The 71,688-nt window shown below is 44.5% G+C and overlaps 1 protein-coding gene and 1 pseudogene across 2 annotated transcripts; one reads left to right on the forward strand and one right to left on the reverse strand.

Annotated features, from left to right (window-relative positions):
* The first annotated feature begins 5,281 nt into the window (after positions 1-5,281).
* On the forward strand, positions 5,282-15,058 carry OTX2 (orthodenticle homeobox 2). Of its 2 annotated transcripts, none has more exons than XM_027571433.2 (4): positions 5,282-5,374; positions 10,139-10,353; positions 11,414-11,565; positions 13,424-15,058. In XM_027571433.2, the coding sequence occupies exons 2-4, from the start codon at positions 10,257-10,259 to the stop codon at positions 14,042-14,044; spliced, it is 870 nt and encodes a 289-aa protein (XP_027427234.1). In that variant the 5' UTR covers positions 5,282-5,374; positions 10,139-10,256; the 3' UTR covers positions 14,045-15,058. The 2 variants fall into 2 exon arrangements, with proteins under 2 accessions (XP_027427234.1, XP_027427233.1); XM_027571432.2 differs by lacking the exon at positions 5,282-5,374 and adding an exon at positions 5,394-5,588.
* Positions 15,059-33,901: 18,843 nt separating this feature from the next.
* On the reverse strand, positions 33,902-34,282 carry LOC113909324 (annotated as a pseudogene).
* Positions 34,283-71,688: the final 37,406 nt, after the last annotated feature.

Consider the following 71,688-nt stretch of genomic DNA (forward strand, 5'->3'; position numbering starts at 1 on the left):
CAAAATTGTAATATTGAAGTTTACAAATCGGTGGGAAATATTCATTCCTAGATGTGAAAGTGGAAAGTTTGGATCCATGAACAAAAATTAAAAATGTGTTATTCATTTTCTAATCTTGGGAATTTTTGAGCTGGTCCTGAAAAGGATCTGTCAGGATCTATGCTTTCTTTGTTAACAAAAAATTTAAGTTACTATCTTTCGCATATGAAATACTGTTTTAGATAAACAATTCCTTTTTTTCCTCTTCCATTCAATGTGAATACCTTCATAGGAGCCACATTAGAGAGTACTGTTTGAGGGGAAAAAAAATAAGTCACATTCTTCCAAATAGAAGGAAAAAGTTCCCAACGACAGCCAGACTTTTTTCCTTGTAAGACAACATCACTTGCTTTTTTTGCAGACATGATCTTTCCAGGTTTTAGGTGTTAGGTCTTTTAAAAATTGAACTCTTTTTTAATCAACCAGCCCCTCAAAATGATCTGCAAAGAGTGGGAAATTAGATTTTCGATTAAAACCTTATCCCATCTCGAAGGATTACTTTATATTGATTCTTAAATATGGCTACAATTGATGGGCTCTAATTAAAAATCCAAAGGAAAAGTCTGTCGTGCCCATATAAAAGGAGCTTTTCATATACGGGAAATAAAGCTTGTAAAAGGTTACAAATAAAAGATTAGAGATTTATCCAAACTAGTTTAAAGCTTCACTGCGGTTTTCTTTTCTTCTTTTTTCCTTTTCTTACAAAACCATTCCTGGGCCTTTTTTCCCCCACTTTTAAATGAAGTTTGCAAACAGGCAAGATATTGGACTGTAATGGTTGTTTTATATCAGCTCTGTAAGCACAAGGCTACTGCCTGCAGTAGAACTGATTTCAAGGAAAGTTCAGGAACAGAAGATGAAAATTACATAAACTGACAGCTACCACCCTTCCTCAACCCATCCATGTTCCCGTCCACACCCTCCTAACACAGGGCCACATCCACACTCACACCCCTCATATTGCTCTCCCTCTCTCACACTCACACAAGCCCTTCCTATCCCCCACCCTAACCTTGCTCTGCACACACCCTTAGTCCCCACATGCTCAGGGACAGACGCAGAGCTCCCAGCTCACACTCAGCTCATAAATGTCTCCCAGCCCCACATCTCGCACTTGTCACACAATCTTAATCCGTTTCATTCCGGAACAACACGGTCCTCTTTTCCTCTTTTCTGCATTTGGAATTTGCCTCCTACTCTTTTATCAAGACAGCACAATCCTATCTTTGAAGTTGTTTCTTTCTCTCTTACCCTCTTTTCTGAGGCAGTCGTAATGCAGGGAATAAGCAACCCAAGCCTAATTCACAAGTGATCTATTGCCTTCTGTTTCCCTCCAAATTCTGCCTGCGTTGCCAATCTTTAACCCTCGTTAAAAAATTAATTAAAGTTAATCTTGTCAAAGTTTTTAATAAAGACATATCTAAAAACCTAATGGAAAATGACTTCTTTCTAAATATCGTGGCAGTTCTAAGGCAAGATGTGGTCCCCTACTGTCCACTGAATCGCTGAAAAGATTGGAAATTAATCTTCATATTTCTGAAGTAAGTGTTCAGGGAGTCTAACTGGCTCCTTTCCCCCTGAGAGGCTGTGTTCTCACGGAATATGGGTTTTGTTCTTCTTCTTTTTTAATTAGCTTGGAAGAATCCTGAAATCTTCCTCCTTTCTCTTCCCACCCCTCCTTCTCCGCCCCCCCCCACAAGAACCATAGTTAATAAACTTGGAGGAAAGTTTGGAATATTTTAGACTGGCCTGGCATGTAGGGTGGAGAAAGTAAATCCAGCTAGCATGAGACATAAATTTAGATTGCAAAATATGAATATCGGCCATATTTTGGAAACTGCATGCAAGCTCTGACAAATAATTTAATTCCCTGTGTACTGGTTTTCTTAATTTAGCTTCTGAAGACACATATCTCATATTCATAGCAAGATAATTGTACTCATGGCAATTAAAAAATATCCACTTGTTAATGAAAATTACTTAAAAACACAAAGCATGCTACCTACCATAAGTCAGACTCATGGAAAAAAAATTTAAAGACACAGGATGTAGGAAAAAAAAGTTAAACATGAACAGAGAAAATACAACGACCACATAGTAAGTATACTGGAAGTCCAAGGACTTACTGAAAATCAAGAGTTAGACTTTTCATCCAAGGAGTCTTTTTCTCCCACCAAGTCTTTATGGTTTTCAGTACAACAGCCCAACCCCCTTCCCCCCCCCCAAGCCAGTGGCTTTTGTCCTGACCTAGAGTAGGGTTTGTGGGGACTGTACCTGAGCCGGGCTGTCTGCAATTTCCAAATTGACAAGAAGAGACTGGAGGATAAAGAGCATGTTCTTACAGGTGAAGAGCAATTTTGCAACTTTTCCAGGAGACACCCAGGAGAAAGCTTTCTTGCTACCAACTGCTGCAGAGTCTGGGCAGAATTCCTCTAGAAAGAAAAAGAAAGTCTTTTTTTCCCCCCTGTCTGCCTCTGTCTCTAGTTCTCTTTCTCCTCTCTGTCTCTCTCTGTCTCTCTCTCTCTCTCTGTCTGTCTCTCCCTCTCTCTCTCTCTCTCTCTCTCCCTCAGATCCAATCTTTTAAGAGCTTCAGCACATTGCTAAGCTAAAGGGAAATTCTCTTTGATAAAGCGGCGTTTCCAGCTTCTGGGTTTTAAAACCTAAATCTATATTCAAATCTGGCTGAAGGTGTGTTCTGGGATTTATGAAAGCCTCTTAAAGGGGTAAATTTACCAAACCGTGACAAAATCATCACAATCTTACTTTAGACATCTGAAGTGGATGAGAATTTTAAAGAGACCCTTGTTTATTTAACACTGTCCATTTCCAACTCGTGGTTTATTGGTCCTGCATTTCTGCGAAGTTATTAGACTAAAGGGCAAAGGAGAAGCGAGAGCGGGCTGCTCCCAGCCGCTGTAAAGGGAAAAGCCCTCCCACGCCCCACGGCGCTGAAATCTGCCCTTGTCGAACAGAACCCGGGAATTTTCAGGGAGATTCAGCTGCCCCCGCCAACTAAGAGGACACCGCAAACCTCTACGTAGGTCTTGAGGGTTTTCCCACAACCCTGGACCCCACGGCAGATAGATCTCCCAGTCTAAAATGCTTCCCTTACTTTGTGGAGATCACAAGTGCGTGTTCTGATATTTCTCCACCCATCCCACCCCACCCCCGACCCCCACTGTCCCCAAGGCCTCCCTCCGGTCCTTCCCCTCTGCCAGACGCACAACGTCCATTTTTCTTTTTCGTTCTTTGATGCTTTAAATATCACTGCGATCAAACTGGGAGAAACACTGTCTTTTCTCGGGGTAGGAAGGAGGCTCTGGTTCAGGGGATCTGGGTGGATTTGCCCTTCCTTCACCGAAAGCACTGGCCAAGTGCTCCCAACCGATGGGCCAGACCGCCTAGGGCATTTGTCGCTCTCCCCTCCCTCCCCCAATTAAAGGCCGGGCGAGGGGGGGAGCAGTCGCCAAGTCTTTCTGTACAGTGGGGGCGGGGTGAGAAAAAAAAGGTCTGTACTCACCCTCCCCCCCAGCCCGGAACCCCAGAAAGTCGCGACTCCTGGGAACGCGACAGCCAGCGGGTCTCTCCGGACTGGAGCGGGCGCTGAGGGCTCGGGAGTTGCTGGGCTGACCCTGGGGCCGCTCGGGGGCTCGTTGGGACGCGGGGGCCCAAAGCTCTAGAGACACCTGCGAGGCTGGCCGCGGCCGCCGAGTGCCCAGCCCCAGGCCGCGCGGGAGCCGGAGCCCAGTCGGGCTGCCGAGCGCTTGCTGCCTCGTGCGCACTCCCGTAATTCGTTAATTGCTGTAAATCCCAAGGACGGCCACATTTGATTACACATACAGTATAAGAACCGACAACAAAGCGACGAATTAATTACCAACTTCATTAACATAGGTCCCCAAATTAAAGGCAGCGAGCTGTTTCTTTGGGCCCACTTGCCGTGGTGGTGGTGGTTGAAGGGGGAGGGGGTTTAGAAAGAGATTTTATTTTTCTTCTCTGGCATTGGGAGTTGTGAGGGAAGAAATGTCTTCTGCTCCCCCCACCCACCACTCACACACCCTCAGCCGGTCCTCTTCTGCGCCCCCCCCCCCCACCTCCGCCCAATCTGCTGCTGCTTTTCAAGGGATTCAGATCGGTTTGAAAGCTGTCGGGTCCCGCTCTCTGTGCCAGGCATTAAAGTTAGGCTGGGGCTCGCTCTCTGGCTCGGGTCCCCTGGTGCCGCCACTCTCCCGCCTCCGGGCTCTCAGCCCCCGGCTCGGGCAGCCCGGGCTGTTAGTTCCAGGCCCCGCCGGCGGGCATTGAGTAGCGTTTGTTTTAACGCGGAAACTGTTTCCAGCGCAGGCCTCCTGCATTCGCTCCCTCCCTGGGTGTCCAGCCAGACCCCTCTTCCATCCCCGAATCCTGACCTGGCTCCTGTTGTTTCCCCAAACCGGCCCTGGGGTTAGATTCCCCGGCTCGTGCTCTTTGCAGGCTGCCTTGGACTCCTTCAAACTCTAAAAACCTTGCGCAGATACCAGGAGTCCGAGTCTCTCGCTTCGGGGACCAGGGAATATTTATAAGGGCGCAACGCGTGGGAGAGACCTGAGTTTTTGAAAATAGTTTGTTCTGGGACTTGTGTATCTTTCTCTTGCCTACACGCCCACACCTCACTCCCAGGCCTCCTTCTTTTACCCTTTCTGGCCCTCAGCGTGGTCTGACCCTGGTTAAAATGGCAGAGTGGTGGTTTTAGGCTTCAGCCTGACTTGTTTTTTGCGTTTGATCTACATGCTTATTGCTGCCGTTGATGCGATAACTCAGTTACCTTCACCCTTGCTCTTCTCCAGCATTTCCATAAATATTTTTGTCTTTCCATCTTATTGTATGGGTTTCCTTTCTCCCCTTCCCTAAAATCAAAACAAAACAAAAGGGGGGGGGGAGGAGGAAAGGAAGGAAAAGAAAAGGAGAAGAAAGGTAAGGGAGGTCTCCCTGTCCATCATTTTAAATTATACAATTAGTTCACATGCTCTGGCCCATAATGTATATTTTAAGGGGAGCCCAGTGTCTTTCAAGAACATTCTGGTAATGTCGGAGGCCTGGATTTGTTGCCTGCTCGTCCCCCCGTGCAGCAGCGGCCTGTTTTCCTCCCCCTGTTGTGTGTTTTTATTATTTTCCCTCTGGCTTAGATGTGTCAATCATTCTCTCCCTGCCATTGGTTGGAGAGTTTGCGTCAAAAAGTTGCCAGAGAGGCGCTTTCTCAGCAAATCTCCCTGAGAGCGGAACCGACCTCAGCTCCAACTCAGCCTCCACTGTTATTAAAAATAAAAATCGCTAGAACAGCCCTCATCACGTCTACTTTGTATGTATCACAGAGGGACCCACGCGTGTTTCGAACTCAAGCTACTTTCCTCATTTTCTATTCTTTAAATTTTTTTTCGTTGTTTGACTTTTTATGGAGGGGTGAAGACTGCAAGATTTCTAACTCAATACTCTTGATTTCTTTTAGGATAGCGGGCTATTTGGAATTTTGAAGGATAATTTAATTTTTTTCTAACTTCCCATGCTGCTGTAAGGTAAGTCTCCGTCTGTCTTGTCTGCCTGTCCATATCCATGTGCCCCTCTGACTACCATCGCCCCAGTACCTCCAGTAGACCGACTGATACACACTTCTGCGAACGTGGAGTTCTTCCGAAGCATGCTGTATTTTTCTCCCTCGTAAAATTTTTAGGTGTAGTAACGATCATTGCGAAAAATGTATGATCTGGAGGTGAGGGCGGGAGTGGGAGGAGGGGAGGCAGCGCGCTCCTGGGGTCGCCGCTTCCGCCAAACGTCGTGGAAACCCTGCGAGGCTAATGTGGGGTGTTTTGGACAGGTTTTGTTTGTGGTTTTGTTTTATGTCAACGCCCATTTCTCCCTGCTATTTTTCGTTTTGGCCCTCAGATGTGGTTGGGTCATTTGCACTGATCTCAAGGACATTTTCAGAGTCAGAGACAAAAAGATGCAGATGTAGCTAGATGGATGGATAATAATAAGATAGGCGTCTTCTAGAGCCAGCGTGCCCGAAGCCCGACTCGCTCTCCGATCGGCGGGTGAGGACGGTCGCAGCTCGAGCCCCCTGCCTGCCCCTAATGAACGTGAGAGGAAACGCGAGCGGATAACCGAGGAGGCGTGGAGCGGCCGGGAGCTAGTCCGCCCGGCGCTCGCCGCTCTCTTTCCGGTCCCCTTTCCCCAGAGCCAAGAGCAGCTCACCAAGATTCGCCCTCCGTTCTCGGCCTCTCCAGAGGCCACCAGGTCTCCTTTTCCTTTTTGATCACCACTTTTCTCCCCCCACAATAACCTGGGAGTGCAGTAACTCCCCCATCCCCGGTTGTCGTGGTCCCAGACCCGGGTCACCAGGCCGAGCGAGAGCAGGAGAGTCGTTTTGCGATGTGACTTAGCCCGGGATGGTTCTGGGCCCGCCCCGTACAGCCCTCCCCAAACACCTGGGGCTGGCAGAAGTGTTGGTGAGTGGCCCCTGGTCCGCCCGAGGCCGCGGCAGGGCCGGGAACAGGAATCCTTACATTGGGGGAGGCGCCCCCTCCGCGGTTCTGGACCGGGGGCAGAGCCGGGCCCTGCGTGCGCGTTCGCGCGCTCCCCTCCCGGGCTCGGGGACAACCGAGTGTCGTGGGGCCGGGCCGGGGTCGAGGGGTGCCCTGAGGCCCAGCCTCCGTTCTCGGTCCACCCAGGGAGGACCATCAGGTCTCCGCCAGCAGCCTGCCTCGGCGACGTGTCACGCCGCCAACTCCAGAGAAGTCTCCGTGTTGATGCGTTCTCTTGAAATCACAGTCCGATTTCAGAACACATTTTTTTTGAAATCCCAGTCCCGCGTCAGAACTCCAACGAGTTGGCTTTTTCCTCCTTTACAGACAGAAGTGGGGTATGGGGACAGAAGGCCGAGCTGCGTTGATCCTGGAGTGGTGGATGACTTGGGGAGGGGACGGGGGCAGTCGCTCCTGGAAATCCTCCCCTCCGTCCTAGAGCTTCGGGGTCAGGATTTCTCCCACTCACTTCGGGACTTTTTCCAGGCACCAAAAGTTACTAGCACAGGAGACGAGTTGGAGAGGAAACTCCTCCCCCCAAAGGAAGGTAGACACCCAGACCTCTCCTCACACAGCTAACACTGGGGCTTTCTCCTCACCATAATTAATAGTCAAGGCCAACCCTTTTGGCACGTTTCTTCCTCCCTCCCTCGCGGGTGGCAGCGCTGTTCGATTCCCTGAGGCCAGAAACTTTCACTGGAGTTCGCCGGAGAGGGAGGCCCGCGCCGGCTGTTTCCGCGGTGCCCACATCTCTCCTCTTTTCTTTCTCTCCTCTTGCTCTTCGCTGTCTTCCGAGCCACAGGCCAGTCGCCAGTCCGCGTAGTTTTGTTTCTTTTCCATCATGCAGAAAATTAATCGGCCCGGACGAGAAGCAGAGCTGAGCTCGGCGGCCTGTAATTAAGGGACGTGTGCCCCTCGGATTATCTCGTTAGTTTATCAAGAAAACATTTATTATAATTAATTCTTGGACGAGGTAATTATTATTGAGCGAGGACACAGCAACTGGTAGATGGGCTCCTTGGAAGAAAAAAAAAAAAAACAAGGGGGGGGATGCGGGGGAGGGGGGGAGAGCGACAGATTGCACGAATTGACCGTTAGATATAAGGCGGCGCGGGCCGGGGCGGACAGTGGAGCCGGACCTGGGGCGCCAGGACTGCGGGGCTGCCGGGCAGGGACGCCGGACCGAGGCACTCGCGCCTGGAGGTGCGGGCGCCCACCGGCTGCGGGGACTCGCCGGACGACCGTCACCCAGTCCCGTAGGTAGGAGTTCTCCAGCGGCCACCTCATGAGCAATCATAGTGAAGCTTATATTTTTGACGGGGTATTTCTGTTTCCCCTTCTGGGCTCGGCTTAGACAGGAAGGGAGAAAGGTGTTCTTTGGGGGCTTTGAAAGTTAGATGGAAGGGCCCATGGCCTCTTCTTTGGAGAGTGCATAGACCGGGTGCTGAGAGGACTTAGTAGTTTTATTTGGGGGTATTTTTCTTTTTCTTTTAAAGATGCATACAATAGTAAAAGCGAAAACAGTTTATCCCTAAATTTTAATGATTTTTGCGATGGTAAGGGCAGAGGAGCTCCAAGAAGGATCTTTGCCTGGTGCTTTCTATCCGTTACTGCTTTTTATGTTGGAATGTGCCGCTTTCTGAATCAGACTTTTCTAATTGGGTGAGAGTTCTACATGTAAGAACAATTCCGTATTTCTCATGTGTACATCTGCTTTGATTTTATTTTTTTCTATAGTAGTTCAGAACTTTTCCAACATATTGTATTAAACAAGAGAAAACTCCAGCTTGGAGTCTATTTAGACAAATAAAATGACTATTTTAAAGCAATATTATTTTCACAGCTTCCAAATAACTGTCTTGAAAAGAGAGCAGAAAATATCAAGTCTTTGTTATAGCAGCAACCAAATTAGTTCTATTGATGAGATAGTACAAAGTCCTCCGAGAAGGGTATTTATAAAATTACATTGAATTAGATCTGAGGGTGGAAAAGCATGATTTTTGTGCTATGAATTTAAATCAGGAAGAAGTTGCAGTGACTGAGTTCCATTTGTGGAATTTTATGCCTTGATTTCTAAAGCAATGTAAATATGAAAATCCATTCCTGAAAACTCAGTAGGACCTTTGTCAAAGTAAGAGGGAACTTCTCCTAATCTTGTATCCGCCATTTTGAAGCAATCTCTCATAGTGTCAAAGTTGCAAAGTAGAGATCCTTGCAAGATAAGTGCCATTTTTTTAAGCAAATAAAAGCCAGACTTGAAAACTGTCAGCCCATATTAACATCCATTTTGGATCCCTTTGCTTGGGGCAGTGAGAGACACTCAGCTGAAGAAAGTAAATAACTTTTCTTTTTCTTCCTTTCTTTTGCCTCCCTGAGCTCTTTTTCTTATAGGATTGTAGGAAACTTGAAAGGTAGGGAGAAATTCTATTAGTTTCACAACTTTGGGTGTTTGTGTATCTACTTTCTTCAAAACTAAAATGTGCAAAAAGCAGCCGGAATTAACAAGAAACTCTGCTCTAGTTGCTGAGGACCCAAATGTCTGAAAATTTGCCTCCTGCAGGATCTGCAGCCTCCACAACCTCAAAATCAACATGGAAGCGGCTTGCACTACAAATGCACACCCTTTCTACTTGCAAATGTGGGGGCCTGTCATTATCTGATTGGTGGGATTCTAACTTCAGAATTTCTAGCAAACCTCGTGCCAATCTTTTAAGGTTTTTTTTTTTTTTTGCAGTATGTTTAAATATTTGATGGGTGTCGATTAAAAGTTAAATACTTGTTTGTTTAGCTTTAGTTCTTTAGACACATAATCAAGGTCCTCCAAAACCTTAATAAATCTGTTACTTACCTCAAAATCTAATTACCCAGACTACTAATTAGGTGAAAATGATTACTGGAAATGACTTCAAATGTGAAGTAATAGCGGTTGAGCAGTTTTCTCAAGTTTGTCGATTAGCAAGTTGGTATTTTAGATGTTAAATGCAATGACATTTTAGGATCACAGCAGTTAAAAGTGGTAAAAAGCTAAGGTAATTAAAATTTGCCTTGGAAAGGCAACAGTCTGGGGAGAGGTAGATTTCTTGAATTGTTTCTTTGTTTCTCACCAATGGGCTTTGTTATCAGCATTATTTATTTAGCCAAAGAGTTCTTTGTCTCTGCAAATGGCCCCAATCAAGTTTTGTTTGAGACAATTAGCTAGTGCCAGCCAATGAGTCCTATGCAAATGTAGGGATAGGAATGCAATGTGTGCATTTGAAGGCGTGGGGTTTTGTTCTTGGGGAAGGCAGATTGTAATTGCTTTCTTCTGGTACTTTTTTTTTTTAAGTTTAGGGTGGGGGTGGGGAAGACAGGTTTATCTGGTCTCTCTCCCTCCCCTCTAGTTCCAGAGCAGCTGGGGGGGGGGGGGGGGGTGGGTTGCAAGTCCTTTAAAAGCCTCTACCTTGCATAGCCCAGGCTCTTTTTAAGTTAGTGGTGGAACGTGGAAGAGCTGCCGCCTGCGAAGCAGTAAACCAGCACCTCTGTTTGTTTGTTTGCTTTGTCCATAGTTAACCGCTCCCAACCCACACACCAAGGACCCTGAATCTGTCCACTCCCGGCGAAGCGAGACCTTCTGGCTGGGTCCCCCCGATTTGGGCCGATTTTGCGCCTCCAAACAACCTTAGCATGATGTCTTATCTTAAGCAACCGCCTTACGCCGTCAATGGGCTGAGTCTGACCACCTCCGGCATGGACTTGCTGCACCCTTCAGTGGGCTACCCGGGTAAGTGAGCCTCGCGGCACTCCTGCCCCGCCTTTCCCCACGCCCGTGCCTCGGGGATATGACACCCTTTCCCCCGGAACACTGGGGCTGACGGTCCTGCTGCCCCACTCCAGCTCCAGGCGTGGTGTCCCCACTGGATTTTCCTTCTAAGAAGCAGCTCAGAGCCACAGGGCACTTAACCGGCCTGAGGGAAGAATAGGGGCTGGAGGGAGTAGGTGGATCCCGCAACACTTGCAGAAACTCAGAACGCTTTATTCTTAACTGGAGTGAATGGGGGACACACACTGTGGGGTGGGGGGAAGGAAGGTTACTGCCTCTGCCCATATCTCGAAGCCCAGTTCTTCGGAAGTGCCCTCTTTGAGAAGCTGGGTCTCTCCTAAATTCTCCCCACCATGCTTGGGGCCTCCTACATTCTCCCCACCATGTCTGGGGCTTCCCCTCTGACCTCCAGGCCCTCTGCCTCTAATCCCTAGCAGTGTGATTTACGGGTGCTTTCCTTTCCCGTCAGATCTGGGTGGTTTTTTGTTTTGTTTTGTTTTGTTTTTAATCCTCGTAGAAGTTTTAAATATGCCCCCATTTTAAAGATGGAGGAACAAAGGCCCTTGGAATCCTAAAAGCGAGGATCTCCAGCAGGATCGGGATTTCGCCCCATCAGTCCGAACTGCGGGTCCTTGGGGATCCTTTGACTTCAGGGAATGGATTTTTTGTTTGTGTTGTGGTTTAGGGGTTGATTTTGAGGGGTTTTTGGATTTTGGCTTCCTTTTATTTCATTTGTTAGCTATCGAAGGGCTGCTCTGGCTGGAGCGATCCCCGACGTCAGGTGGAGTGGGGGGCCTCCCTGGAAGGGACAGTGTGTGTCTTGCGACCCAGTGTTCGCTGGAGGAGCCCAGGCCCAGGGAGGGGGGGTGGGGAAAACACTGGTAGGCTCGGGGTTGCAGGGCTGGGAGGATGAGGGAAGTGCTGGGAGTGGGGGTCGGGGGAGTCAGAGCCCCGGCAGAGATCCCTATGACTGAGAAACTGCTCCCCCACCCTAAAGGGCCCTGGGCTTCTTGTCCCGCAGCCACTCCCCGGAAACAGCGCCGGGAAAGGACGACGTTCACCCGGGCTCAGCTAGACGTGCTGGAAGCTCTATTTGCTAAGACCCGGTACCCAGACATCTTCATGCGGGAGGAGGTGGCGCTGAAAATCAACTTGCCCGAGTCCAGGGTGCAGGTAGGGCAGATGTAGATAGAACCATCCTTCCCGACCGTGCCACCCCTCCCCTGAGCACGGTATATGTCGAGGATCCAGGAGAGTCCCAGGTCTTAGAGAGGACCAAAGGAAGGCTTGAAACTGAGCGCTCCATTGGAGGCCAGTAAACTTCTAAGGCCCCTTCACATGCCTGATTACACCTCATCACCTTTTTGACCCCCACCCCCACCCAATCCTATAAGCAAGAGCCTTCTGGCCTAAGTTGTAAGGTAAGACTGGCGATTTTGCTGCAGTAATAAAGCACAATCCTAGAGCTCTCGGGTCCCCGGCCAACCGAGGCCCGGCCTGGGCAGATTTCAAGGACAGTTACTTAATATTTTAGTACTTCCTTCCCTTTCCCCATGTGGAAATCCTACCCTATTTTCATCTACTTTTAGGGGTGAAAGAAGCTTAGCTCTGGAGAGTCCCAATATTTTTACACGTGAAGAAATGGAGTAAATGACTTACTCAAGGTCATACGATATTTGGGTGGTAGAACCAGGCTGTAGAAGCAGCTGGTGCTCTTACCAAAGAAATTACACAATAAAAGTGTTTTCTTTGACTTCTTAGGGATTGAACAGAATTTGCTAGCTCTGAGCCATTTAGCTGATAAAATACCAACGCAATATCCTCAGTGACACCCCCCTCCCCCTTAACTTGACCTGAAGCTGGAGAGGGAAAGTAATCTCCCAACTTTTCTGAAATGCAAACACCATACAGAGTTCTCTGGAAAGAATGTTTAGCACCTAAACACACACACACAATACACACACACACACACACACACACACACACACACACCTGGGACTCCCCTTCAGCTAGGACATACCAGTATGAACTGCAAACCAGGAAAAAGACTTTTCAAAGTAAGATGGAAGAAGTTTTAGGATTTGTGAAGCTTGAACTCGAGTCTTCACTGAAAGAAAATAAATGGCTCTGAATGATCTGTGGTGACATGCTCAGCCTTGGTGGCACAGTTAACACGCCCATATGTTGAGTTCATTCAAGAAGACCGCTAAGGACTTGTTGCTCAGAAAATGCCTGTAGTTTCTCTCAAAAAAGGCTGGTAGTTTCTTTGATAGGCCCCCTCACACACAAAACACTGCTCCGTCATTGCAGAACATGAACAGGGCTGGTAATGAGAATCTTCAGAGTTGCAGGCAGAGGCTTAAATTGACAAGCCAGTGGACATAGTACAGGAAACTGAATCCATGTGCCGAGTGGCACTACCTGAAGTCAAAGACTCCAGTGTCAGACTTGAGATGAGCTGAGAAGTCTGTCCTCAAGCTCAAAGCAGACTACATACAAGTCATTCCACTTACTGTAAAGATTTCAGCAAATAGTGGCTTTCAGACCTCCCATCTTCAACAGGATCACTTCTCCTTGGAGCTTGCTTGAGAGAAAAAGGTAGAGTGATTAGCAGTTACTCCCTGGAAGATGGACTGGAAACCTTGAATTTAGGCTGTTCTTGTTGGCTAGTAGCAACAGAATCGTTCTCCCTCACCTCTGTGTTTACCTCCAGAAGACATAGATACATTGTATTCCACTGTAAGAATGTTCCATGGTAACACTGGGTCTATGTGTATGTGTGTATTTGAGGTGAAATAATGAGAGAGGAAAATGAGGGAAAATTTTTAGCCATAGGATTTATTCTGGGCTAGGAGTCCAGTGCTTTTAGACAGAGCCTCCCCACTTTCTTACAATTCCAGGGGTATATATAAAAGTACCATAGTATAGGTTTTCAGTGGCAGGACAGATTGTCTGCTTAGCTCACCTATAATCTGGGAGCCACTCTTGTCCTTACTGAAACCACGTTAAAGAAGTTTCTTTCCCTTTCAAGGTATGGTTTAAGAATCGGAGAGCTAAGTGCCGCCAACAACAGCAGCAGCAACAGAATGGAGGTCAAAACAAAGTGAGACCTGCCAAAAAGAAGACATCTCCAGCTCGGGAAGTGAGTTCAGAGAGTGGAACAAGTGGCCAATTCACTCCCCCCTCTAGCACCTCAGTCCCGGCCATTTCCAGCAGCAGTGCTCCTGTGTCTATCTGGAGCCCAGCTTCCATCTCCCCACTGTCAGATCCCTTGTCCACCTCCTCTTCCTGCATGCAGAGGTCCTATCCCATGACCTATACTCAGGCTTCAGGTTATAGTCAAGGATATGCTGGCTCAACTTCCTACTTTGGGGGCATGGACTGTGGATCTTACTTGACCCCAATGCATCACCAGCTTCCTGGACCAGGGGCCACACTCAGCCCCATGGGTACCAATGCAGTCACCAGCCATCTCAATCAGTCCCCAGCTTCTCTTTCCACCCAGGGATATGGCGCTTCAAGCTTGGGTTTTAACTCAACCACTGATTGCTTGGATTATAAGGACCAAACTGCCTCCTGGAAGCTTAACTTCAATGCTGACTGCTTGGATTATAAAGATCAGACATCCTCATGGAAATTCCAGGTTTTGTGAAGATCCGTAGAACCTCTTTGTGGGTGATTTTTAAATATACTGGGCTGGACATTCCAGTTTTAGCCAGGCATTGGTTAAAAGAGTTAGATGGGATGATGCTCAGACTCATCTTCTGATCAATGTTCCGGGAGGCATAGAAGGAAAAATGAAGGGCCTTAGAGGGGCCTACCAACCAGCAACCTGAAATGGACAAACCAGTCTACTTAAGATCCTGTCATAGTCTTAGATCATTGGTTTTCCTGATTTGCAAAGTGATCAAAAGCATTCTAGCCATGTACAACCAAACACCACCAAAAATAAACAAAACTAAATTGTGAGGGAAAGGAGGGAAGGACATAGTAGCCTTCTTAAGCCAGAGGTGTTCCAATGTTTTAGCCAATCCGTGGTTGAATCTTAGGAATGGACAGTGTCTTCAAGCTCACTCACGTTTCATGACCAACTGGTAGTTGGCACTGAAAAACTTTTCAGGGCTGTGTGAATTGTGCGACTGATTGTCCTAGATGCACTACTTTATTTAAAAAATAATGTTCATAAGGAGTCAATATGTAGTTTAAGAGACAATCAGTGTGTGTCTTATATAAATGGTACATCTGTGGTTTTTAATCTGTGCTAGACTTCAAAACTGTGATCTCCTGTTATTGTATGCAACCTTGAACTCCACCTCTGCAGGGGTTCTTCTGTGATTAAATAGGTTATAATTATAAGCAAATTCAGAGCAACTGAGTACTTATCTAAAAAGATTACCTTTGGCTGGAGGTGAGCTGCACTGAAACTTTACTACAGAATGTCTCTGGACAAGGAGAGTGAGAGAAGAGAAACAAAAGGACACTAATTCATCTGTAATTTACTGTTGGTAAGCCTAGCAGTAAAGAGACATTGGTCAATTGCTCTGACCCTGATGAATTTATAAACTGAGATCATTGTCGTTTATGCTTGCAGATGTTAACTGGAAAAGTTATATATGCATAAACCTTTTCTTCCTGGATTTGGCAGATATGTATAATTATATTAAAATGGTTCTAGCACAACATTGGGTCCAGTTTAATTTTATACACTATTTATGGATGAGAAGCCCACATTCAGCCTCTCCTTCCCCAAACATGTTTTATTTAGGTCAGAGAGGAAATTAGTAAACTTCATTTAAAAGGCATTTTTGGTTTTATCTGTGGATGAACTAGGTGTGAGTGACTGCTGTATGTAAACCTTTTTTGTGACTTCCACCAGTACTCCTCTGAAATAGAATATAGAGAGCCTAACAGTCATTGGGATCTTGCTCTCCTTGCTTTTACCCCCCTGCTGCATACCATAATGATTTCTTAGGCACTTTATTGATAGGTTTTAACATAGATCAATTTTTTTTTTAAGTGAGAAGGGAAGAACTGTAGTACCTCAGAGAAAATGAGAATGACAAGAATTCCTTGTTTTTATTCTCTCATTTGATTAAGGGGATTTCTTTTTTTAACTTGCAAAAAACTCTGAGGTAAACATGAGAGGGAATGTAATCAGAATCTGAAAGCAATTCAGGCAGAAATGATTTCTGAACAAAAGAGTTTCAGAAAAGTTTTAAAACCTATAATTTCAGTAGTTGAACATAAGGCATCCTGGTCAGTTTTGTTTTTGTTTTGTTTAAAGAAAGTGCTGAGGAAAAAAAAAATAGGTCTCTTCTCACTTCTACCTGCATTTTGTAAACCAATCACCAGAAAAGACAAATGAGCCAATGGTTCATGGTGCTCCTCAGGTAAAAGCAATATTTAATTTCATTTTAAACTCTATGCTCTTAAGTTTGACCAAAATTAAGTGACTCTTGATTGTAACTTTTTAAATGAACTTTAGCAGTTGCAACCATTTTGTTTTCTGGCTAATTGTTCTGTCCCTGGCTGTGCATGCTCTCTTGACCCCTACATAATCTTGCCTAATAAGTAAATTGGTTTTGTTTCACTGCTAAAGGAAATGCAATAGCTTACAACCGGCAACTGAGGCAAAACCTGATGGCAAGATTTTCGAGTACGGACTAATAATATTCAGCCTACACTAGTTTACACCAAAGGGAAATTGAGGCCCCAGGGAGAATCTTTGTTTTATGATTTTCCAGCTTCTGGGTCTCACGCTCCTCCAGCTTTTCTCAAGCAACAGTAAAGCAGATCCAAAATAATTTCTCACACTGCTTTCAGTTTTCAGAATGCCCCACAAAGGATCAGTAAAGACCCCCCCCCCTTCGTTAAAAATAATGACAAACATGGCACTACTCAGCAAATAACGCAGTTTGGTTTCTCTCCCGATCCTATAAAAACGGAGGAGGTCAAAAAAAGGCGTTGAGCACCCTCTGAAACTAATTTTTCCATCACCGTTGCACAACTTCGCGTAACAGACCACGGAGTTAAATCCCTTTGAATTGACGGCAAAGTAGAAATGAATTCCCCCCTGACCGCAGGCAACGGAGGTAGGGAAAGGGGGGCGGGGAGCTAGCGCTGGCTTTAAAGACGTCCACATCGCCACTCCTAGTCAACACTGGGTTGAAGTTAAACCCAGTCTTGGAGATACCTGTACTGAAATGACGTCACCCTCCGAAGGCGTCAGGGAGCGACTTCAACTGCATATTGGCAATTAACGATGACCTGAAACGGCAATAGAGTCTTGGCTTGGGGGGACGGAGATCAGGTGGGTCAGTCGGCTTCACAAAGATCTGTTGCTCCAAACTTTTATCTTACGCACAAAGATTCTTGGCCCTTCGTATTTCACCTTGAGAATGTTTCTAACCCTCACAGATCAGAGAAATTCAATCAAGTCAAGTTCCGGCTATCGAAATTTACGAGTTTTTAGATAATGGTCGGTTTCCTCAACTGCTCTCCCACTCGGTTCCTTTAATCGCACCTTTTCTGTGTGTGTCCCCACCCTCAGTCCCGCAGGGCCTGGGCGAGAGGCAGAGGACCCCGGGAGGCCCTGGGCGGGACTGCGGGAACTGAGCGCCAAGGTGTGGGCAGTGGTGGCGCAGGAGAGCCGCTCCCGCTCTCCGCCGAATCCACGGCGATCTTTCAGAGCAGTGTTTTCCAAAATCTTGCCTGCCCCTCGGAGTTAGCGGGTTAAAGTACTCGCATCTCTGCGCCTGGGAGCCCAAGTTGGGGCAGAGGCCCAAGTCAGTTCAGGCTGATGCCAGCCACCCTCCGGCCCCACTCGTGGCCCTGCGGGCCTGGCTGGAGCGACAGGAGACTCTCCTCTTCCCCCACTCTGGTCGGCCTCCGGCGCAGGTCTGAATCCAGGACCTCCGCCCAGACGCGGCGCGCCCCACCCGGCCTAGTCTTCAGGCCTCGCGGGATCCGGCCGCGCCCGTGCTCAGGCCGCTGTGGGCCGCACGGGCAGGGATGAGGCGCCGCCGCGGGGCCTGCGCGCCGCCAGCCCGGGGAGAGCGCGGCCTCCTCGAGTCCCGGAGTCTGGCTTCAGGGTCAGCCGCGGGCGTGGGGGGCGCCGAGCGCCGGGTTGACATCACCGCCCGCCGAGTTTGGGGGTTGGGGGGCGAGTGTGTGTGTGTGGTCCGGCCGGGAGGCGAGCACCCTGCGCTGGAGGGAACGAAAGCCGAGGCCCAAGAAGAGGACGAGCCCGGAGAGGGGGCCAGGGTGGCGAAAGCTGGCCTGGCGGGGCCTAGGGCCTCTGGCTTTCCTCGTCTCCCAGGAGGAAGGGCCGCAGACGGCTGGGTCTCCTCCCGGCAGCGAGGGGGAGGCCGCCGCCTCCGCCACAGCGGGGGCTCCCGCCGCAGGGCAGCCGTGGCGCCAACAGGGAGTCCAGCTGGGCCTGCCCTGGGCACTCGGAGCGGAGGTCTCCCAGGAAAGCCAGGTGCTTTGGCTGGCGGGTCTGGGGAAGTTGTGTTTGGGTGTTCCGCCCTCCCTTGGGGTCCTTGGCTCTGAGCTGAGGCTTTCAAGGGAGGGGGGGCTCATACCTTTTTCTCCTACCCCCTCTACATTTCGTTTTTTAACCGAGTGCCCTGTTTTATCCTTTTTGGACCCGGGCGCAGCACTCAGCGGCCCGAAGACTGGAGGCCGGGTCTGGAATGGGGAAGCGGTGCCTTTGGCGTCCTGGACAGCGCCAGGCAGCCCATTCCGGTTACCTGCAGGGCAGGGGCTGCAGTCCTGTGCCCGCCCCCATTTAACCAGAAGGGGGGGGGTGATGGGGCAGCACAACACAAGTTTGAACCTGCTGCTAACACCCGGTGAAAACCTCGGTGTTGTTACCCCGACAAAGCTGTAACCCAAAACCAGGCGTGCCAGTGTTAGGTGGTGGTTTACTGCATACAGAGACATGTTTTAATCTTGCAAAAGAGAAAAACAAAGGAGTCAGGAGTCGGGCGCATCCCACACAAACGGAAGCTGACTTCATACAAAACAACAAAAATGGAAAGACGGCAGGGTCGGGCTCAGCCACGACCTCAGCCAGCTTACTGTCTTCCTTCGAAATCTTTACGAAGGACAGCTATTTCCCTTTCCTACCACAAAAGGTCCAAGCACCAGCCACGCATCTGCATGCCCAGATCTGTGACCAGTGCCTTCAACACACCTCTGTTTTTCTCTCCTAAACTGGCAGCGTCCTGTAAACGCAGCGCGCCCTGATAAAACCTGATCCCCCAGCTGCCCCATTTCCTCCCTTGGGTTAGCACGATAGGAAAGACAGGGAGCCCCTGGGATGGAGAGAGCAAAACCCCAAACAAAACCCACCCCGATGTCTTTCAGTATTAGGCTCTGAAACTGCACAGATTATGGGATTTGTCTCGGGCAGAATTAACATTACATGTGAAACCATAGTGCTCTGGTGTATTGAGACACATTGTATAGGACTGCTTGGAGCATCTCTTCCTAACTGCCTGTTAATAGCAATATGAAGCCTTGAAATCATATGTGTTTTTGTTTTTAACCTGATTGAAACAAAATTTAGACACTATTTGGAAAGGACAGTTTTTCTGATGTAGGCAGTTCGAAGGAAACGGAACCCAGTATGAGAGCTGGAGGAAGCTTCTGCATGCAGAAGTGGCTGGAGAGGAGAAGTAAGCAGGCAAGTGTTTGAAAGGCCTTCTACTATGCAGCAGCTCCCAAAAGCAAGGAACGTATCCCCCCCAGCCCCCCACTCCCATTCTAAAGGGAATCAGTCGGACTTCCTCTTTTGCAAGCAGTGTGTTTTATATTTAAAAATCAACCTGCTGCCGACTGCAAACAAACAATAAGCAAATTCAAGTAAAGGAGCCCTACCAAATCCAACCCATTTGGTCAAAGATAACTGCAGGTGCCAGAGAGGCCAGGCTATCACTGGGGGGAGGGTCGACTTCGAATTTTGTTTTTCTCCTAAAGGGAAAGTGGAACAGCATGAGGTCTATGACTCACTTTTATTCCTTAATCTCCCTCACTCTTTACCTTCAATTCTTAGTGGAAGGAAACATGGTATCTGGGGTGGAAAAAAAACAACAAAGAAAACAAAAAAGAATCCCACAGAAAATCAAATGATAAGCAGCCAAAGTTTGAACTGACTTCTATTTCAGCACCACAAGGAAAAAAAAGCTGTCCAAGAAGCCACCCTCTCCCAGTACCCTAGTCTTAGTTTGCCTACTGTGGAGGTGGGAAGGGGGCCTTTGGATTAAGGGTTTCTTAGTCTACTTGACATCACTAGGAGACACTTCAGCCCAGGGTGTCTTGAAAAATAAGATGCCAGTTTCTAGCATTGCTGATTTTTACCCCCTTGAACTGCCCATGATGAGACCAGCAAATGCTGCCTTTGGGAGTCACAGGAGCAGTTTACTGCACCCTGCAACAGGGTCTGCTGCCCTCCACCCTAGGTTCCGCACATAAAGGGCCCCTTAGAGTCAGCTTTTCCGTGAAGGCTCTCCCTTAGGCCCTGCCCCCAACCTCCCAACCTGAATCTCCAGAGGCCCGAGGCCACACTAAAACCTGGAAATCACTCATCCCAGCCTCTAGTTGTTAAAATCTATTCCCAAAAACCAATAGTCACATTTTAGGCTCATGGGCCATTAATAAAAATCTCCTTAACATTCAAATGGCTCTAAAACGCGTTGATGGCGGATTACTGGGGCCTAATGGACGTCGTGTGTGACAACATGGTCCCTGAACAGCGATGTTCTGGGGTGGGTGTCTGACCACAGCTACTTGATTATCAGCTTACAGCCAAACCACGCTTTAGCTGCGATGCTCTTAAGAGGCGTTCTTCCCGACAGCAGAGCGGGAGACTTCTGTGTTCTTCATTTAACCGGATTTAACAAACGCAGTGAGTTTTGGAAAGGGGAGGGGAAAACTTGCCTGTAGGCATAAGGTCACCTCCAGACGTAAGAGGGGCGGGTCGCCGGCCACTGCCCCTCCTCCCTGCTTTTAATGGAGCGTAGCTGAAAGGCGGTGGCGAGGGTCGGTGGAGGCCCGCGCCGGGGATGTCTGCGTTGCCCTAAGTCCGGGGCTTCCCCGCGGGACTCCCGCGCTCCTCTGCCTCGCCGCAGAGCCCCCGAGGCCGCCGCCGGCGCGCCCCGACCGGGCCCGCCGGGTCTGGAACACTCGCGGGGCGCTCCTGTCCGCGGCGCGGAAGCCTTCGGGCCTGGCCGCTCGCAGTCGACGGCGCTGAGGACGCCCTGGCCGCGGCCGCGCCGCCAGGGACCGAGCGGGTTCCCGGGTTTCCTGGAAAAGTGGGGTCAGGCGCACCGTGTTCCCATCCTCCACCCCCCACTCTTCCCCCTGCAAACTAAGCCGAGGGTTCGGAAAGCTGGGCCCCCGCAGCCCCAGCGGCGCCCCCGGGCTAAGGTTACTTGGACAACAGAGGGAGTGCCGGGGACCGCGGGGGAGTTACTCCAGTGGCCGAGAGGCAGCTTCGGGCCAGCCGCCGGGGACCGCGAGGACACGACCCCCAAACCGTACCCCCGACGGCAGCGTGCCTCGAACCCGCGGCGCCCCGCGCGCTGCTCGCCGCCGCACGAGGCCCGGGGGGCGGGGGGCGGGGCAGGTCCCCTGTGGAGACTGAGGAGAAGCTCGCGCCGCAGGCACTTGTGCCGCCGCTCTCGGAAGCGGGAGGTCTGCGGGCCCGTGATCCGCGTGCTCCACCTCCAGCCGCCTCCGCGGTCTTCCCGACGGCAGCGTGGTGCGTGCGAGTGTAACGACGCGGGAGGCCACGACGCCTCCCGGTCCAGGCCGACGCGGGCGCCGCTCTGGCCGCCCCACTCCCGGCCAGCTCCGAAGTCCACTCTTACCCCTTCCAGCTCCTTGTGGCGAAAAGACGCGGGAACCGAGACAGATTTGTCCTTAGAGCTGGCGACCTAGGGGTAACCCCTGCTTCCCGCTACGGGCCTGGGCTTGGATCCCAGAGCCGAGGGTCTGGGCCCGCGAGGTGTCGCCGGCGCCATCCCGGGGTCCTCGCGGCAGGGCGCCCATCCGCGCCTCGAGGCCTGGGCGCCCGCTGCCCACGGCTTCCGGTTGCACCTCGAGGCCTGGGCCTGGCCCGCGGGAGGCCGCAGGTGCCCCGCGTCCCGGCGCGTTCAGACCACTGGTTACCAGGGTCCCAAAGTGAAGACTGAGTTCAAGTTTTGAACACTAAGGGTGCACATACAAAGTTTTTCCTGAGTCCTTCTTGCCCACTGACCCATGCAAGTTTGATAACCTTTGAGTTATGTTCGATTCGAAAGGTCCAGGCATTCGTTCTTAACTGCTATGGCAATGCTAAGGGATTTTTTTTTTTTTTTAATGGGGGACGGATATTTTGGAGATTTTACACGCAGACACATATCCAAAAATGAAATTAGGTAATTTTGGAATGAAGAATCACATTAATATTATAAATTTTAAATTGATGCAAGTCTCTAATTGAAATGCATTTTTAAATACCTCTTCTCGCTGATTAAGTTCGTTCTATTTTTAATTTTAGTCTAAGTAGGCCACTTTGAAGCTTTGGAAGGCTAACAAGTACTCAGTCTATTTATTATTATCTTTACCAAAAAGCATAGCCTTTATTTAGTCTTAAAATTGACCATGGACAGGGCCCTCTGATCTTGAGATGAAGTGGAAAACTTGGTACAAACATACTTTCTCTGTTTTCAAGAACAAATACTTGAGTTGATTAAACCAATAATCTTGATTCCTGACCATTTTAAATGGGCACATTGCTTTCTCTTTTCCTGTCTTTTCTCCTTTTTTCCCCTTTTTCCTTGATATGTATCGCTAACGATATGGAGTGTATAATACACACTTTTATTAAGAGATACCTGAACTGGTATCTTTTTCAGGAATGCTTTTTTTAAAATATTTTATTTATTTATTTGAGGGGGGATGTCAGAGCGCGCACAAGCAGGGGGAGGGGCAGAGGGAGAAGCAGGTTTCCTGCTGAGCAGGGAGCCCAATGTGGGGCTCGATCCCAGGACCCTGGGATCATGACCTGAGCCGAAGGCAGACACTTAACCATCTGAGCCACCCAGGCGCCCCTTTTTCAGGAATTTTTAACCTGTGGCTCAAACTTCCCTTTGGGGATGGTTGTCCACGGATGGATTTTAGAGTAATCGAGGATAAATTCTCTCAATTGTATAGAAATTTTTTTGTCTTTGTTCAGTTTAATTTTGGGGGGCAGAAGATCTATAGCTTTCATTAAATTCACAAAAAAGGCTGTAACCACCTCAAATTAAGAGACATTGGTTTTTTATGATTCATATCTTGTGAACCAAGGGTGAACTTGGAGATGAAAACTTGTAGTTCTCACTAAAAGCTGGACAAGATGGGAGCCCAGTGATATTTAGATCTACCTCTAACTTTTAAACCTTGATTTTTTTTAACAAAATAATCTAAAAAGTTCCTTTTATTTGTATATCTTATCTAGTTAGGCCTAATTTGAATTATTGTCCATGAGGCTGTTTATGTATAATACATTGTAAGATAACAAATGAAGTAAATAAGACTTATTTTTAATATTATCTACACCTGAAATGTAAAGTAAAAAATTTAAGCAAATATTTTAATGATTCAGACCAAAAAGCCTCTTTAACCAAAGCAAACCAATCAACAATAACAACAAAATATTATCTGACCCTAATTTAAAACTTTAGAAAATTTAGTGTGAATTTGATCTCTCTTTCTCTTTGTGCACATACATAAATTTAGTAACCATGCCTGGGTTCCCAAATTTTTCTGTTGAAAGGTTTTTCATTTTCCTTAAAGTTTAATGATTGTCAAAGATGGATGAAATGATAGATAAGAGGTGTGGGACCTTCTGAGTGAATCAGAAGGAGGGCACGGCGCTAACATCCAGGTAAGAAATTCAAAAGCAGGTGGTATAGTCACCTGTAGGGGACCCAGGGTAGAATTTAAATTAAATACTCAGAGGCCTGTCTTCAGAATCACAGATCTAGCCCATTCCTCCCCACCCCCCCACAACTCCCCAGCTTACTTCCAACCTTGTCTGAGAGGATATCTTCCATTAGTGCAAGAAGAAGCATAATCTACGGGTTTATTTAGCATTTGATCTTTGCGCAGAGGCTTCCATTTAGAGTAACCATTGCAGCTAAGATTTGGATCTGGTCCCTAAAATAGCCTGAACCAAGCGACCTCAGGCAAGTAGACGCAAGATACTAGCAATTTATTTCATATCAGCTCCCAAGCCATCACCAGATGATAACAACCCTCGGACACGGTTAATCTCTGCTTGACTCAAACCGGTGACCGCAAGGTGAAAGGCAGGGCGTTATCTCTGAACAATTCATGTGGCCTTCCACAGATTGCCAGTTGGGCCAATACAATTGAAGCCCCTTCTCCAGTGGTTACTTTAAAATTTCATATCCAAAGTCTTTGGTCTTTGTTGGACTGGAAGGTAGGAGGGCTTTATCAAGGAAAATGCCCGAGGGCCAAGATGTGGGAGCTTAGAATCCAATACAAACTAGAAAGGTTGAAAAGGTAACTGTGTTTTCCCTGCCCAATAAACTTTAAACAACATTGCTGTGACTATGACTAGAAAAAGCCTCTGGAAATGAATGTTTTTTTGCCACACAGTAGAGGGAAAATGCACGTTAAAAAAATAAGAAGCAAAGTACTATCTAGAATTGGTTTTATTGTTTTGAAAATGGCTTTATTTTTACAGTCTGGAAGGTCAGTTCAGATCACCATATAGTCATTCGGTATTATTTCAGAGCTAGAAGGGGCAGCAGAAAGTGGGGGGAACAGTGAAGAATAAAGGAGAGGGGTGTCCTGGTGAATGAAAGCTGTCCTGTGTGTTGGTGCCCAGAGGGAAGCCAGGCTAAGGGACCTTCAGGGCAACTGCTAACTATTTGCACTTTTCAAATATGTAGAGGGAACAGCTTTAGCCTCATATCACAGGGTACTCAACTCTAGCCTGAAATCATAGAAGTGTGCCTTTCTTTACTGCTTGGTGGAATTATTCTGCCTCTGCTACTCCAATATCTTAGTTGTAATCATTCTATTTGATTTTGCGAGATGGCTCTGGAAAGGATTGACAGATAAAAAAAACTGAGAGGTTTCAAAAGTACTCCGGCTATTTTGATAATATGTTGTTGAAAGTCCATGCGTTGGAAGTGGGTTATTGAGGGTAAAAGTAAACACAAATTATTTTAGGTATTTTTAGCAATAAGCTCCCTTGGACAGGATCAAAGATCAACTTGACATATGCAGAGTTTCAGTCAGTCAGCAAACAGTGTCACAGAGACATCCCACTATGTTGTTCCATAACTTCATTCCTAGACCCTTTGTTCGCTGACCCAGCTTTTTAAGTAACTGGTATCTGCAACCCTACTCCATTGTTTGGTATCTTGTCTCCAAAATGATACACTAAATAAACCAGCCCAAGTTATAATTACTAATCTCAGGATGAGCGTGTTGTATACAATTGGTAAAGGGATGCCTCTTGGGATGAAAAGTCACTGATTGATTAAAAAGTGGTGTGTTTTGTAACGTTGGAAGATTTTTTAAGTGACTGTGGGGAAATAGGGCACGGAATAAACGGTGAAGTCTTGTTCCTGCTTAAGACTGGCCTTGGCTCAGGAGTCTTGCTGATATAATGTTCAAAGAAACATAAAAAGAATCACAGCATTTGCCTGGTCAGACAAGAGGCAAAGCAAAATGTTTAGATATTTGAAGGAGATTACAATTTCAGGACTATCTCTCCTTAGTGTCTGTCTGCTCCATGAGAAGTGGTCTGGACAGAGTCTAGAGCCTGGATAGAGGAGACCAGGCCTGTGTTCTCTTGGTCTGGTGCTTCTACATCTTCATGGTGGTAATGAAGAAGGTAGGACCAATCTTCCATATTGAAATGATTTGCATATATCTTAACCCAATCAGCAGGACATTGGACTAGGTCATTTATTCAGCCTTGCGAAGATCTGTCCCAGTTGGCAAATTTACTGCTTTCCAGAGGTCAGGTTTTGTTTTGTTTTGTTTTGTTTTGTTTTATTGTAGGTCTAGAACTTTTACATTTGTGTGTTTCACTGATAACTTGAGTGGATTTGGTGCCAACAGAGGCCTGTAGCTTCCCTTGTGGAAGTGCAGCCTGGTTTCATCCTGCTTATCTTTTCTGAACATCCTGAGCTTTTTCTGAGCTTTGGTTAGTTTTACCTCAACTTTATATACAAATTGGGTTGTTGTGGTGGTGATGTGGGAGGGAGGTATTTGTTTTTTGCCTATATCTCTAGCTCTCATAATATTGTAGGAACCCTCATTATAACGTTTTTTAATAAGTAGATGTGACTTCTGGGTGCCTTAGAAAACATAAGTCAATACATATTATTTGTTATTTGTGAAACTGACCCCCAGTTTCACCAGAAGAGTAGTTAAGGATAGTGGTAGAGCATTCAGGCTTTATTTTATTTTTTTATTTTTTTAAAGATTTTACTTATTTATTTGACAGAGAGAGATTTTTTTTGAGATTTTATTTTTTTAAAGATTTTATTTGTTTATTTGACAGAGAGAGAGAGAGAGCAGGAGAAGTGGCAGGCAGAGGGAGAGGGAGAAGCAGGCTCGATGCGGGGCTCGATCCCAGGACCCCAGGATCATGACCTGAGCCGAAGGCAGTCGCTTAACCAACTGAGCCACCCAGGCACCCTGAGCATTCGGGCTTTAAATCCTGGGTTTCAATGTCTGGGTTTAAATCCAAGCTCCTCTATAAAGAAGTAGATATTTTTGCGTATGAAGATTATCTAACCCCTCTGTGTCTTAGTGTCCTCATTTGTAAAACAGGAAAAACTATAGTTTCTATTTCCCTGATTGTTGTGAGGATTAAAGCACTTAGCTCAGTGTCTGGTTAGGTAGTAGGTGCTCTATCCATGTTCCCTGTTACTATTACCACCATTATTGTCATTGTCATCGTAGTCCACCTCTGGCCAGCAAGACTGAGCCAGAGTCAGAAGCCTCGATGAACTAACATTGACTCTACTCATTCTACTGAAAGATATAGGAAGAATGGAAGAAGAGTGATCATATAATATCGTATAATATGTATCAAACTATAGATGTAGCCTAACTGCATGGTTAAACTCATTTTGCATTATGTTTGCCTTTGTCACAAAGAGTCTCTGTTTTTTGTTCAACAGTCGAAGAAACCATAAGGATTTCTAAATCTGCAAATATATTTGGAAGGAAGGAAGAGAAAAGACAAGCTTGACAAGGGGGTCAAGGTGTAACAAAACAAACCACCCTGCCTTAAATCATACTTCTAGTCCTCTCCATGTAAGATTTAAAATATTTATCCATTATTGCAAGTAGTTTTTTCCCCAGTTCCAAATGCTCTGAGCCCCAACCTGCTCTCACTGTTGTTGAGAATGATAGTAGCATCTTTATTCCCATATACCATAGGTTAATTCAGTCTGTGGGCAATGTGTATTGCCTCCTCCTCATCTCTAAAAAAGCTGTCAAAACATGATTTTAATTTCCTTTTAAATGTAGCTTAAACAGGCCTGCCAACACATTTCACAATTTTCCCCCGAAACATTGGCATTTAACAAGAAAAGTGAGGTAAAGTTGTTGTAATAAAATAATAAAAACCTTGTAAATTAGGCCCTTAGTTAAAAAAAAAGAAGAGAATAATTGGGAATAAAAAAAGCTTTATGCAAATCACCTAGTATGGATGATGGCAGAAGGAGAAGAGAACAGGGTAATGAATTTGTTCAAATGAATTTACTGAAGACGGCAATTCAGCTCTCTAAGGAATTATGGAGAAAACGAGCAAGTGGCTAGAGGGGCCAGTATCTCAAGAAAGCCTAAATAGGCAAAATGGTTGCAAAGAGCAAAGCTTTAGTCATCAGCTTCCACAGTTCTTCAGGTCTGTGCAATTTGTTTAAAGTTGCAAAATCAAAACATGTCTCAGAGGGCATGGACAGGGAGGCAAGACCTCCTTTGTGATGTCTGCGAGGGAGCAGGGACCACTTGCAAGTGTCTGAAAAGGCATCACCCCTCAGAATTGTCCAGGGTCATCCAAGGGGCTAATTTGGAGTAAAAATATGAAAATAAGAAACGTCTCAGTGATGATCTCTCAGATGCCATGGAAGAGCACCCCAAGGGAGATGGAATGATCTCCAGTCTGGAGCACTTAAAGCTAAGGAGGGAAGATGTCTTGGAAGGAAGCCTCGGGAACTGTCCAGCATCAGTGCAGAGCTGGGCTCATGGCTAAGTGACCTGGTAGGTGAGAATTTCCACCTACAATGTACCTAACTGTATGCTTATTAAACACCACTCTTCTTTTTCAATTCTTTTTGACAGTTATGACACTAATGGTGTTATTGCCAAAGGGATTTTTGCAGGTTCATATAGATTTGCATTTGTTCCATGAGGAAAAGTTAGTTATTTAGTAAGAGCCTGTATTTGCCTTGAAGACACTCCAGCTTTGACCTCTTCAGGAGATTGAAAGAATAACCAAGCACATTGTAGCTTCCCATGCCTGCCATAAATGTCTCTGGACAGCAGACACTAACTGCATTACTAACAATTATATGAATAATAAAATCACAATATTTTTCTGGCCCCAGAGACATGAAAATGGATATTAGAATGGCTACAGGAAAGGATTCTCAGGTGTCAAACTTACAAAATTAAGCTTCCATTTAAACTTTCATGAGGATTTAGGAAGACTGGGACCATCACAAGATGTATCTATTCATTCAGTAACTATTTGAGGGTCTTCTCTGTACCAAGCACTCCCCAGGCACACAAGGTTTCTGCTTCCATGGAGCTCACATTCATGTTCATGGGAGACCATACTGCTGGGTGGTCCTATCAAGAGCTGAAACTTTGGAGTCTGAAGGAAACTACTGGTGAGTTTAAAGATGTATGGAAATGTAAGTGATAGAAGCTTTATGTTTGTTGGTACTCTAATGAATGAAAACACGTATTTTCAAAACACATTCGAATAGAATTCCGATGTTCTAATGAACTGAAGCGGTTTGTGATGCTCCGCACTCAAGCCCCTCTGGGTGTCCTGGGCACGTGGAGGGAGGTTGGAGCACGGGAGATACTCCGCACTGAGAACATACGTGGGTCCTAGGGTCTGAGGCCGCTGAAGCTCCATATGGTGTCCCGTGTCCTGGCCTTGTTGTGTGACAGTTGCTGCTAACAAGCTTGGCTTTGGCTTGGACGTCTTTGAAACTAGCCCCTCCTTTACCCCCTCCAATTGCCTCAATCAAACTGACTCCTGAAAAAACAGGGCTGTTAATGGAATGGCCAAAGTGTCACTGGGATAGGCAAAAGCAATCATTTAGTGTTTTCTACAGACATACTGATTGTAAATCAAAGAAAGGCCTTTTTGGAAAAGACAGCCCATTAAGAGACCACTTAATGTTTAATTATATGCAGTTGGAAACTCTGCAGACTACCAGCGCAGCCAAACAGGGCATCAGAATCTAAGACAGACACAGTGGCTGGTGCAGAGTTTCCTTTTGAGTTCCAGGTACAAAAATTCAAGCCCAGAGTGGTGTATTCTCACACTCTGAGGCTACCATAATACTTAATTATTACCGTCCCTGTGGTGTAATATGATCTTGGAAAATGTCACACAAGAATTCCTCCAAATTGTTTGTTTCATTACTCTTCCTCCTCCTCCCCAGTTTCTATTTCTTGGCTCTGTTCTTTTCTGCTGTTGCCTTCCTCTCTCTCTCTTTCCTCCCTCCAAATGGCATTGTGATGTTGAATTCACCAGGTGTGCAAACTTCCTCCCTCATCTGACACTTCTTTGGCAGAAAGCACAGGTAGCCCAGCAGGTATTGTCAGGGTCAAGTTAAAAAATAACAAAACCTGCCAATGCAGATTTTCTTCTCGTGGCGCCTGGCATCGATGGGCTTGCAAAAAGACTGCTGTGGCTTTAATATGTCCCTTTTTACAGCTGACAGGCCCTTGGCAGCCCATCCGCAGCTCACCACCTTTCTCCCACTCTGTCTTCATCAGAACCAGAGGATGGCCAGCCTTTCCCCTGGTCCTAAGGCTGGGTGCAGGGTGGTAGGGACAGGAGCCGAATGAAGAATGGCATTATTCTATTTAGAAAAAGTTGGCTGGAACAAAAACTGCTATTAGGTCTCAATTTAAAACTCGGTGGTCCCTGTTAGGTCCTTGATTCAGCAGAAGTGAGCTGAGCTGGTAAAATATTGGAGACGTTAATCTCTGTGGTGGTCTTTTTTTTTTTTTTTGAAGAGTTTGTTTGTTTATTTATTTATTTATTTATTTATTTGACAGAGAGAGAGAGCGAGCACAAGCACGGGTAGGGGCAGAGGGAGAGGGAGAGGGAGAAGCAGGCTCTCTGCTGAGCAGGGAGCCCAATAGGGTACTTGATCTCAGGACCCTGAGATTATGACCTGAGCCGGAGGCAGACGCTTAACCGACAGAGCCACCCAGGTGCCTGTGTTGGTCTTCTAAAATTTAAAACCAGAAGGAAACATAGTACTGTAAGTAGTGGGTTACAGTCCAAGTGACTGCCAAAGTTCTTACTGCTAGCTAAACTTAGAAATTAGTTGATTGCAAGAGAAGCAGTACCAGGGTTTTTTTGTTAATTAATTAATTGGTTAGTTAATTAATTAATTTAAGTGATCTCTACACCCAATATGGGGCTTGAACTCACACCCCTGAGATCAAGCGTCGCATGTTCCTCTGACTGAGCCAACCAGGGGCCCCTGTTCTCTTTTTTATGGTCTAGGGTTAATCCCGCTAAAACTAATCCTGCTGGGGAAAAAGGTGAATATACGTGTCTTTAAGCAATCAGACTTGCTACAGACATTCGAAAGCTTTGTCTGCAGTACATCTAGCTTCCACAGCTCTTCCTGAGAGGGAACCCCCAGGCTCTTCCAACTCTTCCTCAGGTGGTGTAATCTGCACCGACTTTTTTTTTTTAAGATTGTATTTATTTGATAGAGAGAGCACAAGCAGTGGGAGAGGGAGAAGCAGGCTCCCCACTGAGCAGGGAGCCCGACGCGGGACTCGATCCCAGGACCCTGAGATCATGACCTGAGCAGAAGGCAGACGCTTAACCATCTGAGCCACCCAGGCGCCCCAGCACTGACATTCTTGAAACTTGTCGACAGCCAGTGCTCCCAACACATTGTTATATCCCAATGAAGCTGGGTGATCAAATCAAGTTACCAAATGGCTTTCTATACACGTGTTCGTATTTCCTTTAATAATACAGTGGGATTATACTTATTCTCTAATTTAGTGTGCAAGTCCTCATTGCTACTGTGTCAACTATGGGCCTGGCCTTGTTCACAGTTGACTCCTTGTTCACAGTTGAAATTCCTGAAGGAGGTGTGTGTGTGTGTGTGTGTGTGTGTGTGTGTGTGTGTGTGTGTGAAAGAGAGAGAGAGAGAGATTGAGAGAGAGAGAAAGAGAAGATGGTGGCATATCTAGAGATGGTTAGGTTTGTGGCCAAGTTTGATTTCTCTATTCTCCTACTCTTCCTGGGCCAAGGAGGAAGACTAGATAACATTTCCTCAGGCTGAATGTCTGTGGGGCTCCTGACACTTTTCTGCTACAAAACATGTGGAGTTGTGGGTACTACAAGACATCATTCTGTTGCCTACCCCAATAGTTTCACTTCTTTTTTTTTTCAAGTAAGCTTTATGCAGGGCTTGAACTCAGGACCCCCAGATCAAGAGTCACATGCTCTATGGACTGAGCCAGCCAGGGACCCCTGCCTATACCACTAGTAAAGAAAACCCCGGTGTACTTTAGCATGCAATATTGATCAAGATGGGGGAGGTTTCTTGCAGGTAATACTCTTTCATTTTACAAGATAGATAGACATTCTGCTAAGAAATAAAATGGTTAATATATTTGGAATAATCACTAATACTTATTAGTACTAAAAGCTTCTGATCCATGAAGCCATTAAATTTACATCAAACACCTAACAAACTAATTATAATATTAATGGGGAGAGAAAAAAGTATGTTGTAGAACTTTTTATTAATTTATTTTTTCAAAAATAGCATTGCTAGATACAAAATATTATCTATGTTTAAACATTCCAGGCACGAGGCAAGTGATTGCATTGTCGGGGAAAAACCGCCTCCCCTCAAGTTAATGGCTGATATAATGATGCTCTAAGCCCCCATTAGCTATCCATTCTGATCTCAGATTAATAGGGCGTAGCCATGAAACTGGAATTGGCTGCTGTCTCCATATTACCAGTTTCAACTGCAGAAGATGACCAGTAATCACTTTATCACAGAGAACAGTAGAAGTCAGGGAGAGATGGTAATTAACATCTACCAGGATCATATCATATATATGTGTGTGTGTGTGTGTACACATGTGTGCAACACATACACACACCATTGTTTATTTGTTGACTTTTCACCTGTCTGTCGTCTCACAATAGAGGATGAAATTTTCAGGGGTTTTCACTTTAAACTTATTTTTATCCCCTCAGTACCCAGTCCAGGACTTGGAATTCAGCAGGTGTTTAATACAAAGAAATTGTTGATACATAATGATGACTCTAGCAGCCAAAGGCGAGGCCAGAGGGCATTTACCTGTCTGTTTTGTACCCTCTCTACCTTGAGAGAGCCCTTACTTTGATCTCTTGTCTGCCCATCCTGTTTTCTCCTCTCCACCTTCCAATCTGTTTTTTCATGCTGCTATTAAATTTAGTTTCTAGAAACCAAATCTATAACATATAAAGGCCACAGGATAAAGGCTTCACAGCTTAGCTTGGTGTTTACAGTTGTACAACAGTGCTTTTCAAACTTTAATGTGCATACAAAACACCTGGGGTTTTCAGAATGCAGATTCTGAACTGGTCGGTCTAGGGGTGAGGCCCAAGCATTTGCATTGTTAACAATATCTCAGATGATGTGGATGCTGCAGGTCCTGGGACCACATTTTGAGTGGCAAGTTTCTACAACATTGGGCCTGGCCCAGGTGTTAAATGCCTTGTTAGCTTCATCTCAATTCACTCCCTACTCGGTAACCTATATTCTAGCAAAACTGTTGTTCTTGGCATTCCTTGGCAATTCTCCGACTTGTGCTTTGATTCACGTTATACCCTTTCTGCTTGCTAAACCATTACTCATCCTTCCAGACAGCTCAAATATCACTCTGTGAGGACTTCCAGCTCAGCTACCGCCTCCCTGACCAGCTAATCCCCATCTACCGAGTTCTCACAGCATTTTGCTAGTACTAATGTTTAGCATTTATTACAAGTTATCATAACTGTTTGTTTACATGATTGTCTTTGCAGCTAGACCATGAGCTACGCAGGGCAGGGGGCCAGCCAAGCCTCAGCCACCTTACAATCTCAGCACCCAATAGCACACACACTAGTTCTTTAATAAATATTAAATGAATTGAATTGAATGGGTTTTTCATTATCAGTCTTCTGCAGAAGACTTAATGATGAATGTTTTGAGACAAAAACATATCTTGACAGAATTGAGGGGGGTGTCACAGGGGATCATAGTCGCTGATGTTAAATGATAATTAAAATGCTGTAATGGGAATCACAGTTGTTATGATAAACTATAATTATATTAATAATATTAATAATATTACTAACATTATTATCATCTGTGATAATTGATTATAATTATTATTAAAGATAGCTATTATTTATCTACTGAATTCTGACTATGTACCAAGCACTTGCTAATCATTTAGATATTTTTTTACAACCTATATTTTATTTATTTATTTTTAAGATTTTATTTATTTGACAGAGAGAGACAAAGCGAGAGAAGGAACACAAGCAGGGGGAATAGGAGAGGGAGAAGCAGGCTCCCCGCTGAGCAGGGAACCCTATGCGATGCGGGGCTTGATTCCAGGCCCCCGGGATCATGACCTGAGCCGAAGGCAGAAGCTTAACTACTGAGCCACCCAGTTGCCCCTACAACCTATTTTTTTAGATAAGTACATAGACACAGAGTTTTGAGGATAGATCCAATGCTGCATCCCCAGGGAATGATAGAGTTGGGATTTGAAAGCCAACTTTTGGATCCAGCCCATGCTCTTAGCCATTTTTCTGATGCTGGAAGGATAGCCTGGCTCTAGGGCTCTGCTAAGTATGCTTCCTAAAGCATTCACCAATTTTTTTTGAAGATTTTATTTATTTATTTGAGAGAGAGAATGAGAGAGAGAGCATGAGAGGGGGGAGGATCAGAGGGAGAAGCAGACTCCCCACTCAGCAGGGAGCCTGATGTGGGACTCAATCCCGGGACTCCAGCATCATGACCTGAGCCGAAGGCAGTCGCCCAACCAACTGAGCCACCCAGGCATCCGCATGCGCCAATTATATGTACTCTAAGTGCAGTGGGGTTTCCCTCCAGGGCAGGGATCCTATGCCCTTTCTGTGCTTTGGACTCTTTTGGCAGTCTGCTGATGGTTATAGACTGCTCAGAACATTAAAAAAAATTTTTTTTTTCTTATGTTAAAAGGGTTTTATTTGCAGGAGAACGGGACCGTAATGGAACAAGTCAAATCCCATGTCGTCAACTGACTCTTCTGACTCCTTTTTCTCCTCTTTCTTCTCCTCTGCTGCTGCTGGGGTGGAACCAGCCCCAGCAGGAGCTGCAGATCCTGGGACAGCAGGGACAGCCACAGCCCCACCAGCGGGCACACTGGCCAACTTGCCAATACCCGGGGCGATGACATCTTCAATACTTTTCTGTTCAGTTCACTGACGACCTTGTTGAGTCGGTTATCATCCACCTTGACGCCCACGCTGTCCAGAGTCCTCTTGATGCCCTTGGCATCGAGGGGAGGCATTGCCCCTGAGGGTGGCCAGCAGGTAGGAGGCCACGTGGCACATCTCCGTGGCATCAGGGACTGAAGGGCTTTTTTTTTTTTTTAAGTAGGCTCTACACCCAACCTGGGGATTGACCTCACCACCCCAAGATCAAGAGTCATATGCTCTACTTACTGAGCCAGCCAGGTGCCCTTCCTCAGAGCATTTTTAAATGCATTAAAAATATGTAGAATTGCAAAGGAAACCAATTAACTGAATATGGCTATCAAAATAATAAAAAAGTTGTGATACAGCAATATGTACCTTTCTTTATTAATGCCTTAAAAATACAATCTAGCAATTACTCTAGTAATGACTTTAATTCTGAAGTATTGATGGGCCTAAACAATATTTTGAGATATATGCAACTACTGAAATGTGAAAATCTGTGATCTCTCTCTATTCAAGACAAAGTCACAGGCACTGCTCAAGGTACTGAAGTTTGGTGTCTATATTCATAATGGAAGAAAAGGCTATATTTCTCTAAGAGGTGAGTGCAATTAAAGATGTGATTTTTTTTTTCTTCCATCTGAGTTCACGGGCCCCCTCCCCTGAACTCTATGTACAAACACTTTGTATATGTATATGTGAGGACTGGTCCTATGAATTTCAGATTAAGAATCCATGCTCTAGAGAAGAGGGATTTTCTGCCTTTTTGAAGAGATTGGAGTGCTCAGAGATAGAGGTGAGTCAGGTGGAAAAAAAATTGTCATGTGCACAGAAATGGTAAACCAAAGTCAGTGGTAAGAGGTACATAGTGAAGCAGTATAATAAAGGAGGAAGAAGAGGAGAAACCTAGCAGCATTAGAGCCTTGCAAAAGGTAAGCAGCTCTTCCTCTATGGAGTGAACCCAGAGATGTTCAGAAGAAGATGGTGAAAGAATACTTGGAGGCATCTTAAAATGTACCTACAAGTCTTAACAATTAGAAGAAATTCTGTAGCTGTCCCCAACAGAAAGAGGCACATTGTGTTGTTACTATACTGAGGAGCACAAAGGGATCTGTGCCTGAAGTTGTCATGGCGGGGTAAAGTGGGCGGTGTCCGCATCTTCTTGAATTATACAGTGATATATAGCTAGGGTCATAAACCCCACGACCCTCTATCCACTTCAACTGATTCAAACGGGAACAAATGACACAGTGCAAATCCTAACCTAGTATATATCTTTATCAACTTTGAAGAGATAGGCTTGGAGGCACAGGTGGTATTTTGATCACTCTAAATTGCAAGTTTGTCATTCCAGTGGTATCAAATGCCTCCATCTGGCATTCAAGTACACTAAGATCTGATCCTTTTTTTTTTTTCTTCTTAGGGCCTGTAGCCTTTTCTCATGCACTTTATATTCTTGGCAATTAGACCAATCAAAATTCTTTGCCAACTTCCAGTTTATTCTTTTTTGCAAATTCCAGCACCAGTAATGTCTTTTCTCCTAATCCCATCCAACCTTTATTTGATTTTTTTAAAGATTTACTTATTTATTTTAGAGAGAAAGAGAGAGAGAGAGCACGAGTGGGAGGGGCAGAGGGAGAAGGAGAGGGAATCTCCAGCAGATGTTGCACTGAGCACAGAGCTCAACATGGGGCTCAATCTTTATCTTTTTTTTTTTAAGATGTTATTTATTTGACAGAGAGAGAGAGAGCGCACAAGCAGGGGGAGCAGCAGGCAGAGGCAGAGGGAGAAGCAGGCTCCCCACTGAGCAAGGAACCCAATGTGGGGCTCAATCCCAGGACCCTGGGATCATGACCTGAGCCGAAGGCAGATGCTTAACAACTGAGCCACCCAGGCACCCCGCAATGACTTTCTTAAGAAGAGAACATAGAAAAGGATTTGGGGGCATCTGGGTGGCTCAGTTGGTTGAGCTTCTGACTCTTGATTTCAGGTCAGGTCATGATCTCAGCGTCCTGGGATTGAGCTCCATGGTGGGCTCCATGCTCAGCAGGGAGTCGGCTTGACTCTCTCCCTTTCCCTGTCTCCCCCCACCCACCAGCGTGTGTGTGCGCTCTCTCTCTCTCAAATAAATAAATCTGAAAAAAAGAAGAAAAGGATTTGGGAGGCAGTTGCAGGATAAGAGTGGTTTGGGACGCAAGAAAAGTGAGAACCTGCCAATCAAGAAATAAATGCAACCATAGACTGAATTAGTAGAAATACAAGGTCCTGATCATCACTGCAGAATGGCAACCAGGTCTGGGTTCACTTTATGAAGGACTTTGAAAAATATGGTGACTTGCAAATTCTCTCAGTTGAAGAACACCGGAAGAAATTTGGAACATTGAATAAATAGGAAGGATATAATCACTGTCTTTAAATATGGGAGACATAGAAAAACTGAAGAAGGAATTAATTATATTCTAGAGTGAAAGGTGGTGGGGGTGGTGGTAGATAGAGGTACAAGGAGAAAAATTTTGGCTTGTCCTAAGAAATAATTTAGCAACAATGAGAGCCACCAAATAGTGGGAAACACTGACTTGCAGAGGCACAAACTCTTCATCTGTGAACCAGTCATGCAGAAACAGGATGAAACTGGTCATATGTTTCTGTAGTCTATGGAAGGGAGGTTGAATTATAGGATATTTAAGATATCTTGCTACTTTAAAATCTTTGGTTTTTATTCGCCAAGGAAACCTTCCTTATTTCTTCCTGTCGTGGTGGGAGTGAGCCCCCTTCTCTGGGCTCAGGAAGTTACCCCTGTCATACTGATAGCATGCATTGTGGTAATAGGTTGTCTGTCTTCCTCATTAGACCGTCATTTCGTTGAGGGCAAGGTTGTCTTTTGTCTACATACGTCCATTGTCTAGTGCTGTGTTCAGCACAGAGTACTGACATTCAGTAAATGTTGTCAAATGTTGAATAAATACATGAATGGAGGCGATTTTGTTTCAACTATGAACTATGACATATGAGACAAGGCAGCCAAAGCTGGGACACTCCAGTTTGCTGTTACCTACAGTGGGAAAGTCTCATTCTCATAAATTGTCTGCTCTCTTGCCCTCTTTTTCCCTAATGCAGACTCACTTATCAGAAATACAAGAGGGCGCCTGGGTGGCTCAGTTGGTTAAGCAACTGCCTTCGGCTCAGGTCATGATCCTGGAGTCCCGGGATCGAGTCCCGCATCAGGCTCCCCGCTCAGCGGGGAGTCTGCTTCTCCCTCTGACCCTCCCCCCTCTCATGCATGCGCACTCTCTCTCTCTCCCTCAAATAAAAAAAAAAAGAAAAAGAAATACAAGAAAGTTTGAGCACAATGGAATGAAATCATCTTATCTGAGAAGTCAGAACATGCTTTCAGTGTAGCTGAAAATCAAGAGACTTCAAAGTTGCATTTGATTTTTATTTAATTAATGAAAAATTTTGAAGGCATAAAAACACCAGTGGCTCTGAAGAGTTCAATAGTTAGAAATATACCAAGGTGCCTATGGAAAAAAAACAGTATAGAGTCAATTTTCACAGCTTTGGGGCAGTTGAGCATCATGTGATCGCACTCACATTCTTGGGAATCATTTGACATTGCAGGTGGTTCTCCCAAAAGATCCTGTTTCTCACCTATCCTTTGATATTATTCTCACACTGATTATAATGCCCACAGTTGTCAGTCTACGTTAATGCAGACTTCTGGTGCAATCGACATAGGGCTGAAATATATGGTCCCTGAGGTGGGGAATGATCCAAACATTGCTAGTGCCTGGAGTGAAGGGAGGTATTTCTTCTTGCTAGTTTGCCTTCAAAAACCCCGTGTAGTCCTGCTCCCTCTGCCCCTCCCCCAACTCATGCTCTCTTTCGGTCTCTCTCTCAAATAAAGAAATAAATAAAACCTTAAAAAAAGAAAACAAAACCAACAGCATGGTGTAGAAGAGATACAAATCAGATCCCAAAACCTGTCCTACACACAGCCATCACCCAAATATGAAATTTAGGGCTACATTCTCTCCTTAGATTTATGCTGGAGCCAGTGAGAAACTGCATTTGTTTACAGAGAAAAGAGGGGCAAAAGTATTCCTTATGTGGAGAGGAGGCAGTACATTGCTTTCTAGCACATTCTGGGTGGTTGAGCTATCTGCTGTCCCCCTGACTCCCAAGCAGCCCTGGACACTTCTTGGTGCCTAGCACACACTCAGGGCAGAGCAGTGCATGTTAATGAATGTTGTCTTAGAGATTACATGGCTGCAAAGAGAATTATTACATCAGAAGTGGGTAGTTGTGACTGTAATGGGAGTGATTATAAAGGAAGTAAATGAGGGACCTGCTGCAAATGTGAAGGTTTCTTATCTTAACAACATAATCATTGTAACCACGACTGAGAGTGAAGATAAACACATCCTGACATTAATATTAACACTGTTCCAACAGCCTGAATGGAAACACATTCAGCTGTCATTTGATTAATTTTCATTAATAATAAAAGAAAAATCTTACGTGTCTAAAATCCTCTCCTATATTTGCATTATCAGTGTTGACATTACGGGTGGACCAATCTGCTTATTCATATAATTCGCCTTAAATTGCCCTATCATAAGAAATTGAAGGACTATATATGTGCATCTGTGCTGGTGTATGTGTGTATATGTGTGTGTGTGTGTGTGTGCATGTGTGCGTTTATGTCTAAGGGATGGCATTAACCATATGAGACATGGTCTTAAAAGCTCAAATTTCAATGTGCGGAAGGTTGCATCAACTGAAGAGCATAAATATTATAGTAGAAACTAAAGCCTTTAGCACACCTGTACTTGGTAGTTTCCACCTGAATACCCAAAACAAGTGCACACATTGAATGTACTCACAGATCCCCTTCTGCTTATATCCTTATTCCTCTCCCACCCCCAGCCCCATTCACTTCGAATCAAAGTGTATACAGATAGTGGAAGAAAGAAATTGATCTAGTAAAGGATTTTTTTTTTCCTCCATGCATGTTGTCTAGGGAGTTTCAGAAAGCAAGAATGGGCTGGAGCACTTCTTATCGGCCATCAGGGATGGGCCATTCGGTGATCTGATAATGGTGAATTCTAAGAAGAGATTTAATTCATATGGCCAAGGGATTTAAGCACAATGGGCTTCTTTCTCTGACAAAATTCCCAAGATAGTCACTGACATCCAAATTTGACCTCTAATTAATTTTAAGTTCATTGAAAATGTGGCCTTGAGGGGATGCCCAAGAGAGGACCCAGGGGTTCATTCCTGCTCTGCTATGTGCAGACCTGAGGAGAGCATGGAGCCCCTAGCTTTGCTCCCAGAGGACAGAGTGCAGAAGAGAGTAGAACAGAGGCAGATTTAAGAGAGTCCCAGTAAATGTTGATGTTACCCGTGTGTGGTTCTCTCGTTTTGTCTTCATAGGTCTACGATCAGCACACTCCAAGTAAGCTTGCAGATTACCCAGAAGGCTTGAAGAGCCACCACGCGCATTCCTTTATGAGGAAGGAGATTGTAGAAATGACCAGCTTAATCACAGCTAACCACGATGTATCACATTTTAAAAAATTTCTTGGCAGAGGTTTTAGGTCAACACCCAAGAACTTAGCAGTGATGAAAAAGAAAAGCTACCCTGATGATCTCAAAAGCAGAGAGAACCAGAAGAAACCGTGATGAAGAGTACCTCCCTGACATTTGCTCTGATATTCAAGAGACCCTGAAGGAGATTAGGACTCTCTATTAGATGGTCACAACCCCAACCTCAAGCGTGGACGCCATCCCCACTCGGGGCGAACTCTCCGAAAGAGCAGGAGACAGGAAGGCAAAAAGCAAAAACACCTGTTAGTAATTTTCCCCGAGAAACATTTTTGTCTTTCAAAAGACCAAAGCGGAGCTGAATTTTAGAGTCAAGGTTTCCCTCATTAGAAACAGAGCAGGCCACTAGCACCTTTAAACACTTGCCTGTTTTTCAAGCAGCCGAGGGAGGTAAAACCGAGGCACTAGGAAAGGCCCTGCAGAGGTGCTTCATTAACCCGATTAAGCAGGTGGATGGAGAGGGCCTCGCTGATAATTTACACCTTGCTAATGAAGCGTGTGACTCTTAATCTCCTCCAAACAAGATACACTCATGAAACTCTGGTGCAAGGAAAGGGGAAATTAATTAGGTGAAAAAACTATGAGATTATAGCAGAGGGATTCCTGCAAGGCAACTGTAACCTGGGTGGTTATTCATTTTAGCCTTTCTGAAATTAACGGCTGAGCTGTCAAGTAAACAAGTTGTGGTACCTTTTGGGCTTATAAGAAGTTCAAAAGCAGTGCCTCATTATGTGTCTGATTTTATATTTCGTGGGGTGTCTTAGGAAATCACTGTGATGGAAATGGTTGCTCCAATTTCTAGTGAGTCATGTTAATATATTGGACTGTAGCACAGCTATTTATAGTAAGACGGTGTAAAGAAGATTGACTTATATGTTGCCCATCATTTCAAAACCTTAACTTGCCAAGTAATTCTTTTTTTTTTTTAAGATTTTATTTATTTATTTGACAGAGAGAGATAGCGAGAGAGGGAACACAAGCAGGGGGAGTGGGAGAGGGAGAAGCAGGCTTCCCGCCGAGCAGGGAGCCCGATGTGGGCCTCGATCCCAGGACCCTGGGATCACGACCTGAGCTAAAGGCAGACGCTTAACGACTGAGCCACTCAGGCACCCCTTGCCAAGTAATTCTTATATCTAATGCAACATGTGAGGCGTTTTGTATCCTGAAGAGAAACATTTCATTTCATGTTTCTTTTATTTTATTTTCCAGCTTTCTTGAGATATAATTTACATGTAACACTGTGTAAGTTTAAGGTGTATAATAGGGTTGATATTACACTTGTATATTGTAAAATGATTATCACCATAGCATTAGATAACATCTGTGTCATGTCACATAGTTGCCATTACTTTTTTTGTGGTGAGAACATTGAAGATCTACTCTCTTAGCAACTTTTGAATATATAATATAGTATTATTAACTATAATCACCATGCTATACATTACATCGCCACAACTTATTCATCTTACAACTGGACGTTTGTACCCTTTGACCAACTTTTCCCTATTTCCCTCACCCCCCAGCCCCTGGTTACCAACATTCATTTAAGTGATTAGAGCTATGACATGAATGGTATTATTAAATTAGTAAAATATATGTAATGACCGTAGCTAATATTTCTCAAATATTGGTATTTATCAAATGCTAGCTAAGTACTTTCAATTCACTAACTCATTAGTCCACCATAGCAACTCTAGGAGGTAATCATTATTAGTCCATTTGTTTATAGATGAGTAAACTAAGGCCAAAGAAGTTACCTGAACTAAGGCCAAAGAAGTTACGTGAATATCATGCCATGTGTTTTCTTGCTTACTTGTAAATGAAATAAACCAGATCTTAAAGCTAGAAATTAACTTAAATGGTGTTTATTTCAAAGGATTTGTCATATTTTTGGTCAAGTATGGAAATACCCTAGATTTCTATACCAATCGGAGTTATTGGATACAATTAGAATAGAGAGTTAAAAGAATACAGTCTTCACAGTGAGCTAGATCTGGATTCAAATTTACTGTCATTTGCTGTGATCTTTGGCAAGTCACATAACTTCTTGAAGTCTCAGTTCCTTCATCTCCAAAATGCGGGTGATGATTCCTGCCTCATCAGATGGAAATGAGTCTCATCTAAGATACTACGTGTGATACATCTTGCACACAGTCAGGGTTCATACGTGTTACTCTTTCCACGCTTTGCTTTTTTGGGTCTACACCAGGCTTCCTGACAGAGTCATTGGTCTAACTCAAAGCTGTAATTACTTAAAAACCTACAAACCAGTTTTTTTTTAAGATTTTATTTATTTGAGAGAGAGTGAGTGAGAGAGAACATGAGCAGGGGGCGGGGCAGAGGGAGAAGTAGACTCCCCGCTGAGCAGGGAGTCCAGTGTCGTGGGGCTCTATCCCAGGACCCCAGGATCATGACCTGAAGTGAAGGTGATGCTTAACTGACTGAGCTACCCAGGCACCCCCCCCTACAAACCATTTTAAAAACAACTTTTATTCTCTGACATATTTAAACCAAAATCCTTGTTCCAAGGCTTCACAGGCTCTCTTCTGCCTAGCTTCCATCCTGTGTTCTAGGCTGGGTAGCATTTTTATTGTGCCCATTCCTGCTTCCATCTGTACATTCATGACCTTCTCCCTGTTTGGAATGCCTTCCTCTTTTCTTTCTGCCAGTCCAGGTTCTATTCATCCCATAAGATGCAGCTCAGTTCCTAAATTCATTCATCCACCCACCTATAGTCAAAGAACATTACTCCACCAGGTATAGAGCACAGGACTAAGTCGTGAGGATCCAAATGAGGCAGAGTCCCGAGCCTTGAGGGACAACACACACGTAACCAGCATTTCCATGCAAGGGTGGAGCACAATGTCCATGGTACAGTGGCAACAAGGGAGGGTTCGGGTGACGTGAGAGGAGCTATCTCTCAATGTGGATGAGGTTGGGAAGGTGATTTCAGGCAGAAGGAACTCAAAGACTCAAAGCTGTGAAATATAAGTTCACTGAGGGGAATGTCCAGTGCTTTAGTACCGCTGAGTTGGAGACTGTGCAGAGCTAAGGTTTCTGGGCTCTTTCCTCTGGGCAATGGAAATTCCACAGAGCCTGGGAGTTTACATTCTAAATGCAAAAGGCGGATTACAGAAGAGCAAGGCTAGAGAGTGGGGGAGAGGAAGTAGAAGTCAGTTGCTAAAGTTCAGCTGAAAGGTGATGAGCCTTTAGGGCTGGGGCTGTGGGGTGGCAGGAAGGCAGAAAATAGGAAGTGATCACTAAAACAGGGTGATACATAGTTGATGCTAAATATTGTTGACATTGTTCAACAATTGTTGAAAAAATGAATGACATCTATGCTTTTTGGTTGTTTTGTTCTCTGGTTGTGATTTGTTAGCCCTCTAAAGGTATTAATTCTGTAACTGGAAGTCTTTTCCTTAACCCCCATTCCCTGCCTCATCTGTTTCCCCTCAATTCTGTATTTCCTTCATTTGGTCTCTGTCTTTAATGGCAGAGGTTTTCCTCAAAAAGGGAATGATCCCGGCATGTCCATTCCTATTTAAACCTGAGGTACTAAAAGCCAGTTGGAAGCTCTGTGTGCATGGGCAGAGTTTTGTTGACTATTGGGGTTCACTGTAGGATGATTGGGCATGACCTCATTTTTATATTTGGGGACCCTAAGTTTTCAGTATTTTTCACCAGAGAAAAATTCAGTTTCACTGGAGAAGAATTTTCTAATATTTCTGTGATTCAGCTGGTACATGCTAGTGTGGCCACCTTGGTTGTTAAAATATTGAAACTCTTTTTTTTTTTTAACATTTTATTTATTTGACAGAGAGAGACACATCGAGAGAGGGAACACAAACAGGGGGAGTGGGAGAGGGAGAAGCAGGCTTCCCGCCGAGCAGGGAGCCCGATATGGGGCTTGAACCCAGGACCCTGGGATCATGACCTGAGCTGAAGGCAGACGCTTGACGACTGAGCCACCCAGGCGCCCCTAAAATATTGAAACTCTTATTACTGGTGCTATATAGCCACTGCCCTGAGCGCCCAGACCGCCCCTTTAGTCACCCTGGCCCTTCTAAGCCCCCCACTCCCCACAACTAGCAACTATAGGGTTAAAGCCTACAAGACTTTACCTCAGGGGCGCCTGGGTGGCTCAGTCATTAAGCTAAGCGTTAAGGGTCTGCCTTCTGCTCAGGTCGTGGTCCCAGGGTCCTGGGATCCAGCCCTGCATCGGGCTCCCAGCTCAGTGGGGAGCCTGCTTCTCCCTCTGACCCTCTCCCCTCTCATGCTGTTTCTCTCTCTCTCTCTCTCTCTTTCTCTCAAATAAATAAATAAATAAAATCTTTAAAAAAATAAAAGAAAAGAATAATTCTGGGAGAGCAGGAAAGGGGGGCTGGGGGGGTCCCAATTCAGCATGCAAGCTGTCAATCACCTCCTCTGTCTTTCAGTGCAGCATTTCCCCTTGCCCTCCTCCTTGCTCCATGAGCTCATGTCCATGGCCAGAGCACCCCCTGGTCCTAGTTCTTCAGAGAGGCACTATCCTATTTTCTCCTGGTCTGAGGGAGGGCTGGTCAGTGGGCTCCAGTGTGAGCAGCCCCATGCAGGACTGGATTCTTCCAGTGTAAAAGCCCCACCGCTAATTCACTCTTTAATAATATCTGCTGCTTCTAAATCCTGACCCCTTCTTGGGTTCTGTGGCAAATAGCCACTTGCTTTTGTTCTGTTTTGTTTTTGGCCTTTCCCTTTTGCAGGTGCCGAGGACCATACTTTCTCTGTTTTGCTGAGTCAGTTACTGCCAGGCCATCTGCTTTCCATCTTCCAAACTTTTGTGGCCATCTTGGCACTCACTTCTCATGGATATTGATGAATCCTGGGTCTCTCTTTCAGTCACTTTGAGCTGCCTAAAAGAAAAATGTTACATTAATTAGTCAAGACTCAATAGTTGCTTGGAAAAGAAAGTAAGTCAAACTAGTGTAAGCAAAAGTGGGAAGAATATTTCAGGACCCAGGGGTTTTCTTTCAGACTCATTTCTTTCAGCATGCATGCTGGAGGCATTTTTGGACCTAAAGTGTAAAGTCTCTGGGTTTTCTATTTTTCTCTTCTCTTCTGGGTATTTTTACTTAATTCCTTTCTCGCTTGCTTTCTCTTTGACCAGCCCTATCTTTGTGGTCCGTGTGGTGGACAATGGCGTACGTGCTATGATTCCAAGTACTAGTGGAATTTGCTGCCTCTGACCCAGTTCCAGAATCTGAGGAAGGAAGTCATTGGCCTGGCTTGAGATGGGTGACTCCCCCACTCCATCCGGATCCAATCAAAGAAGATCCAGGTGGGTCATGGAGTGCAAGCCATGTTGATAGGCAAGGTGCGCACACTGTTTCCAGAACTGAGGGAGCCATAGCAAGCTAGGCAGACACACCAAAGGGTATCAACTACAAAAGACGGGAAAGTCAATCCTTAACTCCCCTCATTTCCCTTACACGTCCACTCCTCTACCTTTTTGGGGGACAGGAGAGAGGTAGGGTACGATGGGAGACCCAGACGGCTGCTTGGGAGAGGTCCTGCAGCTGCGGTGGGGACCAGCATGGGAGCTCGGACAGCTGCTGCAGGGCCCAGCCTCATCTGGGCCTTTCACCACCTGGCTGTTGAGCTGTCTTCAGAGAGGGGCAACCTGCGCTCCTGGTGTCCCTTGGCTGGAGGGCTCCGGTCTGTTGCCCAGGGGGCCTGGGTCCGCTGCTCTTCCCGTCCTGGGGCCAAGACCTCACATAATTTGTCTTTTTTTTTCACTTCCCCTATTTTAAAAGGGAAATATGGGCCAAGATCTGCTTGGGGAATTTTTCAAATAAATATGGCAACACATACACCCAGGCCTATATACCAAGTTCCTCCAAATCTTACCTGCTGAGTAAAAATTTTAGGAGTTAGAGCCCCATCTCCCAAGTGACAGAATTTATTTTTCTAATGAAATGTTTATTGAAGAGGGCGAGAGAAAGCAAGCACATGTGCTACTTATGCTAATCAGCATTTGATAAGTAGAATGCAATTTTCCCTTTAATCAACCTAGTGCCCATCATGTTCCATTAGTAACGCACTGGTAACAGTCCATGCGAGGCTGGTAGGAGAGCAGTGGCAAATGCTGTTCAGAGATCTCCAACCGCCGGTTCCACACCACCCAACGCCATGCAAATGACTTCAGAATTAAAAGGGGCAGAACTTACAGACCTGTAATTCATTTCCAGTCCCTTCCATAGATATAGGGGTCATATCACATGTATCATGAAATTCCTTCGGAGACGAAGTCCTTTTGAAGTGAAGTTGTCTTGTATTTATATATTGAGCAGGTTTATGATAATAGCTTTGAGTCACTGAAATGGAAAGTACATTTCAAATGACACTTCATTCAAATGTTTGTAGGGATGCTAATAGCAAAATTAGAAATAAAGCAAATAGAGACAGATGCCCCCCTTTTTTTTTTTATTCTAACACTTTAGGACTTTAGAATGGTCCCTGGTGCAAATCTGTGGGATCTCTTGGAGCCGGTGCTGTCTGCATGTATGGGGAATGGCACTTAGTCACTTCCCCAAAAGACTGTCACTGTCCTACAGGCTTTCTCTGAAACTAGCCCTGAAAAACAGACACAAGTATTTTATTTTTATTTTTATTGTTTTACAGATTTTATTTATTTGAGAGAAAGAGAGAGAGACAGCTCAAGAGCAAGCAAGAGAGGTGGGGGGAAGGGCAGAGGGAGAGAGAGAAGCAGGTTCCCCGCTGAGCAGGGACATCCCCCCCCCCGCCCCCACCAGATGTGGGACTCGATTCCAGGACTCTGGGATCACGACCTGAGCCAAAGGCAAAACACTCAACCAACTGAGCCATCCAGGTGCCCCGAGGTTTTTGTTGTTGTTGTTGTTTTTTAAGAAAAACAACAAAATTTTTATTTTGTTGTTAAAATGTTTATTTGAGAGGGAGAGAGAGCACGCGAGCGAGTGCACAAGTGTGGGGAGGGGCAGAGGGAGAGATTCTTCAAGCAGACTTCTGCTGAGTGGGGAGGCCAACTCTACTGGATCCCACAACCCATGAAATCACGACCTGAGCAGGAACCAAGAGTCAACTGACTCAACTGACCGAACCACCCAGGTGCCCCAGACACAAGTTTTTATTTCAGCTGTTAACAGAATGTGTTGTACATTTTTTAGAGATGCAATGCTCCCCTTTACCAGTCCACAAGACAGACTCTATAAAGAACTGCTTACCATTTAGGATCACTCCCTTGATGACGATGAATTTATAAGGCAGCAGGGGTGGTTTATCCTTGAGATAGTTTCTAAATGAAGTTCAGAGTGACCATTTTATTTAATGTTTACATTGTGACTTTCTTTGTTGTTGGTCTTACCATATTAAAAAATAATGTTCAGGGTGCTTGGCGGAGAGTCTGCTTCTCCCTCTACCCCTTCCCCCTACTTGTGTGCTCCCTCTCTCAAATAAATAAATAAAATCTTTAAAAAAATGTTCATTAAACTTTTCCACTAGGAGGATTTTATTTTATTTTATTTTATTTTATTTTATTTTATTTTATTTTAGAGGGATTTATTTTTTTTTGAAGATTTATTTATTTACTTTAGAGAGAGAGAGAGCATGCACGAGTGAGGAGAGAGGCAGAGGGAGAGGGAGAGAATCTCAAGCAGACTCCCCTTGGAGTGCAGAGCCAGAGGTGGGGCTCAATCTCACAACTCTGAGATCATGACCTGAGATGAAGTTGAAAGTCAGACACCCAACTGACTGAGCCACCCAGGCACCCCAGAGGGATTTTATTTTTAACCTCGGGTGCACATAGTTGAGTTGATCATACCCTTCAGGTGGTCACACAGTCAACTCCCCTTTCAGGTGGTCACACAGTCAACTGCCCTACCCACAACCCCATGCATCCTCACCCTCCACAGATACCTTCTGTAACACAGATCATGTTTTCTCTTGGATATGCAAGGATCCTTAGAAGATACACAGTGTGAGTATTTTTTTAAAGATGTATAATTTTAATATAAATAAGTGATGTACTATGGATCTCATTCCAGTTGTAATTTTTCCCTCCACACTATCTTCAAGTTCTGTCCTTGTTGCTGTATGTCCATGTAGTTCATTGCTTTTGACTGCCCCATAATATTATGTCACATGCCTCTACTTTGTTTGAAATCTCTATTGGAATGAAAATGTGCCATGAACAATCTTGTGCAGGATCATTTTGGAGTTTGTATGAGAATTTCTCTCAGGTATATACTGTAAATAGTGTCAGATTCTATTGTAAGATAACTGTCCTTAGGTCTGCACAACCACCAGCAATGTATGAGGATTCCTCATTCCCCGAATAGTCTCTAACTCCTGACATTATTGGACTTTCCCATTTTGTACCAATCCGATGGACATAAAATTATTTTAGTGTTGCTTTAATTTACATAGCTCTGGGTATTGTGGCCTATCTTTCTGTGTATCTGTTAGCTCTTTCTATTTCCTTTACTGTGAATGAAGTATTTATATCTTTGGACCATTTTCCTATTGGAGTTTGTGGTTATTTATTTACTTTTATTTTTTTAAGGTTTTATATATTTATTTTAGAGAGAGCATGCTTGTGAGGTGGGGGTGAGGAACAATGGGGGAGGGCCAGAGGGAGAGCGAAGAAGAAAGAATCTCAAGCAGACACGCTGCTGAGTGCAGAGCTCAATCTCACGAGCCTGAGATCATGACCCGAGCCGAAACCAAGAGTCCAACGCTTAACTGACTGAGCCACCCAGGCACCCCTCATGGTGTTTTTTTACTGATCTGCAGGAGTTCTTTGTGTAGTCTAGAAATCAGTATCTCGTTGGTTTTACTTAGGACAAGTGTCTTTTCCTTTTTTTAAAAAAAAGATTTATTTATGTATTTGAGAGAGAGAGGGTACACAAACCTAAGTTTATAAAGATATTCTTCAACGTTTTTCCTATATTAGTGTTTCAGTTTTATCTTTCACACTGATATCTCTAATTCTCTCTGAAGTTCATATTTTTAGGTAGAGGGCAAGTTTTATTCTTTTTCATATAGCTAATGAGCTTTCCAACTCTGAATCAGTCTAAATGACCGTCTTTTCTTCACTGAGTTTTGATGACATTTTTCTTACATCCAAAGTTCTTGTTATATAAGAAAAATATAATATATTTATACATAATTGTATTTCATACATATTCATTCTATTCTGAATCATTGGACTATTTCTATATCTACACAACTTTTTTGGGAAAAACAACAATTATTGTCACCAAGGCTTTGTTGCATTCCTGAGTATCTGATAGAGTAAATCATGCTCCTCCCTCTTTGCTTTTCTTTTTCTTTCTTTTTTTTTTAAGATTTTATTTATTTATTTGAGAGAGTGAGAATGAGAGATAGAGAGCACGAGAGGGAAGAGAGTCAGAGGGAGAAGCATACTCCCTGCCGAGCAGGGAGCCCGATGCGGGACTCGATCCCGGGACTCCGGGATCATGACCTGAGCCAAAGGCAGTCGCTTAACCAACTGAGCCACCCAGGCGCCCATTTGCTCTTCTTTTTCAAAAGTATCTTAGCTGTTCATTGTTCTTTATTCCCCATATTCAAGTTACAGTAACTTGGCTGTTTTGGGGGAAAAAAGTCCTTTTGGAATTCTGACCGGAATTTCAAGAAATCGGTTCTGTTATCAGCTCTGCACAACAGCTGGCCTTCCAGGTTGTGCTGATGTTACCTGCTGCCTCCAGGTAGTGCTGGGCTGGCATCCATAGTTTTCTTTCCTTTTTTTTTTTTTTAAGATTTTATTTATTTATTTGAGAGAAAGAGAGTAAGTGAGAGAGAGGGAACACAAGCAGGGGGAGGGGCAGAGGGAGAAGCAGACTCCCCGCCGAGCAGGGAGCCCAATACAGGACTCGATCCCAGGACCCTGGGATCATGCCCTGAGCCAAAGGCAGACGCTTAACTGACTGAGCCGCCCAGGGGCCCCTGGGCATTGATAGTTTTCTGCCCTGAGGAGGGATGGCTTGTGCACGGGGCCTCCAGGGGCACTTTGGGGGAGAAAAAGCACACAGCCGGAACGGGCTCCCTCCCCGTCCTGTCGTCCTGTCGTGTGTCTGGGACACCTGCCCCTGTCTGCTTTCCCTTCCCTCCATTCCCAGCGCTGACCAGGTCTGTAAGCTCTGGATCCATCGGTCCGCCTCACGCTTCAGCGGCCCCTCCAGGGTTTAAGGTTTAATGCTGGAAGCTAAGATCCTTAGTTTTTCACCATCTTGTCAGGAAGCAGAAATCTTTCACGACCGTGTTTCAAATACATTTTCTGCTGCCCTCAAAAACAAACACCACAACGCCAACTCCTTATAGATTTTATTTTATTGTTTTAAAAATATTTTATTTATTTGAGAGGGAAAGAGAGCGAGGGAGAACATGAGACAGGCAGAGGGAGAAGCAGACTCCCCGCTGAGCAGGGAGCCCGATGCGGGACTCGATCCAGGGACCCTGGGATCATGACCTGAGCTGAAGGCAGACGTTTAACCGACTGAGCCACCCAGGTGCCCCTCCTTATAGATTTTGAAGTAACTTCCCTGTACAGTAACTCTGTGAAATAGGTAAGGCAGGTATTATCATCTTGGACTTCAGAAAAGCTCTGTAAGTTCCCTAAAAGTACAATGTGGGGAAGAAACGAAGACGGAACTAGAACCTCAAACTACTCCCTCCTGTTCCAAAAGAATCTGGACTGAAGTAGAAGACACAGGACTCTGCCGTGCAGCTCCTAGTGTCCTCGCTGCCATTGTCAGCCTGTGTCCCTTGGATTTGAACGCAGTCCTGAGCCTGTTTCCTCATGTCTGGGATGGGCTAGGTCATCCCTAAAGCCCTTTCCAAAATTATGAGCTCCTGAATACTCAGGGGAGGACCCAAGGCTGCTTTATGAGAATTTCAACCTTCTGGTTGTTCTTGCTCTTTTTCTGCTGAAAGTGCTAATGAAAAGTGAAGTGGTCAAAATGCCAATAGCCTGCAGGGTTGCTGTAGAGCTCTTCACATACGGCTTTGGGATAAATGGAGTGGGTTTTGTTGGGATGGTCGCTCTTTAACAACTGAAGGGGGATGGTGCCCCTGACGTTTGAGTTTCTGTGCCTAAAAATCAAGTGCTACTCTTGGGGCGCCTGGGTGGCTCAGTCGTTAAGTGTCTGCCTTCAGCTCAGGTCATGATCCCCGGGTCCTGGGATCGAGCCCCGCATCGGGCTCCCTGCTCCGCGGGAAGCCGGCTTCTCCCTCTCCCACTCCCCCTGCTTCTGTTCCCTCTCCCGCTGTGTCTCTCTCGGTCAAATAAATAAAAAAATCTTAAAAAAAAAATCAAGCGCTACTCGTGAGGGAAAAGGTGCTAAGAATCACCGAGGAACTTGAGAAAACAAACAAAGCCCAGAGACTGATGTGTTGCTAAGGGAGCCAGGGCTGAAGAGAGGACAAAAGGAAGAAATCCCTACTTGGTAGACGAAGAAATGGACACTGCCATTATGTAAAAGCAGTATTTGCTTCAGGGTGAAAAAAAACAAGAAACAAAACACTTTATTTTTTTTAATGAGAAGGGGCTGAGTGAAAGAAAAGAGAGTATAAAGAAGGCAATTCATTTAAAAATCTTGACTCTATCTCCATTACTAAGCTATGGGAGTCAACAATGGGAGAAAAGGTCCCAGACTGCGGAACGAAGTGGAAGCACTTCATCCTTCACTGAAAAGTCAATGCGTTGGAGGCTCCTTATGAATTGAGAAATGGCAAAATTTAATGCTGAATACTGTCTTGTCTATCGATGTCCATATTTATTCAGGCTAAGAAAAACAAAGATGTTTCCTTTAGAAAGGTTTGAGTCAAGTGTGATAGTCAACACATCTCTATTTATGAGGCTCCCTTGCATTGCCTTTCATGGAGTCTACTTTCCAATGACCTAACCCTATTTCTATTGTAATTGCATATCTACACGTAGTTCGATTCTTTTGTCCACACTTGCCGAAGGATTCCATCTCATAACAAGTTTGGCTGATATTTTGGGTTTGTCTGTTTGTTTTTCAGGACTTGGTTCAAGGCAGTATCTCAATGCTGGTATTAAACTTGAAATCTCTTGGACAGTTTTGTTTTGTTGTTTGTTTGTTTGTTTGTTCTAAGGGAGCTCTATGCCCAACATGAGGCTTGAACTCACTACTGTGTGCTCTACTAACTGAGCTAGCCAGGCGCCCCATCTTGGTTAGTTTTATAAGAAGACACTGAGAAACAAATTCTGAGCTATGATGGAATCAAAGTTTTATCCATAAAAGACTAAAATTCTGTTGATTGTAGGTCAATTATAAAAAAGTTTATTCACCTGCAGTTAGTGGGGCTTCTAACTCAGACACTAGCCTGCTATACACACAAAGAGAACATTTTGGCAATAGCTCTGCCTTTCTTGGATGGTTAAGCCTTTAGACTGTGTTGTAAATTACAAAACAGGAATTGGATATCCGAACAGCTCAGACTGTACACCCTAGGTTTCTATATTCTATATTATTTGTGAGTACTTTGGTGTTGTTAAATCTTTAAGTTTCCAAATTGAGATCCCATATTCTTATTTGTTCACAATGCAATTGAAAAGACTCTACAAGAGCAACTGACTTACTAAGAAAAAAGACTCTGGGTTTCTGTAGTTATGCAAGACCACCCTGCGGTTGAACTGGTGCCTGCCTCTGTCCCCTCCTCCAGCACCAGGCACACCTCACTTCCAGTCACTAGGCTTCTTTTGGTTTCCAAAAAGAATATGCCCTCACCTACCTCAGGACCTTTGCTCATGCTGTGCTCTTTGCCTATAGTGAGCAGACTTCCACTTTCCCCAGCTAACTCCTACTCCTCCTTAAGATTTCAGCCCAAATGTCACTTCCTCAAGGAAGCTTTCCTCAGTCCCTGGAAGGACTTGGCCTCTTTTCTCTTATGCACCCCCTCCCTGCTAAGGCAGAACCCCCCCTGTTTTTGCACACCATTGCTCCCTCAGCCCCAGTGCGGTGCCTAGCACACCATAGGTGTTTGAGTTCTCAGGTGCATACACAGGGTACCCAAAACACAATCAGCCTGCTTCACTAAAACATCTTAGATTTTGAAACACAGGACTGGAGGGTATCTCGATTGATCACTTGACCCCCCTTCTCAGTCTTTAGAAACAGGGTGATGAGCAAGTAGAAGAACACATTGCTGAAACAATACAGTGTTTCGAGCATCTTACTATGTGAGCAGGTCTGCATGAACGATTGTGATTAGGAACTCCACTTTAGGTCACACACTGTAGGGAGCATCGGTAGATACGCAGTCTGTGAAGCTGAGGCCGCTCTCTTTGCGTGCGGGCAAAGATTGTGATTCTTCTTACCCATGGTGAGGCAGTGCATCCCAGACACGCAGAGCCTGCGCTCCTGCAGGTTCCCATTTGTGAGGCTGGGAAGCTGCCGCCTGATGGGACCATAGGTGCTGTCCATTCCTCTGACTACAGGTTTTTGTTGCGGTTTCATTTATTTGTTTGTTTAGCAATTGCGAAGTCAGGGTAGAGGCAGAAGTATGTGGCTCTTTCAACCGTTCCCCTGAGAGGAAGGAGTAGAAAGCATTTAGGAATGGCATTTCTGGCATGAAGGGTGTTTTCCTAAGGCACTCTAAGAATGGGGGCCATTTTACCATTACTATTTCAAATAGGTGTCACGAAAGATGTGCACGTGTGTGTCCGGTCGGCTTATTCTCTAACCTTGAAAGGCCCGTCTTCGCCTCGTACCAACTCCTCCATGCAGCTTAGCACAGAGAGAGTATTGCTGTTGCTGTCTAGCGCCCATAATTAATCCCGCAGACACTGAGGATTTAGGACTGTGGCTGACTTCAAATGAAAAAGTCACTGTTAGTATGTGAAACAGACACCATACGTTATAAGCGAACCCTCTGAATGATTTAGAACGTCAAGATAATTTCTATGTTGCACTTAGGACAGGTGTTATTACCTATGGCCCTTCACACTTTTCAAAGACATTACAGACCCGCAAACGTGGAAAAATGCAGTGTGTTCCCTTTGGTTGGTCCCCCAGAAAATGTGTGTGATTTTAAACATGAATGTAGTGCAAACCTCAAATTACTAGTTATGAAGGTTGTCTTTCTCTTTACCATCAATGTGGCGAGTGAAAACATAGGCAGACGCCGGTCCGATTGGTTAGTGTAATCCAATTGTCGAGTTGAGCTTCTTTTCTTGTTCCTGCCATGACTAATTTGTGGTTTCGCAAAGTGTTTCTGAATGTCAGACACATCAATTATGAGAGGTGGGCAAGATGCATGAGAGCCGTAAGAGGGGGAGGAGGCAAAGAAATGTTTGCAAAGAACTAAAGTAGTGATTGGAGGCAGAGGTCTTCCTGGGTGTTTGCAAGAGCAATTCTCTTCTTTAAGAAGGCGGCTGGATGATTTCCCAATTAAAGAACAAACTCTCTGTCCACTGCCAGTCGGGCCGACAGGCTGTGAGCCGTTAGTGGCCCCATTTCTTCTTCCTAATTGGCCCTCCCCTTTCCCTCCGCTGGGCTCAGAGATAAACGCGACAATGGCACCTTCACTCTGTAGACATGGGTGCTTTGAGGGAAGGCCTGGGGAGGGGTTCACAAACAGATTCTCCAAAGGTGTTTATTTTCCATGGCTATGGTGATTTTTTTCCCCCTACTGAAACTCTATTATAGACCCTTTTGTTGTCTTGGCTGAAGCCTGTTGTTTCCGCAATAACAACAATAGGGCCGAAGATTAGGGTCGCATTTTATGGGCCTAGCAGCCCAGCAGGGCATCGTATTTGTATCAATCCTATAAATTCCTGGCATCGGGCCCCCTTACTCCTAGTAATTAATCTTTTTCATAAACGCTGTCATGTTTGGAGCCGTTTTAAGTTTCTGGTTTCTGGATTTTCTGTACGCCACTCCTTTGCCTCCTCGGTGTCAGAAACAAAATCAGAAACACAAGCACAGCAAAGCAACCAGACAGATGACTGTTTTCCCGTTCCGGCTTTCTTCCCTTCCTAAGGGGTGTCCGGCAACGGAGATGCAAAGGTCACCCCTTTGGGCCCCGATGAACCCCGGCCCTCAGCTCCAAGCCCCGGCCGTCGGTTCTTCGGGTTAACTCGTGCTCCTCGTTGGTGCGGATGCTCGGCGGGTGTGAGAAGCTTGAGACTCAGGAAGGAAGACTGGCTTTTTTTAGTCTCTGGCCCCCTGGTCAGAACCCCGGAGCTGGAAGAGGAGCGGTACTCACGCCGTTGGACTGGCCCTTCCAGAGCATTCAGTATTGCCGAATCCTGGCCCTTTCGCCTCGTGGGGGACTGCAATTGCATTAGCGTGTGGTGGTGTGAGCAGCTTTTTTTCTTTGGCCCACTGACCTAATTGCAATAGGGGAGGTAAAATATTTTCATTACCCTCTCCCCCAGAATATAGAAATCTTCAAAGGGAACGCGGGAGGGAGGTTAGCCCCTTAACCCTAATTTCCCTACCACTACCTCAGCTTGGCTGTGCATCACAAAATCAGTCTTTAGTCGCCGAACATAGTGGCACCAGGATTGTTGTCGGTCTTGCTTTTAAAAATCATTTCATATTGTAAACCCAGCGATTATTTCATGCTGTTTAAACTATATTTGCAGTCTTTGATCATGCCTAAGTAGACTCAAGTTAACCGCTGATAGAATGATGATATTGTTCTCCGTGTTTCTTTTTCTTTTTCTTCTCTGTCTTTAAGGACCCTGTGCCTAGGAGCTGGCATCCAGAAACTTCCATTACTCCATTACAACGTGCCTTTGTTTTTTAATTGGTTCAGGATTACCTATTTGCATGACAAGCAACATAATTCAGTCAGAAAAATCTGTTGTGTGTATGCTATGCATAATATATATTTATTGCATTTTATAAATTACTGATTATTTACAAATTTGAAAGGCGCCGGATTGGCATAGAACGCCGAAGAGGAGAGAGTAGTAGTCATGGCTGATTATGTTATTGTACCGCAGGCTGGTTTCTCCTCTCCTCCTCCCCCTCCATTTTTCTTCGGGAGTTTTCTGTGGGCCACTTTTTTCCGCACCTCGCTCCCCAGCGGGGAGACACTGTAGCTCCACGAGTGGGGGCTGAAAATGGGGCAAAATAGGTTTTGAATAGCAGCGTCAAATAAATTCAAGTGCCTTTCTAAATATATTGCAAGATTAAGTCATTAAGGATTGTAAAGCACTTGGAAAAAATAAAGTACCGTGTAAGTGCTAAGTAATAAAGAGTAATCATAAAAGTAATAAAAGGGTGAAAGGCTCAATCTTTCTCCCTTCTTTCTCTCCAAGGATTTTCATTATTTCAGATTTGGCTCCTGACTACAACTCTTTTCTTTCTAATGAAGAACCCAGGCTGGAAATCATAATAATAATGAGGAGGGTTTTTTTTTTTTTTTAAGGTTTGTTTAGTGACTCATGGAGATTGCTCTCTACCCTGCCTTCTCCCCTCCATCCTCCACAGCTGCTCACCCCCAAAGATTTAAGCTTCATTCTCATGGGTGGGCTGCAGAGGAGCTTCCTCCAGAGGACACCCTTGTGCCAAACATGGACACTCCATCAACCTCATGATGAATTTGTATGATTCATGTCACTTTTCGATATACTTGAGACCACTTACAGCGACGGCTCCTGTTTCCCATTGTAGGTGGGGCAGTTCATTCCTCTGGACAACTTTTATTTATTTATTTATTTATTTATTTATTTATTTATTTATTTAGATTTTATTTACTTATTTGACAGAGAGAGAGAGAGACAGTGAGAGAGGGAACACAAGCAGGGGGAGTGGGAGAGGGAGAAGCAGGCTTCCCGCTAAGTGGGGAGCCCAATGCGGGGCTCGATTCCAGGACCCTAGGACCATGACCCGAGCCGAAGGCCGACGCTCAACCAACTGAGCCACCCAGGCGCCCCTCCTCTGGACAACTTTTACAACAATCTGACTTCCCTTGACTTCTGGATGCTCTCTCTGTGTGACTCTATTTGTCAAACATGTATATTTGTGTATTTTTTTAATAGGGCATACATATTTGTTTCTATCAGTGTTTATTTTCCACTTCCTCTGACCTTTGACCCAAAACCATCTTTTCGTGTGCGTGCGTCCTTAGCAAGATCTGTCTGGAGATCTCAAAGCCTCACACAGGTTGGGACCAGGATCCCTTTGGCTTTTGTGCTCGCAGGTACGCAGACCACACGCATGATTTGGATGGACCAGGGATCTAATTTGAATACATGCTCCTGGAGCTGGCAGATTTTCAGCCTGTTGTTTGGATATACTAAATAAGGCTCAACAATATAGGTTCAAAATTGTCATTTGCTTTTCACTTTCAAGCAAATGTCTCTGATGCTTTACATTAAATGTAGAATGCCATAGGATGCAAGTTTTCTGTTTTTTTTTTTCTGTACTATATCACCACACAGCCCGTATGACCAATATAGAAACTTGTTTGATGGACCTTCTGGGAATGGGACAGAGAATTGAGATTCAGTAAGGCACTCTGGTTAAAGAGCAGTAATAATTAAACAAAAAATAAAACAGTGGCTTATAAAAGGTTTTCTGTTTTTCTTTTTAAGAATGGCTCCAGGAAATCTCTTTAATTGAGGCATGGGATAGTTTGTGTGTATATTCAATAAAAATATAGTTCAAGGGAAACTATATATCATGGAGAAGTCAAAGAAGAAATGTCCAAAGATTCTTCACTTGGAAAAGAAGAGGTGACTTTATTACTACTGCATGAGAATTTGAAATTCTCCAATAAATCTTAAATCCAAAACACCATCAGCATTGATAGGTATAAGATTTCATTCTTAGAAAAATACAATTCTTTCAAGGTTTTTTTTTTTTTTTTAGTTTATTTATTTATTTTAGTAACCTCTACACCCAACATGGGGCTCAAACTCATGACCCCAAGATCAAGAGTCACCTGCTCTTCCAACTGAGCCTGCCAGGCACCCCTGATTCTTTCAAGTTTTTAGAAATGGCCCCAGAGCATCTAGAAGTCAGGCTTTAGTACCCACTTTCAGCACCTTTTGGTCTTTTCTTTATTCATAAACCCATTCACACTGATTCTGAGGTGCCCTTCATATCTAGTAGTGTGGGAGACACAAGTGATCTACAACAGAGGTGCAGACCCAAAGTGGGGGACAGGAATTTAAAATTAGGTGAAGAAATTTTGAGTCTATAATAAAATTCTAAAAGACAAAATAAAAAGTTCTTGTTTGAGTCTTAATTCCACTGATGATTTTTTGCATGTGACTTCAATCAAATGGCTTGTCCCTTTTAGTGCTTTGTTGCATTAGTGAGTCATAGTGTTCAAAGAGGTGCTGGGAAGATTAATAATAATTACTTATAAAAAATTAATTTTGATATAATGGTCTAATAATTTAAAATAGTCTTTAAGAAACCTCTTTAAAAAACTTTCACGAGTTATTTTATGTGTTAAAATATGGAATGGTTTATAAAGTAATTACATAGGGAATATGTTATCATAAACATGCAGAACTGTGGAGTTATACCTCTTAATTAGATTTCATGAGGTGTAAACAGATCTGGACATTTGGAAGAACCATTGTTATTATATTTGAGCTGATTTCCCAAGAAGAAAGTTAATTTTTTTCTAGACGACTATAAACATCTTTCAAATTAGTAAGTACAGGTTTTGTCTGTACTAACATTTTCTTTCCCTAAGAAATTCTTTTCCAGGAATCTGCAAATTGTGAATTCAACAAGACATGACTGTATGACTAATACACTAAAAAGAAAAAGAGGATATTGTACAGAGATATGACAAGCAGCTCAGAGCTGAAACTGTTTCCTTTTTTAATCTAACACTTTTGCTTGCCAACACGGTTTTTATTAAAATCTGAGTAGAAGCAAATGTAGATGTGAAACATAGTCACAAATCCTTTTGAAGTGGGTTAAGTTAAGGGAAGAGAGTAAAAAAATGTTTAAATATAAACTTAAGTTTCCAAAAATATATAACATCTTTAAAAAGCTTCATAGGGAAACACAATTTGTGAAACTCCTTTATTATGGTAAGTTACCTGAGCAAATATTCAGACAGATGAATGAAAGAACATTTGTAATTTATAGCAAAAGACAGAGACATTTAAAACAATAGAAGTCATACCCAAATGAGAATTCTCAAGTATGGACATTCATATTTTTACAAAAACATATAAAATTTGTCAGTGATAAAATCAGCAGATTACAGACTGAAGGAGCAAAGCCATTAATGATTTACTCCAGGCCCTATACGCTTACTTCCTTCTGTTGTGTTGGCCTTTTTTTTTTTCTTCCTTTAAATACTCAGAACCTTCAGTCAATTTCAATTAGGCCAAATGCAAACATCATTAAACTTTGCCACTTTTGTGGGTGGGAACCTGAGCACCTTTATTTGTTTTTGAGGCCTTTTGAATTCCACCTTTGCCCAAGGAAAGCCTCCCCCTCCCCAAGCTAGGACCAACTCTTGGATGCCTTTTGAAAGTGCTTAGGGGCACTCTGAATTGAGGGCATAGTGGCAGAGTCTGTGAGGGGTCCCGAACAGATTGTGTAACTGTTGCACAACCAGTGTGTACACGTGTGTCACTAATTTAATTTTAATTTTACTGTATGCGTTTGTATAAGATCCTGCAGCTGTCATGTGCTCATCATCTGTCACTGAACTATCACTAAGCCATGCTGGGCTAAGACAGGATTATAAACGATGAACTGCCATGTGCTCTAAATCTTCTTATTTGCCTAGCCTGGAAGGTATGCCCTGTAAAATTTGATTGGCAATGTGCTCTAGGCCGGCCATTGACTTTTGAAGGCCTTTTCTATTGGTTCTTTGAGCAGCTCTCGGTGGCCATATTGACCGTCACCTGCTGATTCCTGCACGGGCCTGACCTCCAACCTCCACCCCACATCTTTCCCCCACTTGTCTGGTGACCAGCTCGGAGGCTGCAAAACAGGCCCTGTCGCTCTGGTGGCACGTGCACGATATAGGGCATATGGCTGACTGGTTGTATGCAGAAGAGAGTAACTGAAGCCAAGCAGACCCGGCACTGTTACTGCAGCAGATGGGGGAAGCGTGGCATTCAATATTTAGACAGATGCCACCTCCTTATTCCACCTGTCTGGAAGTTGGACATTGTACAGAACGAACTGTCTGCCTAATGATGAAGGAAACAAAGGGCACATTTATGAAGCGCAGCAGAGCAGTGCATTTACTGGGCATGCACAATATAATTGTTGACCATAACAATAAACGTAAACTGCTACTGGTCAAAGCGGCTGATGCATTCACACAAGCACAGGAGGAGCGGGGAGTTGTTACTTTTTACCAGTTGTTTTGGTGTCTTTAATTTTGATGACTGGCGGTAATAGATAGGACTCTAAGTTTGTCAGGAATGCCTGATTAGAGTCAGATTTTCTCAAATGATAGTCCGTGCTCCTTTCTTGTTAAAATCCTCGAAACAAGTGTCTTTTCCTCTCTGGTTTGCATGGCTCTTGAAAATTTAGTCCTTTTCTCATCTCTGAGTGGTTTCTAACCAAGCAGAAAACAAAGAAGTTATTTTGTAAACTGCTACTATTTTGATGAGTTTGGCTTCAAAGTGAGTATATCTTTTTCCTTCAAATGCAAAATACTGACGTTGCTGAACCATAGCAACTTATAGATTGAGTGAGATATGAAAAATAATGGTGCATATTCTTTGAGGGTACGGGGTACGGATTTTTCCCCATACGTCACTTGGTGTGGTCTTTTGTATACTTTAACTTGTAAGTTGTTTTATCCCTTTCCTACAGATTAACTTTTTTCTGTCAATACTAGTTTTTATTTATATGTAAGGTTGCTTCACATTGTGTCAGTGGATGGGAATAAGTATGTGCAGCTTATGAATTTCCCATAGCCTTCTCACAGGAGTAGAAGTTGACTAGCTCGTTAAGAAGCAAAATAATCCTTGGTTTTATGCATCTAGGATTTATTTATTATAACCACAGGTACGAGATGGAAGTCCTCTTTCACAAGGAAATAATGAATGGAATTCTCCAAGCCAAAAAAGTTGAAGGCAATAATTTACAAAAACTAATCAAAGGTCGAACTTTTTCAGAAGCACAGCACATCATCCCTGTTTTAGAATTGGCCTGTGTGATAAGGCAGAACCCTCTCTTTCAAGATTCCTCGATATCTATTTCCAGGAGCATCGCTGATCTGAAACACCCAGAATTATTATTTTTAGGCGAAGCCACAAGGAACAAACAACCTTAGCTGAATAAATAACTGAGAAGCGCTTGAAGACTGGGAACTTTTTGTTTTATTTTCACCCAGGTATGATTTTTCGGGGCAGCATTCTTTTTTTTTTTTTTTTGATTCATTTTTCTTCAGTGATTATTTCACATGAAAATCCCATTTGACGAAAGGCATATGGAAGGGAAGGGAGGTCGCTCCTAATTGAACAACCTAGGACTCGTGAGGTTAATTACAGATATTAACGCTCTGGTTCTTCAGCTTCTTGCCCTCAAGAAGCCTCTAGCTTCCAAATGACCTGGCTCCAACAAAGAGACTCTCTTTAGCCCATTAACTAATTGATAAAAATGTGAGTGTTTAGAATGAGTCTAATTAAATCACCGAGCCGTACAATTACTAGTCCATTTGGTAGCTGTTGGGAGATGGGCAACCTCAGCTGGAATTGTAGGAGAATAAAAGATAAAAATAAAAGGGGGCTTAAACAAGATCATTCTGAAAGCTGTTTATTTGAAGACAAAGTACACATTTGCCTGAAATATCTACGTATGCTACTTCAAATGCGTTCCCTTTCTAGGGTAGCACAATCTCAGAGAAAGAAAAGTAATGTCTTTTTTCCTCTTGTTCAAGAGCGGGCATGCTCCACTTTGTCTAATAAAGTTACACGAGTGGCTGGGACATTTTTTCTGCATCAGCGTTAAGCTAAATTCCCTTAGAGCTTAGGACATTGAGCTTTGTCCCATCGAGCTTTTGTTTGAGGGCCGGCAAATGTTGTGAGCAATAGACGTTTGGGAAAACCCAGAGGGGGTTCTGGCACGTCTTACAGTACCTGAGGCTGTTTCTAACTCACGGTGGCTGCAGCAGCTCTGATTCATGGTCTTTCTTGAAGGTCTCAAGGCTGGAGTCGGCCAGGGCCGTGGCTGGAGGGATGAGAACCACTGACTCAACGGACTCAACAGTGGGAGGTTCCAGGGCCCCAGGGTGGCTCAGTGGGTTAAGCATCTGCCTGTGGCCTGGGTCATGATCTCAGGGTCCTGCTCAGCGGGGAATCTGCTTCTCCCTCTCCCTCTGTTCCTCCGTCCTCCCTCTCAATAAATAAAAAATCTTAAAAAAAAAAAAACCAACCCCAAACAGTGGCAGATTCAGCAGAGGCTGTACAACGCACCAGCCACACAGCCCACACACTTACTTCTCGTCTCCAGTTGAGAGATGTTTATGGGCTCCTTCGTGGGGGACAATGCAAGGATGATATGATATACTCCTCACTGACATTTTTAAAGCAATCTATTAATCAGAGAGCCAAGGGATTTAAAAGGGGGAAACATAATTTCTGAAGATCTATTGAATATTTTTCTCCATTTATTAAAAAAGAATACTCTATGGCCGAAAAGCTAATTTATCCTGATGTATCAACTAATCTAGATTGACGTCAGACTCTACTGAGACAGGTAATATAATGGATGGGAGAGAAATTGGATCCGAGTTCTCTATTTTTTATAACGCCTTTGTAGTAGGTGGTCATAAAAATAAAACTGTGGCTTCTTGAATGAGCACTCCTATACTTAATCAGGTGTTGGGGTCTTCTATTTTAGCCATGAGAGATGGTTACTTGTTACTATTGGAAGCATTGGGCTGGTATCCAAGCAAGAGTTATTTTCGAAGTTTTTGTGATGTCAAATGGATGAATATACATATAAGCATCTTTCAATTCTCCCGGGGCACTTTCTTTGCCAGGGACATTAATATTGATAAACAGTGGGCCCATCCATACACTCTACATTAATATGAACTCAAGCAAAAAGTGTTAAAAGCACATTCCACTTTTTAATCATTTACTCCTAGTCTCCAAGAGGAGGTATTTCCTTTCTGATTATCCTGTCATTCAACTCATGCTAATTAATGAGTGTAACAGAACTTTCGCAGACAGTTTGGTTGCAGGTGTATTCAGACCAAGGGAGATTTAATTACTTGCTAATTGCCTGGTGTCCAAGGTAACATAATATTATAGTTGCAAATGCTATGGTATTAATCCATCTTAAAGAAGAGCAGCATGGCTCAGTCTCTACGTTCAGAGACTCCTGGAGGACACAGTTGGCATTGCTACAAGTGCACTGAGGATGGGGGATCGCAGTCTTTTGTATTTGCCACTGAATACCCAGTGTCTGGCTTGGGGCAAGACACATAGTAGACGCTCAGTAAATATTTATTGAGTAAGTGAATGTGAATGAAAGTAAGCCAACCACAATACAGTGTGAGTTATCTGAGCACAGAAAGGAAAGCTGTAACCTAGAACCCTAGAAACAAAACTAAAGGGAAAAAAGAATAAAACTAGCATTTTCTGAGTACTGTCTGCCACGTACCATAATTTACCTAAATTCTCTCCCTTTATCATCTCAGCAGGGTAACTTAGTAATTAAGGTTGTCTTTGGATAAGAAAGCTGTGGGTTCAAATCCTACTTCTTACTAGCTCTAGGTCCTTGGCCAGTTTGTCTAAAAGCCTCAGTTTGCTCATCTATAAATGGAGGGTGTGGGAATGACGCTTAACTCAAGGAATAGTTGCAAGAGGTAAACAAGATATATAAAAAGTCTAGCATATGGTAGGCAGGCAATAAAGCAGTCATTACTTTTTACTGTGTAATGGCATATAAAGTAGATATTATAATTTCCATTATACAGAATGGATACTTAAGACTCAGAGAGTTTAAAGAATTTGCCCACATTCACAGACTGGCAGGGGGTAAGCAGAACAGCCTGACTCCCAATCCCATGCTTCTTCCACTATGTCAGATTACTCAAAGGATATCTGGTATCTGAGTATCCGTGGCTTGATGACTCTGATTAGATAAGTCTAATCAGCCCCTAAAACCAGCCCCTAAAAGTAAGCTGGGTAGTTTGGAAAGCTTCGCTAAATGCTGGAACCCAGCATATAACATGGCAATAATGAATTTCCAAGTGTGTCATGGGTCATGGTTTCCCAGCATTGAAATGCCACTTGCTGTCTCACCCTGATCCTGGGGTGGACATACGGAGAGGATGGATGGCAAAACCATCAGGAAAATGCTGCACAGTTACCTAAAATCAAGTAGCCAAAAATCAGATCAACGAAAGAAGAAATGTAAGGACATAATGACTTACACATCAAACCTCATAGCCTTGTGTTGGATGACTGGGTGCATGCACCTTCGAAGAGGCCAGCTTGTCATTCATCTTAAGCAGTGGAGTGGATTTTTGGCCAAAAGTTATATAGCATTTTAGGCCCAACCTCAGGTTAGTCTTTAAGTGTCTGTTGCAAAGCAAGTGTTTACTTTCTGTTACACTCATTAATCTGGTTGGCAAAGAAAGTGTTTACTTTCTGTTACACTCATTAATCTGGTTGGCCATACCCCAAAACTTCTGACGCCATCTTTGATTAAGGACAACGGCTCCTTTCGCTTGTGGGATGAATGCTAGGAAGTGAAGACACCTGGATTTTTCTATATGCTGTTTCTGACACTGGTTTTGTAGAGCTCCATAAACTGAAATCAATCACATTCATCCTTCTTTTCAGAGCTAACTCTATAAGGAAGTCAATTTTGCAGTCTTTTTGATCTCGATGGCTAAGGCTTACGGTTTCCATCCTTTTGTGTTAGCCACATAGATCTGTTCCTTGGTCACAGGTTTTGCCCCCTCCTCTGTCAGTCATCATATCACTGGCCATAAGCAGGAACTTGTTAGACTATGTGAACGACTCAGGGCGACATCAGTCTGCTGGGAATTTGTCTTAAAGAACATGGTGGACCATTACGTATGGCATTGTCCCCCTCGGAGATATTGTTCTTTCACCTTCCTCCTCATATTTCCAGTCTCTTTGCACTTCCCTTCCTGACAAAACCTCATGCCAGTCACTAACATTAATAGCCAATGTTTTGTTTTCCCAAGGATCTCTGCCTTACAAGCTGTGGGGCAGAGGCTTCCAGCTGTTCACCAAGAAGGCCTCCTCTTCTTTCTTGCTACCCATATAGTCTACAATTCCCAGATTCCCTTGCAGTTATGTGTGACCATGTGACAGAGTTCTAGATGGTGTGAATGGTTCAGGGTGACTTCCATGCTTTTTCCCCATTCTGGCTGACTGGGATGGAGAATGATCAAGGGGACTTTGAAGTCATGTGTTGAAGGTGGCAGAACCTCTGGGTCCCTGAACAGTGCTATCTCTGACCAACACGTGCCTGGAGTATTTTAAGGGAAAAAAAAGAAACTTGATGTCTATTTGTTACAGCAGTTAGCATTACCCTAACTCATACAATCAGGGTTTCTACTGTGAAATAAATGGCATGATCCAGCACAAAAGGAATACTAGGTACCGCCAAACAGATGGTGGGAACTTTGAGGGCTAGAATTGTCTTCAGTTCTGCTTTTCCTACCATAGAGGTGACCTCCCTTCTTACAGAGATTTCTGGATTTTGATGACATTTGGGAGCAATTAAAATAACGCTTTTTCCCCCAAAGCTTGTTAATTTGTGAGGTGAGCCTCATTTGTAGTAGGTCCCATCCCAAGGAGCTTCTCAAACGCAAAGTCAAGCCATTGGTCTAAGGGGCAGGGTCCCTGGTGCAAGGAGCAAGGTGAAGCAGTTATAGGAAAGTCATTAGGCATCCAGATAATTTCCTACCTTGGGGCTTTTATCATCTAGACTGTAATGTTGTCACCTTTTTCTCTGTGCTCAAGCCACAGATGGAGGCTGCCTACATGATCTGTCAGGGGAGAAATATTTCTTAGCAAAGCACACTAGTCTGCTCTTTCCTAACCCATTGTCATTAATTGACCATTTGGGGAGGAAGGGCTTGGTTTTAATTTTGTCTGAATCATTAGGATGCTTCTCCTACTAATTCATGGTGAAGAAATTTTTTTAAGTCCATGAATTGCCTCAGAGGACAATGAACCAATGAATTTTTGACGTGAGAAAATGTCATGCAGACATCTCCTGTCTGTAAAGACAGGTGTTTTAAGATTAATGAGCCCATTCTTACATTAATAAATTTCAAGGTTTGCACTGTTTCCTGGAGGGACAAATCTACACATTTCCTGTCTCAATCCCATGCAGGCTCCCTTCTCAAACTCTGGGATGTTAATCAAGAAACTCAACTTTGGTGGGACTCCTATTTCTCATCACACTTTCCAAGAGAGGCTAGAGGCTTTCAATCATTATCAGTGTGGGAGAAAAAAAGCTAAAGTCTTTTGGATCAGAATCTAACAAATGCCTCAGACTTGAATAAATCCCCGCCAATAAGCACATTCTCTATCACAGCAAAGTTGAGGAACATAATCTCAAACCAGAAAGGGAAGCATCAGGCAACCGGGAAGTATAGGAAGATAATCATCTGCCCAAAGCCCCAGCCACTGTCTGTGGGCCAACGCACCATATGCACTGTACATTGATTATGATAGTAAAGGGATTATAATTCATCTTGGGCATTTTGTATATTACTGAAATCCAACAGATGGAAAATTGGCAGGTCCTGTCAAATAGAAAATTCAACATTAACTCAAGTGGGCTGATAAAATCATCATAAACCATTTTAGAATATCCCTCAACCACAAAGCTCGATGATTAAATCAAACACCTCTCTCAGCTCTCGTCCCATGGTCATTTCATGGTGTGTTAGGGCTATAGGATGTTTTACCCCTAAAGCTCAGAGGTTATAACTTCAACTTACATAGACTGAAGCTTATGACACTGTCAGAAAAGCTTTTCGAAGTCTGTCCCTAAAGAACACTTAGCCAGGCAACACTTCAATAAGACAACTATTTCAAAGCGGTTGATTTCTCACTGCTTAAGGGTTGGATTCACGTGGTATAGATAGATAAGATCAAGCAACAGAGGACTAACTATATGAATGCATTGATAGACGGATAGAAGATGGCAGTGTCTTTACATTAGGTCGGAAGCTTTCCGAAAGGGAGTGTCATGATTGATGCTCACCTTTTTGTTGCTCAGAGATGGGGAGAAGACAGGATGTGAATGGACAATTTCTTAAAGGTGAGTATGGCAGATGAGCAGCGAGTTTCTTCAGAGCAGGGCAATGCTTGGGAAAATGGGTAGGATGGTATCAGGGTGGGGAGCAAGCAGTACGCCCCAAGAGCTGATCACAGAATCCCAAAGGGAAAGAATTCATGGGCTGGACACACAAGCTACTTCTTACAGCGAAGATCCTTAGGTCCCTGATCATGGTGAATTGAGCAGGCCCGTAGTATGCCAAATATCATACCAATGGACCTCTCTTGTCGGTGGGTTTGCCCTAGACATTATCCTCACCACCATCATCAAAACCTGTCCTCATTCTCATCATAAATGGCAGTCATTGTTCACTAAGCAACTGTTTTATGCCAAGCACTATGTTAGGTACTTCACATATATCATTACTAGTCCTCACGCTAATCCTACGAAATAATCTTATTTCCATTTTTACAGTGAGGAAAATGAGGCTCAGAGATGTAAAGTAGCTTTCTCAAGGACACATAGACATAAGCAACTACTGTTGGATTTGAACCCGGGTCCCTCTGATTCCACTATCCCGTGCCGTATTCCCTTAGCAAGGTATGTTTACCTTGCCTGCTTGCAGGAAGTTTCTGAGGCTGACCTATGTCACCAGAATATTCAGTCAAGAGAAAACAAAGTTTTCTCACGGAAGATATTTTAGAGCATTTTCATTTCCATGTGTTCAGCTGGACCTGTACCTTTCTCTCACCCCAAATTGCTTCCCGGAGAAACCTGAGCACTGAGGAAAATAGGAACTCAAAATTATATGCTGTGAACCTCTCCCAAGAGAAAACAGCATGCTGATTTTACACAGGCCAAAAGCTCAGGTGTATTTTTTGCGGATTTTCTCAATTGGTGACTTCAACCTTTTTGCACTTGGCACTTAATAGGGGCTCTCCAGGGGCCTCCTGCTCCACGGAACCTCCTCCCTCCGAGATCTTGCAACCTAGTCAGGAGGCAAAACAGACACACAAAGTAAGCAATTAGAGAACAGGGAAGTGTCAGATTGCGTAGGGCCGCTGCTGGAAGTAAAAGATTGTAGTGAGTGTTGGGGTGGGATGGGGGAGGTGGGGTATAAATGGGCTTATTTGAGAACCTGTTGAATTTTAGGAGACGAGGCTCTTTGCAGGTACAGACACCTGGAAAGTGCTGGTAATCCAGAATTAGAGCCAGGGTCAATGGTCAGCACTGCAGAGGAGGTTTCCGAGTTCTAGGTAGGATGATATGAGGGACGCAAGGATAAGTTCTAGACAGCTTCCATTTCGAAAGAAACAAGTAGAAGATTAAGGAACGCCCACAGTCAGAAGACCAGGGCGAGAAAGCCCAGGGAAGGTCATGTTATAGAAGCCAGCGGTATGTTTGATGGAGAGGGTCTGCAGTGCCACCAGCCGCAGAGAGCAAAGGCTGGGGTTGTCTGATGTGGGGGCCCGGCCATAGTTCAGTGACTCTCTGAGTTCCTCTTAGGTAAGAGGGCTGGCCCCCACCCCTGCAAAACTCGTAAGTTCACAGCCTCTATGTTGACCCACCTAACAACTTAGACACACCCTACCTGGAAGCCAGAGGGGTCTAAACTAATGAATTTGTACAGATCCCAAGATGTAAGGCATTAAATGAAATGAGGGAGTTGACTTATAAGCAGCAAGTGTCTACTGCACGTTTGAATATGCAATGAAATGCTCGCACGTAGTGTTGGGGGCACACTGGCATGTCCTTCCTGCAGCACAAAACAACACATTTCAATTAGCAAACTAAAAAGTGAATGCCACGCTTCCGAGGCTGGTCTTCTGCGTGGGCAAGTACAGGGTGAATCCGTGAAACCGTGTAAGCGTTCAGAAAAATAATCATGTCATCTGCAAAGTACTCATTGGTAATATCTATTATCCTTTTGTAAGAGCTGAAATATGGATGAATGCATTCAAAATAAGAGCGCATGAATGAAAACATTTTTTTAAAAATTTCTTAAAATTATAATTCACTCTGAAAAATAAAAGGGCATTTAGGATATGCTACAGGCAAAGATGTTTGCCAAAAGCTAATGTATCCGCATCGTAAAATGTTTTATCCAAATTGTCTCTCACTCATCTATGCTCTGAGACAGTCGAACAAGGATAATACATACACGGGACAGATGTGGCCCAGAGAGGTTGATAAGCCTTTCGAAGTAACACAGCACAGTGAGTTGAGGATCCAACCCATCCTGTCTTCCTCTGACTCTGGTACACACGCCACCTTAATTACAATCCTGACAAACATACCTCATCCTGTGCCTGATCCCTTAACAAATATTTGCTTATATAATGAATAAGAGTCCCAAATTGAAATGGCCAACCGTGGCAATAAATACAAAACATCCTCAGGGTATATCCCCAAACGCCTTAGGGAAGGGGCGTTTTGGAAGTGCAAATGTGAAACATTCACATGTTAGCACATTTTCCTCTCTGACTGCCAGAGAAGGCCAAGAAGAACCAAGCTGTAGATTTAACTAATTAAAACACTGTCAGTATCAGCCAAAGATCTGAAATGGGGTCCTGGCTAATTAGGAGCTGGGCCTATGCCCTGACGGCATATATACTGAAAACAGTCCCTGCGCTTTCAGATGGGCTTTGCCCTGACCGAGAGCATGCAGTAGGTGTCACGCAGTTGCTCCGCTGATCCTTCTATGAGGAATGACTTGATTGTCCCTTACTGATTTCCACCTCTAATAATAGCAACTTGCTTACCATCACTGTTGTCTCTTTTGCTGTATTAGGAGAAAATGACAAATGACTCCTTGTCCCTCTCGTCTTTAAGACTGTTGATGAAGGATTTTATGAAGGGTTCTTAAGTTCAAGTGAAAGAATCAGGAAGCATTTGTGAACTATCACCAGTGGGATATACAAAAGAAAAAGTGGCTTTTAACCTTCAGGAATGTGCCATTTATTTGGGAAGATGAAACCTATAGAACACACAAAATAATTAGCACATAACGGTTGGCACGATTTGATTGGGAGCTAGGGGCTTTGTTTGTTTGTTTTAAGATTTTATTTATTTATTTGACAGAGAGACAGCGAGAGAGGGAACACAAGCAGGGGGAGTGGGAGAAGGAGAAGCAGGCTTCCCGCGGAGCAGGGAGCCCGACACGGGGCTCGATCCCAGGACCCTGGGATCATGACCTGAGCCGAAGGCAGATGCCCAGCGACTGAGCCGCCCAGGCGCCCTGGAGCTAGGCTTTTTGGTTCTGGCTAGAAATGTAATGGGTCGGCTAACACGTGTTGAGGTTTTATCATTTTAAGGTTGTGTGCTTTACAGGGAGTGTCTGGGTTAACTTCTTAAAGCCACCCTGTGTGCGAGGCATTGTTTTATCAAGAGGGGAAAAAGAGTCTCAAAGAAGTTAAGTGACTAGCTGGTGAGCAGCAGAGCCAGAGTTTCAACCCAAGTCTCTTGGACTTCGGGACTCCATGCTTTCTCCCGTTGTACAACACAGGGTTTTCATTCAGGGATCCAGAATTCAATTATCCCCACATTTGCCCTCCTCACTTCCCGGCCGTTTGATTTCTGGATTAGGGTCAGAAATATGTTCCTCACCGTGTGATGTGCTTCCAGCAGAAGGCACTGGTAGGTTGAGAGTGGCTTAGGGAAACCTCAGGATACAGAGTTCTGGTCTTGCCACCCCTCTTTTCAAAGCACCCCACAAAAGGAAGCATCGTGCGCTGTTTATCAGTGGCCATGACGAGACAGCTTTTATAGGTGAGTGGATTTCTGCACCCCAATGGGTCTGTGCTTCATTACCGGCGCTGAGAAGTACAGCATGGTTTGGAAGCCAAGGGGGAGAGAGAACAGGGCAACCTAATTGGTCACTGCCATGAGTCTATACTCAGGGGACAGTTAGCACGACCAGAGGTAATAGCTTACACACGTATTCTTGAGCTGTGCAATAGATGGAAAAGGGTCCCAGATGGATTGGGCAGGGGCTTAGTTCCGGGATTATGATGAGACAGTGGGTAATTATTGAGTGGCAGGGCCTCAGCCCTGATTAGTATCTGCAAGCTTGTCCCCTCCTTCCGAGGAAAGCATTGATAAAGATAAACCACACCGCACCATGTCCTTCCTGCGAGCACAAAACAACACATTTCAATCTAACAGGATCAGGTCTCCACTTTGATCACAATCTGTTACCTAGATGTCTTTGCAAATTAATCAGTCCTGCTTGTTTAGCTCCAGTCAGTTTATACTGCTAAATTAATAAATATACCGGGAGCAACAGAACACATAATTAAATTCTACAGTTTAATCTCCACATAATAATTTTGACCTTAGTCTGGGTCCTCTGTTCTAGCCAGTAGAATGCAGACCAGACCCAGCCTTTCCTGGCTGGCTTACACTAACAGGGACCCTATGGGTGGCTTCCATGACCCTGCAAATTGGAAGAGTCCTGATAGAAAAATGCAGAAACCGACAAATGAAAAATCCTGTGCTGGGTCACAGATTCCTGTCAAGGCAGAAAAGGCAGGGGAACGAAGCAGTTGGGATTCTGGGCTGTCTTTAAAATAGAGAGCCCCCTTTTGGAAAAATTACAAAAACTTTCTCGTTTCAAAAACAAAGGACATGTGTTTGTCAAGGGCAATGCCCTAGGAGATTGAAAAACAGCACCGCACTAACAGGCTGGGAGCTCTTCTGGAGAGAACT

The sequence above is a fragment of the Zalophus californianus genome, chromosome 6 (genome assembly GCF_009762305.2).
Source record: "Zalophus californianus isolate mZalCal1 chromosome 6, mZalCal1.pri.v2, whole genome shotgun sequence".
Taxonomy (NCBI): Eukaryota; Metazoa; Chordata; class Mammalia; order Carnivora; family Otariidae; genus Zalophus; species Zalophus californianus.

Excerpts from the sequence above, each read along its gene's own strand:
- OTX2 (XM_027571433.2), top strand. The coding sequence starts at position 10,257 with ATGATGTCTTATCTTAAGCAACCGCCTTACGCCGTCAATGGGCTGAGT. Across the intron at positions 10,354-11,413 it reads CCCTTCAGTGGGCTACCCGG|CCACTCCCCGGAAACAGCGC; the intron begins GTAAGTGAGCCT and ends CTTGTCCCGCAG. Across the intron at positions 11,566-13,423 it reads TGCCCGAGTCCAGGGTGCAG|GTATGGTTTAAGAATCGGAG; the intron begins GTAGGGCAGATG and ends TTCCCTTTCAAG.